Genomic DNA, 72,089 nt, shown 5'->3' with positions numbered 1-72,089 from the left:
GAACCCGGGGTAAAAGTTGTAGGAGCTAGTGCAAAGGCTTGGGAGACGTCCTAAAGTCGCAAGGGGTCGCCCTACAACTTTGAACCGGTCACGGGGGAAAGTGTTTGTCGAATATATGTGTGCTTGGTTAACTTGTTAACAATGTGATGAAGTGTGTGATTGTTGAATGTTGAAGGAGAAGTCGAGAATGTGAAAGAAAAGTAATGTATGATTGGAATAACATGTTGAGTGTTTACAATGTGGCTTTCATAGCATGATGAATTGATTTTGTTGATAAGTAGAATAGATGCGTAGCATATAATTTATGATATCATGCGGTTTTTATAAAGTTTAGCATGTTAGTATATGACGTAACATGCGGGTAGCCTTTACGTATTAGTGATACTTGATCGAGTGAGACTAACTCGATCGGGTGGGTTTCTGGCGATTCTGAGTCCAGAATCGAATTTTGGGGCACTCGATCGAGTAACTAGGGGTACTCGATCGAGTAGAAATCACTCGATCGAGTAGCCTAGATACTCGATCGAGTGGGTTAGAGATCAGAAGGTCTGTTTGGTTATGGAGTTTGGGTACTCGATCGAGTACATGGGGGCACTCGATCGAGTAGCCCGTTACTCGATCGAGTGGGTTTGGATACTCGATCGAGTAGGTCCTATGCAGCGCGTTATCGTGTTTTGAGGTTTAGTACGCGTGTTTATGTTTATCCCTTTCTTATATAGCTTCAAGATGCCGCCCAAGAGAAATGCTTTGTACACGAGAGCTGAGGTTATGACTACGGATGACATCGTTAAGATGTTGGAACACCAGGACGCTCTTACAGAGACCCTGAAGAGAGTGAATGAGGACAAGGATAAGAGTAAGGAGAAGGAGGTTGACCATGCTAAAGTCAGCCTCTATATTGCGAGGTTTAACCCGAAGGAGTACAAGGGGATTGAGGAGCCTAACCATCTTGACAGTTGGCTGAGGGAGATGGAGAACATACTAGACTTAGTTCGCTGTCCTGATGAGATGAGAGTGGATCAGGCTGCATTCTATCTGAGGGAGGCAGCTGGCAAATGGTGGGATTCGGTGAAGGTGAGTGCTAAGGAATCGTATACCAACCAAGGGTTACCTGCTATACCTTGGGAGGAGTTTCGTAGGGCTGTGAGGAAGGAGTTTGTGCCGAAGCATGTGAGGAGTAAGTTGAGGGAGGAGTTTGATAAGTTTAAGATGACCGCTGAGATGTCGGTAGCCGAGTACTACAGACAGTTCAATGAGAAGTCCAGGTATGCTGAGGACATGGGCTTGAGTGATGAGAATCTGGCTTTGAGGTTTGAGAGCGGGCTAACCACGAAAATTATGGATAAGTTACCCGTGGGAGTCCTTACTGATGTAAAGGAAGCGTATGAGAGGGCTGGGAGAGCTGAGAGACTAGTGGAGATGGCTCAGGAGAGGTCTGGTGGTGAGAAGAGGAAGTCGGAGAGCGAGGGTGGTGGCCAATCTAATTACAAGAAAGGCAACCACAATCGCCCTAAGGGGTTTTCTTCGGATCGGGGTTTAGTCTTTGGGGCTTCCTTTGGGCGAGGCCGAGGGAGTGTGAGTAATAGTTGGGGAGTGACCTGCTTTGGGTGTGGTGGCGTAGGCCACAAGAGACATGAGTGCACGAGTGCACCAGATCTTTCGAGACTCCGCACAGAGCTTCGCGAGCAAATGATCACCGGGTCATGGCCAAACCGGGAGGTCGAGCTACCAGAGTGGAGGCAACCGCAACGGCGGTAATTTTATCGAAGACACCGATGAACAACAACAACAATCAAGGGTCGGGTGCTAAGCCGACCGCATCAGCTAGTCTTGTCCAGGGAGGTGGGCGTAAGACCGATGGGCAAGTTGTTCATGATGGACAAGAAGGCGGTGAGGAGGATGCACATGTTATCACCCAGACATTCCTTGTTAATGGTATTCCTACGTTTGTTTTGTTTGATTCGGGGGCTTCTCAGTCGTTTGTGTCTTCGAGTCATGTGAAACAGTTGGGTTTGAGAGTATATGAGTCTGTTAATGAGCAAGTTTTCATACCTTCGGGTGAGTCTGTACCATGTGGGAGGTTGTTTAGAGATGTATCTTTGATAGTTGGGCAAGTTGATTTCCCTGTAGACTTGCTAGAGTTTCCTTTTAATGGTTTTGAGATGATAGTTGGGATGGATTGGTTAGGAAAGTATAAGGCTAAGATAGACTGTCATCAAAAGAAAGTGTCCCTAAGAGGTCCTAAGGGTGTAAGTGTGTCTTATCGTGGGTTTCTAGTCAAACCCAAAGTTAAGTTGATTGCAGCTGTCACTTTGAAGTCGTATCTGAGGAAGGGATGTCCTCTGATTTTGTGCCATGTGAGAGATGACCGGATAGAGAGCCCTAGCGATTGACGAGATACCAGTGGTGGGAGAGTATGCGATGTTTTTCCGAGAGAGATTCCGGTTGCCACCGAAGAGGGAGATAGATTTCACCGTTGAGTTGAAGCCAGGGACGGGGCCGATCTCTAAGGCACCGCATCGTATGGGTCCTAAGGAGATGGAGGAGCTTAGGAAGCGCTTGGATGATCGATAGAGAAGGGATACATTAGACCAAGTGTATCGCCGTGGGGAGCACCAGATTATTTGTGAAGAAGAAAGATGGAACCTTGAGGTTATGCATAGATTACGAGAGCCGAACCGAGTGACGATAAAGAATAAGTATCCTTTGCCAAGATAGATGACCTGTTTGATCAATTGAGTGGTGCAAACATCTTTTCTAAGATTGATTTGAGGTCAGGGTACCATCAGGTGAAGATTAGAGATGTGGACATACCTAAGACAGCTTTCACGTCGAGGTATGGCCATTATGAGTATGTGGTGATGCCTTTTGGGTTGTCTAATGCGCCGGCGGTGTTTATGGATTTGATGAATAGGATCTTCGACGCTTCTTGGATCAGTTTGTAGTGGTGTTTATCGATGACATCCTAGTCTACTCTAAGACTAAGGAGGAGCATGAGGAGCATCTGAGGATCGTGTTGCAGACGTTGAGAGATCATGAGTTGTATGCTAAGCTGTCCAAGTGTGAGTTCTGGTTAGAGAAAGTTGCTTTTCTGGGGCATGTAATCTCTAAAGATGGGGTAGCTGTGGATCCGGCGAAGATTGAGGCAGTGACAAAGTGGGAAGCACCAAAGAATGTTGCTGAGGTGAGGAGTTTCTTGGGTTTAGCCGGATACTACAAAGTGGTTCGTGAAGGATTTCTCCAAGATAGCTAGACCTATGACGGCGTTGATGAGGAAAGAGAAACAGTTTTCGTTGGGATGAGAGTTGTGAGAGACGTTCCCAAACCTTAAAGGAGCGTTTGACCACACGGCTCCCGTCTTGGCATTGCTGAAGGGAGCGAGAATTTCGAGGTCTATACGGATGCCTCGAAGAATGGGTTGGGATGTGTGTTGATGCAGAATGGTAAAGTAATTGCCTATGCTTCTAGGCAGTTGAAACCTTATGAGGAGAACTACCCTACTCATGACCTGGAGTTGGGTGCAGTGGTGTTTGCTCTCAAGATTTGGAGGCATTACCTTTATGGAGCAATCTTTAAGGTATTTTCTGATCACAAGAGTCTCAAGTACATCTTCACTCAAAAGGAGTTGAACATGAGACAGAGGAGGTGGATGGAGTTGATTGGCGACTACGACATGGAAATCATCTACCATGAAGGGAAGGCCAACGTTGTAGCTGATGCTTTGAGTAGGAAGAGTGTACATTCCTCGTGTACAAATACTATCTTTGATGAGGCTGAGGGATGAGGTAGCGAGCTTTGGGATACATATGATGCGAAAGGAGATGCCATGGGTGATATGACAAGATGCACTTGAGTTTTATGATGATATTCGGGATAAGCGTGCTTTGGATCCTAAGATAGTGGAGTGGAGAGTCGAGTAGAGAAAGGGACAGTGTCCTGGTTTTCCATTCATACAGATGGTAGTTTGAGGTTTGATGGTAGGTGGTGTGTTCCTAATGATGAGGAATTGAAAAAGACAATCATGACATGACGCATTGCACACCATATTCGGTTCATCCGGTGGAGACAAGCTTTACAAAGATTTGAAGAAAACGTTTTGGTGGCCTGGGATGAAGAAAGAGATAGCCGAGTTTGTGTCCCGTTGTTTGACATGCCGTAGAGTGAAAGGGGAACAGAGAAGACCACAAGGTAAGATTCGGTCTTTAGAGGTGCCTGAGTGGAAGTGGGAATCCATTTCCATGGATTTTATTGTGGGTTTGCCAAAGAGTCAGCAAGGTAACAACATGATTTGGGTGATAGTGGATCGCTTGACCAAGTCAGCTCACTTTGTTCCAATGAAAGATACATGGACTAAGGCACAATTGGCTATGGCCTATCGAAAGAACGTGCTTAAGTTACATGGAGTCCCTAAGGACATAGTGTCCGACAGAGATGCGAGGTTTATATCGAGGTTTTGGAAGGAGTTGCGGAATCGTTGGGAAATGACTTTGAAGATGAGTACCGCATTTCATCCTGCGACAGATGGGCAGACTGAGAGAACAATCAAGACTCTTGAGGATATGTTGCGAGCTTGTGTGATGGATTTTGGTGGTAGCCGGGAGCAGAGGTTGGACTTAATAGAGTTTTCTTACAACAACAAACTATCACACCGGTATTGGTATGGCACCGTTTGAGGCTTTGTATGGGAGGAGATGTAGGAGTCCAATCTGTTGGGACGATAGTGCCGAGGCGGGTTTTAGGACCGAGAGATGGTGCATGAGATGGTTGAACAGATTAAGATGATCGGAAAGGATGAGAGCAAATTCGGGATCGACAAAAGAGTTATGCAGATCTACATCGCCGGGATATAGAGTTTTAGGTTGGGGATAAAGTTCTTCTGAAAGTATCTCCTATGCGCGGGGTTATGAGATTTGGGAAGAAAGGCAAGCTAAGTCAGAAGTTTATAGGGCCTTATGAGATCTTAGAGCGAGTTGGAGAGGTTGCTTATCGTCCGGCTTTACCCTCGCTTTGCGTTAGAGAGAGTGCATAATGTGTTTCATGTATCGCAGCTGCGGAAGTATGTGAGTGACCCGTCACATGTGTTAGAGGCAGAGAGCTTAGAGCTAGATGAGTCTTTATCATATCTTGAGGTACCTAAACAGATTCTTGACCGAAAGGTTAGAAAGACTAGGAGTGGTGAGACAGTTTTGCTTAAGATCCTGTGGTCTAACCACGAGACCGAGGAAGCTACATGGGAGGCCGAGGATATCATGAAAGAGCGTTACCCTTTCCTTTTTGATCAGGTATGTATGGTTACGGGGACGTAACCTTGTTTCTTTTAGGGGGGTAGGAGATGATCGCGAGAGTTTTTAAGAGTTTTATACACCTTTTGTATGTTGTGTCGGGATGTTTGTCTTGGGTTTGTATCATGTTTTGTTTGGCTTTTGAGTCGGGAAGGTTGAGGGAGTACCTTTGTTTTTATAGTGGTTTGAACTTCGGGGACGAAGTTCTTTTTAAGGAGGGAAGACTGTAATACTCCGTATTTATAGTCTTGGGGGTACTCTATCGAGTAGCCCTTACTCTGTCGAGTAAGGGCAAGTTGCGCAGATAAATAGTTTCTGACCTGTTGGGCACTCGATCGAGTAGCAGGGGCACTCGATCGAGTAGAAAATACTCGATCGAGTACCTTGGGTACTGATCGAGTGTCCTATTTATCGGGGAGTTTTCTCGGGTTTTGTTAATTACGCGATTAAGGTATTTAAACCAATTCGTCTTTGTTCTAAATCACTTTTTACAAAACCTAAAACCTGTTTAAGAGAGAAAGCAACTTGTCTTCTTCCTAATCGCGTTCTTGACAATTCCGAGTTCGAGTTCGGACGGTCGGTTTGCATCGTAGTTCGTGTCGTTGGATTCCTTGCGTCGAGGGTAAGCTTTTAATGTAATTTATATAATGTTTTGTTAAGATTAGTGAAACCCTAATTTAGGAATTTGGGGTTTTTATGAATAGTAATTGAATAGTAGTATCTATGTGTTGTATGGTAGGAGGAGAGTTCATAGAAGAGGCGTTTTGAGACAATTTGTAGATACCGTCTGTGTTGTGCTTTCCGGGTAGGATTTCTACTCGATTAGTCCCATAATGGGATATTGGTGATGTCTTTGTAGTTAGTTGATTGATATGATGATTGTAATTGTGATTGTGATTGTGGTTGTGTTTGTTGATGGTTCTCGAGATGCGTTCTCTACCGAGTGGGGTCACTTGCGGGAGTGATCTCACGCCCTAGTTTCGCCTTCTGTGGAACCCGCCACGAAAGGGATGTGCACATTAATGGACAGGTTGTCGCTCGTACGATGAGCGGGGCTTAGGTGGAACGGCCGCGTCCCCCACCGCGCTGGCTGGTCCCAAAGGACGATCGATGATTGAGACGGTTGGTTGGATGTGTGTGTGTGTGGCGACAGTTTGTCTTTGTCTTATTGTTGTTATCTATATTGATTGTGTGATTAGTACGACCCGGTGTTGTTTTGTAAACTGCGGTGGTCCATTCGGGATGGTGAGCGAGATATTGAGCAGGTATAGAGATGATACTGGGATAGCTGGGATGGCCACGACATGACGATAGAGTCTTCCGCTGTAGTTTAGTTTTATTTACATTTCAGTTGAGAACAGACCGTTTGGAATAATGTATTGTACTTTCAGTTTGGTTTCAAGGATTGTATTCATTCATTAAACTATTATAATAAATGTTGTTTCCGTTTTGTCTATTTGATTATCATACCTCGGGCGACCGAGATGGTGATGTCTTCATACCTGAGTGGTCCTGGTAAGGCGCTCGGAGTATGGGGGTGTTACAACGACAAGAGTTTTTTGACACCAAACCCTCCTTCTTCTCTAGGAGAACAAATGCTAGACCAGCTCTTCATGACCAACTTTCTACTGGTTCCTTCTATTCCTCAAAAGAAATCCTTGCACATCTTGTTTATCAATTTCAGAACACTCTTGGGTAACAATCCACTAGCACACCAAAAATTTTCTAGACAAAAAATGACAGAGTTCAGCAATTGAATTTTACCAGCATAAGAGAGAAATTTTGTAGTCCAATGCTGAGTAGAAACCTGAATCTTACTAATCAGAACAAAATACTTGTCAATTGTATTCCTAGTAGAATTTAAAAGTAACCCCAGATACCTAAAGGGGAAAGTTCCCTCAGAAAACTCAATCACATTCAAAATTTGAGCTTTTATAGTAGGATGCAGTCCTCCAAAGTAAATATCAGTCTTTTCAGTATTAGCATGGAGGCCTGACCAATTAGCAAAGTTCTACAGAGTACTCAAGACAGCTTGAACAGATGGGACATCACCACTTGTGAAGATCATCAGATCACCAGCAAATATAAGGTGGGTAAGGCCAACTCTGGAACATTTTGGATGAAAAGAAACTAGAGGTTGAGCGCATATTCTTCTAAAATATCTAGATAAAACTTCCATGCTCAGGACAAATAAGTAGGGGGAGAGGGGGCCCTCCTGCCTAATGCCACTTTTGCCTTGAAAAAACACATGAACTGAGTCATTGAGCTTAATGGAAAACCATGTGCTTGAGATGCAGCTTATTATCCATTTGACAAACAAAGGGGGAAATTTGGAAGCATAGAGCATATTCTCAATAAAAACCCATTGTAAGGAATCACAAGCCTTCCTGATTTCTACTTTCACCAGACATCTTGGAGTTATTTGCCTCATATCATACCCTTTAACTAAAGATTGGTAGAGCATAATGTTTTCATGAATGTCCCTGCCTTAAACAAAAGCTGCTTGCTCAAGACCAACAAGATGAGGGAGGAACTTTTGCAGCCTCTTAGAGAGAATCTTACTAATGGTTTTGTTAGGCCTGGAAATCCGCAGACGTCCCTGATCAGTATTTCATCTTGACCTGACTATCAGGCTGTCAGGATGTCAGGGTATCAGGACACATGAAGATAGGCGCCAGGCTATGGAGAGGACAACGGTCAAAAATATCGGACGATATCGGACAGAGCTCATATTATAAACGGAATATATGCGCAAAGATTGAATGAAAAGATCTCGCAGTAAATGCAGCAATTAAGGGAGATATATTGACAATTATTATGGACAATTATGGAGAATAATCCGCATTAGTTCTAGCATCAGGCAGCCGTTCAAGTGAAGCTTATATAAGGAATACTTTGAAGACATTTGCAAGACACATCGTCTACACAAGAAGAAACATATATCCACATACACAACACTTAGAGAAATATAAACATTGTCGTTACCATATAATTATTCTCCCAATTACATAGTAAAATCCTCTCCTGGCTTGGTGCCCGTGGTTTTTTCCCATTCAAGGGTTTTCCACGTACAAAAATCTTTGTTTTATTGTCGTTATTTTTATATTTACAGCTTTATATTTAACCCTGACGACCTGACTAATTGACCATTTAGAGCTAGTTAACCCTACCCAAATCTACCCTGACCTGATTTCGTCTTGCGCAAAATCCATACAAAACAATTGGCGCCCACCGTGGGGCATCTAGCTCTTTAAATCCTTTTTTTCTTATCTTACAAAATTCAAAAATCCTACAAAAATGGCCCAGCCCACCGTTGAAGAACAATTGAACACAACTCTCCAGCAAATCGCTGAGTTGGAAAGCTTGAAAGAAAAAGTAGCCCAAACTGAAGCAGAAATCCTGCAATTAAGAGAATCTGAGTCAGCTCTGAAATAAAAATTAGAAAAAACCCAAGGAGCAGGCTCTAGATTCCAGCCAGGAACCCCGTTTGCATCAATCATCAAAAATATCGATTTCTCCAGTTTTGGGAGTCCAAGTGATCCTAAATTCATTAACGTTGATGGTGATGATGAGCCAAAAAACAACAATGAGAAACCTGATGAATCTGCAACAGCCATCATGATGGCAGTAATCCAGGAGATCAAGAAGCTCAATGAAAAATTTGACAAGATACCCGGAGTACCGCCAAAGATGGAAGAAGTCACCACAAATTTATGCTGATTCACCTTTCATAGACGAAATAGCAAAAGTAGACTTACCAAACAAGTTTGTGATCCCATCCATGAAAATCTATGATGGAACCACAGATCCACAAAATCATGTGGCCCTCTACAAGCAAAAAATGCTGGCTGCATCTATCCCCAGCAAATTTAGACAAGTCTGCATGTGTAAGGGATTTGGAACAACCCTGACCGGCCCTGCTCTGCAACGGTACATCAACCTGCCAACTGGAAGCATCCATTCCTTCGCCAACCTGATCAACAGTTTCAACCAGCAGTTTGCGAGTAACAGGGAGTTGGAAAAACGATCCAGTGACCTTTACCGAGTTACACAGAAGCCTGATGAAACTCTCAGGACATTCCTTGCAAGATTTATCAAAGAGAAGGTATCCATTCCCAGGTGTGACATTGGAACAGCAGTAGAGGCATTCAGGCAGGGGTTACTACCATATAGTAACTTGTACAGCGAGCTCACTAAGTATCCCTGCCACACCTTCGAGGACGTTCAGGCCAAGACTCTTGCCTTCATCAGGCTAGAGGAAGATAAAAGCTATAAACTTGGATCACCCAGTAGACCAAAGGATCATGAAAGGAGCAGTAGGAAGAGCAACAAAGGAAACAACTAGAGGCCTACTTCATATTCCGGGCCGATCAATCGGTTAACCTGGCTCATGAGTATCAAGGTAAGGTTAAAGTTTATCCACCTATTTCCGAACATAACTTCAGTGTTGATATTGCAGGATTAATCCAGAGACTTGACAACATGGGATCAGCTGTCAGATGGCCCAGGAAGTCAGAAAATCCCAATCCCAGAAAAGACAATTCTAAATGGTGCGAATTTCACATGGATATTGGACACACCACGGATGATTGTTTCACCCTGAGGAAAGAAGTGGCTTACCTGCTAAAATCTGGATACTTGAAAGACTTGATCAAGGCGAAAGGCAGGAACGCAAACCAGGATAAAAAGAATCAGGAGCATAAGCAGGATCGTAGTCTCCCTCCACCACCACCAATCTATGAAGTAAAATTCATAATCGGTGGATCGTAAATCTGCCCACCGGTTCAAAGAAAAAAAGATAGCCAGGACGCCAAGGACTGCATCACCCTGCAAACCAGACCACATTCCAACAATCACTTTTAATGATTGTGACCTGGTAGGTATCCCTGATGTTCATCATGATGGCCTGGTAATTTCTATGCAGATTGGAACCGCCACAGTAAGAAGGATCCTGGTAGACGGAGGCAGCTCAGTAAACTTGATCATGCTTGACGTACTGAAAGCCATGAAGATTAACGAGGACCAAATCACCAAAAAATCCAGTGTCCTAGTAGGATTCAGTGGCGAAACCAGGAGCACTCTAGGAGAAATCCACCTCCCAACTTACGTTGAAGGAGTCTCATCTTATGAGAAATTTGGAGTCCTTGATTGCCTGTCATCTTACAATGCGATCTTGGGTAGGCCCTGGATTCATAACGTCAAGGCTGTACCATCAACCTATCACCAGTATATCAAGATACCAATAGAATGGGGCATAGCCACAGTCAAAGGAGATCACAAGGCAGCCCAGGAATGCTACACAACGGCTTTGAAACCTTCCAAGGCAGGTAAGTCCCTTGCATAGCAATTACAGTACCCTGTCAGGAGCACTTATGTAGCACCTCCCAGAATGGAGACAGATCAGGTAACCCTAGACCCTAAGTACCCTGACAGGTATGTTTTAGTAGGATTTGACGCCCCAGATAGTGTCAGGCCTGAACTGGTAAAATTCCTTAAAAATAAATCATCTTGGTTTGCTTGGTCACATTTTGATATGACTGGAATTAGCGCTGACATAATTACGCATAAACTTAATGTTGACCCATCCTTTAAGCCTGTACAACAGAAAAGGTGGAAATTTGCAGCTGAAAGAAATACCATAATTAACGAGGAAGTAGAAAAACTCTTGGATATGGGAATGATCAGGGAAGTAATGTACCCTGAGTGGCTGGCTAACGTAGTTGTTGTGCAGAAAAAGAATGGAAAATGGAGAGTCTGTGTAGATTACACTAACCTGAACAAAGCCTGTCCCAAAGATCCATTCCTCTTACCACATATTGATGCCATGGTAGACGCCACAGCAGGCCATGAGATGCTGACATTCATGGATGCCTCAAGTGGATTCAAACAAATAAAGATGCACCCTGCTGACCAGGAGAGTACTGCATTCATTACAGACCGAGGCATATACTGTTACACTGTCATGCCCTTCGGCCTGAAGAATGCAGGGGCAACGTAACAGCGCCTGGTCAACATGATGTTTAAAGACCAAATTGGTGACATCATGGAGGTGTACATAGACGACATGGTGGTGAAATCCAAAAATGCAGAAGATCATGTAAAACATCTCGAAATAGCATTCGAGATATTGAAAAAATACAATATGAAGCTCAACCCCGCAAAATGCCACTTTGGAGTTTCTGCAGGCAAATTTCTTGGATATATGGTCACAAAGAGGGGCATAGAAGCCCGCCCTGAACAAATAAAAGCTATCCTGGAACTGCAGTCACCCAAATCTGTTAAAGATATCCAGAAATTGACAGGTTGAGTAGCTGCCTTGAACCGTATCATATCAAGATCCTCCGAGAGGTGCAAAACATTTTACAACCTCCTCACAAAGAATAAACAATTTCAGTGGACGGATGAACACGAGACAGCCTTTCAGGATCTAAAATCCTACTTATCATCTCCACCCTTACTGGCTAAGCCGGAGAAGGGAGAACCCTTGTCAGTATACTTGTTTGTCACTAACACAGCGGTCAGTGCAGTCCTAGTGAAAGAACAGGATGGTCAGCAACATCCAGTCTACTATGTAAGTAAAAGCCTGCTAGATGCTGAGTTGAGGTATGGATTGCATGAAAAATATGTTTTAGCTTTAATTATGTCATGTACTAAACTGCGACCTTATTTTGAAAGTCACCCTATTATAGTCAGGACCAATTTACCCATAAAATTTGTCCTACGTAAGCCTGAACTATCAGGCAGGATGGCCAAGTGGTCGGTACAGATTAGCACATACGATATCTCCTTTGAACCCAGGGCAGCGATTAAATCGCAGGCCCTAGCACACTTTGTGGCTGACTTTAGCCCTAACCTGGAACCGGACCTGATAAAAGAGGTCAACCAACTAGAAAATAAAACCCCAGACCAAGAATGGACCCTATTCATAGATGGGGCATCCAACGCCAGGGGGAAAGGGTTGGGATTAGTGCTCAAATCACCACAGGGAGATATGATAGCACAGGCTGTAAGCTGTGAGTTCAAAGCTACGAACAACGAAGCAGAATATGAAGCCCTGATAGCAGGATTAAAGGTATGTCTAGACCTCGGTGTTCAAAACATAAAGGTAAAAACTGATTCACTCCTAACTGCTAATCAAATAAAGGGAATTTATACGGCTAAGGATGCAAAAATGATTTCGTATTTAGAATATGAAAAAAACCTTACCGCTAAATTTACTTTATTTGACATAGATCAAATATCAAGAGACCTGAACACCCAGGCTGATGCTTTGGCCAGCCTAGGTTCAAATTTTACCCCTACAATCTTCGACAAAATACCAATTGTTCATTTATTGGAGCCAGCCATCAGCAAACCTGAACAAGTCAATCCTGTCAATCAGGATAATAACTCTTGGACTAAACCCTATTATGATTGGTTTCTTCGAGGAATACTGCCTCAGGGTAGACATGAGGCAAGGGCCTTTAAAATTAGAGCTTCAACTTATGCTATCATCAATAACACTTTGTTCAAGAGATCGCAGGTTGGACCCTACCTGAGATGCTTGGAGCCTGACGAAGCCAAACTAGTACTTCAAGAAATACACGATGGACACTGTGGCAACCACAAAGGAGGAAAGAGCCTGGCAAGTAAAGTTCTCAGGGCAGGCTACTAATGGCCTACACTGAGGGCTGATTGCCTGGAATACTCTTTAAAATGTGAAGCCTGCCAAATTCATGCACCAATCATACATCAGCCATCTGAACTCCTCCATTCAATTTCCGCACCCTGACCGTTCATAAAGTGGGGCATGGATATTGTGGGAAAACTGCCCGTAGCTCCAGGACAAAAAGTATTCATGTTGGCTATGACTGATTACTTCTCCAAATGGATTGAGGCTGACTCTTTCGGGCAAGTAACTGAAAAAGAAGTAATATCCTTCATCAGGACAAACATCATTTGCAGATATGGAGTCCCGTCAAAAATAGTATGTGATAATGGAACTCAATTTGTGGGGAAAAGGACCCAAGCATTTTGCCAAGAATGGAATATCAACCTGGTAACGTCAACCCCTGGATATCCAAAAGCCAATGGCCAGGCTGAATCAAGCAATAAGATAGTCATAAGCTGCCTAAAAAAAGAAGCTAAAAAGAAGACGAGGAAGATGGGCGGAAGAACTTCCATTAGTACTATGGGTAGACAGGACAACTCCAAAGACATCAACAGGCCAAACACCTTACTCTCTGGTGTACGGCTGTGTGAAGCTGTCATTTCCGCAGAAGTACGAGTACCAACATCTAGATACAGCCTGAATAACGTTGAGGCAAATAGAGACCTAATACAAGATAACCTGGTTCTAACAGAAGAGTTAAGAGATGCTGCCAAGATCAGGATGGCATCATACCAACAAGCAGTTGCCAGGACTTACAACAAAAACGTCAAAATCAGAGTATTTAAAGAAGGAGACCTCGTTTTACGAAAAGTTTTTCCAAATAAAAAGAAAATCAAGAGTAAGTCGCCCCCACATGGGAAGGCCCTTACCTAATTGACTCAATTGTTGGACAAGGAGCGTACAGGCTCCAAACACTAGAAGGAGAGATGATCCCCAGATCCTGGAATGTAACCCATTTAAAATTATTCCATAGGTAAAGATCAGATCAGGCCACAATCAGGTATAAATTCAATCACTACTCAACCTGACATCCTGACATGCTACCTGAGAAACTACGTGTTTTACATGCTTTATATACAACTCATATTTATATATTCAACTAACCCATTTATTTTACTTCTTGAATCCTGAACAATTATACATGATAAATGATTATATGCATAAATATTCAGGATTGAGGGCTACTCTACTATATATTCCTGAAACAAAATTTTGCACTTGACTGTGCCTGACGAGTTGGTAACCACCACCAGATACAATAAATGTCGACCAATCAGCATGAAATAATTGCCTGACCGACTAGGTTTATCGCCACGGATTACAACCGGCTGGACGCAGCAAGACAGGTGCAAGGGTGTTCTCTCCCAACCACTTAGTCTAAATGCCCTCCTGACAGGCCGAATACCAAGCCCTCCAACTAGGCAGGGGACATAAGCCCTCCTGACAGGCCGGTTTTCCCACCCCTTCAACCATTATAGCAAAAAACTATACTTGGTTGAATTACTCATGAAATAACAAGATAAAACAAAAATGATGTGCAGGATGTCTAAAACAGGCCCAACAGGATGAAACTCACAAAAGCAAAATCAAGCAAAATCAGCCAAAAAAGGCCACCACGCCTACATTAAAAAAGCCCTTACCCCCTGGGGCAAAGGCACCAAAATATTCATAAAAGCCAGGGATAGTCTCCCTGACCTGGATAAAGACAGAAAAAAGAAAAATTGTTCGTTCAGGGACATCCCCCCTGGATGGGCCAAATACCAACTAAAAAATCAAATTACTGCTTCTCCTTAGAAACAGTACCACTACTTCCACCCTTGTCCAGATAAACATCAACATCCTGCTCCCCTGAAGAGTCCACCGCTTCTTCATTTCCCATATTATGCAGGTCAGGATACTTTGAAGCAGCAAAAGCCATCTCAGCTTCAGGATTCCATTTCGCCCTGGCCTCGACAGTGCTCGACATAGCAGACCCTCCCCTTAATATAAAAATAGAGGGAAGCATCATCCAACTTGAACTCCAGGTCATCCCTCTCCAGGCTGAGCTCCTCATTTCTGTCCAAAGCTTCTTGCAAAAGCCGCTTGCTTGAATCTGCCTCAGCCTTGGCAACATCTCTTTCAGCCTGCGCCCTCACCAAGTCAAGCACTTTAGCACCAGTCACTCGTGAAAAATCCAAATCGGACTTGACCTATCATAATCTGATCTCATCGATCAATCCTGCCACCAAAGAAGTAGCCTGATAGGCGTTATGGAGACAGGTCGCAGCACCCTGATCAAAAACAAGAAGAAGAGTATGAATAATATACCCCAATAATAAAAACTACCCAAACAAAACACACATAAAAAATTGTTCCAGTCTACCTCCCTTACAGCAGCCAAGGTACCTGCCAAGAGGCTGACTGAATGATCCACTGAAACAACCACCTGAGTAGCAGTCTCAACAGGGTCAAGGGTGAGCATGACATCTGATCTAGAAGCAGCATAATCCCTGATTTTCACCCTGGCCGTCTCCATATTTTCCACCCTGGCCTTCACTTCCCTGACTGGGGCAGAAATGTCAACATCTTCGATTTTCCTTTTTTGGGCTGCTGAACTTGTTTCAGCAGGGGCAGCAGGCACATCGGTGACCTTGGGAGCATCAGGCTGCTCGGTCAAATCTATAACAGGTTCAGCATCTCCGCTTCCCTGGGAACCTTCCTCCTTGATCTTAGCCAGCCTGGCTGAAAGGTCAGTCATACCAAACCTGGCAAGGCGAATAGATGACCTGGTGGCTACAACACGAAACACTATATTAGCAATATAAACCAAACATTATCAGGAAGCCAAAGTATAAAGAAAAGATAAATTGAGATAGACTTACTGCCTGACGTAGTGGCACTAACAGCCCCAGAAGGTTTAGCCACCCTAGCAGCACCATCAGCCTTCAAGCAACGAGGAAGGTGGCCAACCCCACAACAGAGAGGCCAAGACCTCTCCAAAGGAGAATAGCAAGGAAAGCAGAAATATTAGCAGTGGGATACTCAGTCTCAGTAACCCAATCATCAACTGCACGCATAAAAGGTATAACTCAGGCATGAATTTCATTTTATTTTTCACTAACAAGTAAAACATGCGGATGTAAGAAAAGCTAAGAAACTCACCAAAGAACGCAGACTTCATGATTTAAATATGCCGGTCGGGACCCACGCGTAATTGGTCCCGACAAACATGTACCCAAAGAAGCTCAACCTTTATCATGGCCGCTATCCGGATTGCTCAAAAGAGGAGTAGTAGAAGCCCTGACCTTAAAACTTATACGGCCAGGACTATTGGTTTTAACAGCATAACAAGCCTTCAGATCATCAAGGGAGAACGAGATATTGTGCTTTTTACAGAGATACTCAATGGAATACACAACCTTCCACACCATAGGCATCAGCTGATAAGATGGAACGCCAATCTTCTTAATAACCTCAACCATAAGAGGATAAAAATGAAGCTTACAACCTGCCCTGAAAGCCCAGTTGATAGATTTATCGCGTACCTATGCAAAGATAATTTCCCTAGACACAAATTAATGTAGTAATAGGGGTCGAACACAAGGAAATGGGAATTACGTCGTGAATTGCTATGGGTAGATTTTTATCAAGGTCGATTACGATTTGGGTTTGGTTTGTTTGGTTGATGATTAATAAAAATGCAATGTAAATAATATGATAAAAGATAGAGAGAGCATGCAGGAAGTGAATGGTGTCCCTGGGCTTAATTTTGACGATGACTTAGAGGTGACAGATGTTACTGACACGCTTGAAGTGGTTGAAGTCGACGCCACTCAAGATGATTTGGAAAAGGAGAACTCCCTGTGGATTACTCAACGTGGAAAGAAAAAAGTTATACATGATGATGAAGAGGATACTGATGAAGGTCTCCTTCAATTCTCCAAAGAGGATACACAGGATGAGGTAGAGTATTGGAATAATGCCATTTATTGCTTTGTGTTAGGTGCAAACCCTCCATGGGAGATCTTGAATGGTTTCCTTAGACGTATTTGGTCTAAACATAATATTGATAAAGTGTCTTTCATGCCAAATGGGATAGTTTTGGTTCGTTTTAAGGAAGCTGCAGATAAGGAGGCAGTCTTGAATGCAGGGCACTTCATGTTTGATAACAAACCTCTTATTGTAAGAGCTTGGACTGCTGACGTTGAATTAACAAAAGGGAACATTAAGGATGTACCTGCATGGATTCACATCCATGAGTTACCACTAAGGTTTTGGGGTAAATGCTTGCCTGCCATTGCAGGATTGGTGGGTACATATCAGAAGTCTGATCAGGCTACAATGGATAAAACTCGTCTGGGATATGCCAGAGTAATGGTTGAATTAACAAAGGGGCAACAAGTTTCCATCCAAGGTCAGATTTAAAGATGAGACTGGTAACATTGTGTCCCTCTGTGTGGAGTATGAGTGGAAGCCTTCAGTTTGTACTAAATGCAAGGGGATAGGACATGAGGTCTCTAACTGTCGAAAAGACATGAAATCACAGAAAACGCCAGTGCAGACAGTACAGGTTTGGAGACCTGTGAAAGTAGCAGGAAGTGTAAGCACTTCAGATAAGAGCACTAAGCTCAATTCTCTGGTTAGAACTCAGCAACCAGTTAATGGAGAGAGTGCTAGTACTTCTCTAATTACCCCTGAGAAATCTTATAGAGAAGCTGCAGAGGGTCCAGTCACACCAAAGGTGGGTATTGGACAAAATGGTGACCTTGATTCTCCCAAAATAAATGCATAATATCGGTTTTTGGAATGTGTGAGGTCTCAATAGTGTAAATAAACAGAATAATGTGAAATGGTTTTTGCATAATAAAGGTGTTGGCCTGTTTGGCCTGCTAGAAACTAAAATTAGTTCTAATAAAACTCAAAGTGTGTCTGCTACTATGCTTGATGGATGGAGTGTGACTACTAATGCTTCTTATCACAAAGGAGGTAGGGTATGGCTTTTGTGGAAGGCTGAGTTATTTGATGTTTTTGTTCTACAGTATGATGCTCAGTTTGTGCATGCTCTTGTTACTGAGAGATGCTCTCAGGAACAATTTTATATTACAATGGTCTATGCCTTTAATGATGGTTTGGAGAGGAGAGACTTATGGAAGAAACTGATTCTTATTCATGGTGCTGTTACTGGACCTTGGGTGGTTGCAGGTGATTTTAACACAGTCATTACCTCTCTAGAGAGGCTTGAGGGTAATACAAAACAGAGTGATATGGATGATTTTATTGATTGCCTTGCTACTTGTGAACTGACTGATATTCACACTACTGGTGCGTTCTATACATGGACCAATAAACAGGAGGCATAGACGAGGGTATACAGTATACTTGACAGGTTCTTGACTAATCAGGACTGGCTACAACGTTTTCCTAATTTGACTGCTCATTTCCATCCTGCTGGCTACTTTGATCACTGCCCTTGTGTAGTGAGTGATAGCCAGTTGACTGTCACTAGGAAAACTAATTTCAAATATTTTAACATGTGGAGTAAGGCCTCTTCTTTCCTAACTACAGTCCAAGAGGAGTGGCAAAAGATATATGAAGGGTGTAGATACCCGTATCCGTCGATATTGGAATTTATAGAGAACCCGACAAACACCCGATGATGATAGGACACATGTATTCTTTAGTTGTCATTGTCATTATTTGTGTTCGTTTTACGATGTAGAATGAGCGTTGTCGACGGAGTATTTTATTAATTTAAATGATATTTAAATTAAAGCTTTTCTAAGGTGAATTCATTTTACCTTATTTTGAATTTATTTTCTTAAGTTTATTTTATTGAAAATAAAATAAATAATTGATTTGAAAAATCATTTTATGAGTGTATTTGATTTGAAAATCATTGATTTTAATGTGTTAATCGATTTGAAAAATCGAATTTGAAAATCGAAAACTCGTTTTAACCACACGTTTTGGAGCTCGATTATAGCTCGGTTTTTGAGCCCGTTTTCTTTACGAGTTGGCACGAATCTCGAGTACACTAACTAACCTAGGCTTCTACCCATCCAACCCAGTTCGAACCCTCTTATCCACATCCCAAATCTCGTCCCAAACCTACACAAAACAGCCCAACTCTTTCCCCTTACCCGTGTTAGCTCGACCCTTCCTCCAACCCGTTTTGTGTGCTTCAAAGCCTGACCCAAACCCGCCACAACCAACCCAATTCCTACCCCTCATTACCCACAAACAACCCATCACTAAACCCACCACGAAACCCATCCAATTCCCGTCCCAAATACTCCCCAAACAGCCCGCAACACAAGCAGCCCCCCCTGTTTCGCGTGCTCAATCCCGAGCCCAAAACCCGCTCCAAACACCACCTAAACCCGTGCCCATTAACCCTACACCATACCCTAGTATCCTACCCATATTACCCTAGCTTAACCACCAAGCAAACCCCCCATACAAACCCTAAAAACCCCACGAATAGCTGATGGACAGCGACTATGCGAAACAGCCCGATCGCTTGTTGCCCTACTTCTACCCTTCGAAACTCCTTATAAATACCCACCCTTCACCATACATTCATTCCTCTAAGTTCTCCATACATACTACCTTCACTTACAAGCTTTAAACTCCAGAAACAAACCCTAATTGCCTCCCAAAAACCCTCGACAAAACCGACTTACAAACCGAGAATCGGTTGTGTGTCCTCTTTGAAACCCTTCGTTCTCCCTTCAAACCTCCATCAAAATTCGAGTTTCTTGTTCCAAATTAACCATACAACATCCATCTACACATTAGACAAAGATTTACGAGACAAATTGCCCTTGAGAGTACACGAATTCCTCGAAAAACAGTGTTATACACTGCTTTTTCGCGCTTTTCCCTGTCTGTCCAGTTCTGTTTGTGCTCGTTTTTCGTGCCCAATAACTCAAAACGAGCAGGTATTGTTTTAAGATCTCTGTTCTCCTCTCTTTCTAGTTTCCAAAACATCTTTTAAATCGAATTTTCACCATGAAACGAGAGAGAAATCGCAGTTTGAAAGTTGCTGTCCAGATTTGCAAAAAACGTGTTGTTTGCTTTGTTTCTTCGTCGACGACGGCCTCTCGAGATAAAATCTACCATCTATTACGACCCAAGACGGTGTCAACGATACATGTAGGTTGAGGGTGCATCAAATCCTCCTCTTTCTCCCTTTTATTTCGTTTTTTTGTATTTGTTTTTTGTTGTTTCGTTTTATTTTGTTTATCGATTGTTATCATTAACTATGAAACTAGTTTAGTCCGAGTATGAGTTAAAGTACCACCATGAACACCCGCGTTGACTTGAGATGGGAAAGAAATCCGCTACATCAGTCGGTCGTAACCCCCGTCTCATTTACATATCCTCGTGTTCAAGGTAGGGCATTAATAAAACGAATTCTAACATTCGCTCTTCGCTTTTGACCCCTCTCTTGTTTCGTGTAATTCGACCCACCCTAGGACCCGTCACATGTTAGTATGACCTCTGATTGTTAACATATAACTTGTTTAGATGACATTAGATCAATTTAATAACCTAATTAGACACGTTAGGGTACATCGACATAGCTTTAAAAATCAACTAATAATTCTATAACCTAATTGAACGCATCTCTCTTTTCACTCGATTTCTCGCTAGCATAGGAGTGCGTGATTAGCACCTTCCTATTAACACTCGATGAGTAGCGTTAATATCGTAACTTCTTGACCTAACTTGACCCCTTTAGGCCGTGTAGAATACACATTTGCAAGACACCTTTTCAATCGATCAACGTCGTTTCTAACTTGTTTTCTAGCCCGCTTTCGAACTTGTTTCGCAATCAATTGATCTAACTAATGAACCTGACCTAGGACCTAGGGTAGTCGTGTTTAGAGTGGCCATGGCTTGGCCGTGTCTTTTGGTCTTTCTTGTTTCGTTTGTTTTACATCGTTTGTTCTTTATTGTTTTGTCGCTTGTAATTTGTCGTTTGTTCATCGAGTTGTAATTTTCAAGTTAGCTTTCTTTTATCGAGTCAAAACCTCTTCCAAAAACCTTAGTCTTGTTTGGTTAGATGGTTGTGCCCCAATGCATGTAAGAGCATAGTAAATCGCATGTTGTTTAAAGCAACATGGCCCGATTTATGCTAATTCATGCTTTGGTGCGTAGCCCTATGTCTAATTCGATAAGATTAAGTGAAAGCACGCATTACGAGGAGTGACCCAAGGCCGTGAGTCATGTAAGCCGTGGGCCATCCCTTTGTGCACATTTTCCTAGGCCGAATGGCCATGTGTCGTGTATGGTGTCGTATATAGCAATTGTATTTAGATCGAGTTGTATCTCTAAATTCTTGTTGTGTCGGCATGAAATGCCTGGGTTGTAATAGGGTAGATCCCAACGGCTCCCCCATTCCCCCTAAGCCTTGTTTGCTTTGTTTCGTATGTTGTTAGATCAATCAACCCACATGCTAAATTACAACTTTGACAAAGTTAGTTTAGTTGCATCTAAAACGACATAGAAATTGTTGTCACATGTTAGGGTTTTAAAACGATGTTTGCATATCATATATCGTAGTAGCTATGACCTTGTTTGAAATCCGACACTTGACTTAGTAGAGGCCGTTATTGACGGGCGGGGTTAGGTGTCCTTATGGGCTTCCTAACACGTACCCTCACCCCTTACTCAAGATCTATGGTTTGTGGATCCGTCTAAATACCATTGGATTACGAGAGTCATTCAAATCGAGTGATATAGGGTACAAGTCTTTATCTTTAATCACTCGTAGTCGATTGGCTTTATGCTTTTCGACGAAAGGTGTAAAGTTGACTTGAACGGTTCCAAGTTCCCAAAAAACTTGGTGGCGACTCTAATTTGTCTTAATTCGATTCGAAAGAACCTCGAGTCGATTATGCCTAGTGTGGATCCCGCGGACGCAGTTTCCGAGGGCCTTGTCCACAAAGGGTATCCCATGTACTGTATCACTAGGAAGTTGAAAGCTTTGAAGGGGAGACTTAAAGAATTGAATAAGGAGTGCTTTTCAGATGTAGAGAATGCTGCAATTCTTGCTGAACAGTCAGTGTTGAAAATTCAGGGTGCTTTGATAGATGATCCCCTTAATGCTGAACTTATCCAGGAGGAGATCACAGCTCTGAAATCTTTTAAGGTACTCAATGATGCAAGGCAAAGTTACCTTAGAAAGAAGGCTAAAACACAATGGTTGGAGGATGGTGATGCTAATTCTGCCTATTTCCATGGGGCCATTAAGAAGAGATGCTCTATTAACAAAGTGACTACTCAGATAGAAGATCATCAAGGTAAACTCTGTACCACCAGTCAGAGCATTCAGGATGCATTCCTAAGTTACTATCAGGAACTGCTAGGTACTTCAAAGGCTACTGATAAAGTGAGACAACAAGTGATTAATACTGGCAACTGTTGCACTGAGGTACATAACGAGATACTGAATAAGCCAGTCACTACAGAGGAGATTAAAGAAGCTTTCTTCCAGGTACCTATTGACAAATCTCCAGGTCCTGATGGATACACCAGTGGCTTCTTCAAGGATAGCTGGGAAATTATGGGGAATGATGTTTGCTTTGCTATTCAAGACTTCTTTTCTAATGGTAAGCTTCTTAAGCAGATTAATGCCACCACTATCACACTCATTCCTAAATGTGAGAGACCTACAACTGTTAAACAGTTTAGACCCATAGCTTGTTGTAACCTGCTATACAAAGTCATTTCCAAATTGCTATGCAATAGGCTATCTATGGTGCTACCAGATCTTGTTAGTGAGAACCAAGGAGCCTTCATCAAAGGCAGATCCATTATTGAGAATATACTGATATGCCAGGACTTAGTCAAGATGTATAATAGATAAGCAGTGTCACCAAGATGCTTGTTCAAAATTGACCTCCAGAAGGCCTATGATACTGTTGAGTGGAGTTTTTTAACTCAGTTGCTTGAAGGCATGGGATTCCCGGATAATTTTTCACAAAAAGTCATGACCTGCATTCAATCCACATCCTATTCTCTGAATTTAAATGGAAGTTGCTTTGGTTTTTTTCAAGGAAAGCGAGGACTTAGACAGGGTGATCCCATTTCCCCCCTTATATTTGCCTTATGTATGGAGTACTTAACCAGAATGTTACAATATGCTACTGATATATGGCCATTCCAGTACCATCCTCTATGCAAGAGTATCAAGTTGAATCACCTTATGTTTGCAGATGACTTGTTGATGTTTTGCAAGGGTAATGTCCAATCCATAATGTTGTTGATGAGAGCTTTTTCTTCTTTCTCAAAAGCCTCTGGTCTGTCCATGAATAGTTCCAAATCTGAGGTATACTACAGTGGAGTCTCTCAAACTGTTAAGGATGACATAAGACAAATCACAGGATTTACTTAAGGTGCTATGCCTTTTAGATATCTGGGAGTGCCTGTTCAAGCTACCAGATTGACCAAGATTGAGTGCAATGTCCTGGTGGAGAAGATGGTTAACAGGATTCGTAGCTTGGGTGCTAAGAAATTGTCATATGCAGGCAGGCTTGTCTTGGTAAATTCATCCAACACACCGCATAACTATTGGTCAGGTATCTTCCTTATCCCAAAATGTGTTGTAAAACGCATTGAGGCAGTTTGCAGGAACTATCTTTGGGATGGGACAGCTGATTTCCATAGAGTACCATCAGTGGGTTGGGATAGGGTAACTCTACCTAAAGAAGAAGGTGGATTGGGAATTAAAAGAACGGTCACCTGGAACATTGCTTCTGTTGCAAAATTAGCAGACTGGTTATACTGTAAAGCTGATAGGCTTTGGATTAGGTGGGTTAATCAGGTCCATATCAAGGGAAAGAATTGGCATGACTATGTCCCTCCTGCTGATGTGGCTTGGTCTTGGAAAAATATTTTCAAAGTAAAAGATTTGGTCAAGAATGCTTATGTAGAGGATCAATGGATGCCTGATGCTCAAGGGTTCACTATCAAAAATTGCTATGAATGGTTAAGCCATAGAGTTGTTCCTCAGAACTGGGCACCTGCTGTATGGAACACCTGGAATGTCCCTAAACACTCTTTCATTACTTGGGTGTCCATGAACAATGGTCTTAATACCCGTGCTAAACTTGCATCTTTTGGGTACTATCAAGAGCATCACTGTTGCATTTGTGAAATCTCAGATGAAACTCAAGCGCATCTGTTCTTTCAATGTGCATACAGTCAAAGAGTCATGCAAGAAGTTGAGAAATGGTGTGGTTTCAGTGTTGATGTAACTATGGTTGTACTGGCATCACCTGGTAATAGAATGAAAGGCTTGAAGCAGCTGGTTCATTGTCAGCTCTGGGTATCCTGTCACTATCATATCTGGTTGGAAAGGAACAGTGCAAGATTGAATGCAGTGGTCATTTCCCCTACCAAACTGGCTGAAAGGATAGTTGCAGAAGCTAAGACGAGAATTATGAGTAAGGTTGGCAAGTCCAAATATGCTCAGGATAGTATTTGGTTGAGGAAATGGGGTTGTTTAGTAACATGATTGTATCTTAGCTCTCCGTTTTTTGTTCCTTGGAACAATTCCCTTGTATATCTTTTTTGATTATTAATATACTCTTACATTTCACCAAAAAAAAAATATGATAAAAGATAGTCTAAAGGGTTTGGGTCACTCATGCAAAGGTAAACATATGAACATGATAAACTTGATACTAATAATCTTGTCAATTACTTAGGCTTAAAGATACCCACCTTACGGCATTAGTATCAACCATAGACCGGGTCCTAGAAAAACTCTCGTCCATGACTAGGTCGTCCTACCACACATGCTTAGTCTAATTCAATTCCGTGCCTCTCGACTTTAGAACGAATAAACAAGTTTTTAATCTACGACTACGGCCGATAATCAAAGATTAAGCGTAACAAAGCAAACATGTGATAGAAGCAATTGATCAATATTATTATGAACTTTATTTAATCATATTATATGTTTGATTTTGCATGGCTCCCCTAGCCTTTAGACTAGGAAATTTAGTTACTCATACTAAAATGTAAAATGCAAACTAAATTATAAGAAAAATTAAACATGGTTATATGAATTATATTAATTAGGTGATATAACATGCGAAAAGAACAAAGCTAAAGTAAATATGAGATACTTGATTATAATAACTATGTGGTGACTAAAGCAATAATGTAAATTGTAAACTTGGAACTAGAATTACCTTATAGAGGAGAACTTATATGGAAGAACAAATATAAAAAAAACCAAAAGCTTGAATATCAAATACTTGAGAAAATCTTGAAGTGCAAAATGTTGAAAGATTAACTAAGGAATGCTTAACAACTTATAAATTGAAATGAAAACTAATGAGAGAAAACTTATAATGCTTGAGGCTTATTGTAGTAAACTTAGACGTAAAATGAGATGCCTAAAACCTAGGAATACCTCTCCTATTTATAGGAGAGGAGAAGGAAACGTAAGAAACCAAAGGGCATGCAACCCCGATCGGGGCCGTGTGTTCCTCGGTATTTTGCCTTAATTCCTCTCTTAATTCCTTGGAGAATCCTATGTGGGTGATTAATGTGCAATTAATCACCCTTTAATCTTGCATTTGGCATCTTAAGATCTTTTGGAATCCCATGCTTTCCCCTTGACTTTTGACTTGCAATTTGGGCTTGACTTGGATGTTTGATCTCATTTGTATTTTGCTGATTGATCCAACAAACTCTCATGCAAAAATCCATGCAACTTGAGGCACAAAGTCCATGCAACATCCAATCCTTAGTCTATTTGGTCTTCTTTCCTCTTAGCTTGCAATTTCTAGTACTTTGTAGTTATTTTAGCTCCAAAAAGCCTATTCCCTACAAAATATGTCAAAGTATCCAAAACAACTAGAAATGCAAATATTAGCTATAAAACACTCAAGATAAGTGCTAAAGACATGCAAAATCAAGCTAATATAGGGGGTTAAAATGTATAAAATATGCACTTATCAAACTCCCCCAAGCTAAATCCTTGCTTGTCCTCAAGCAAGAGACCAAATCCCATCTATTGCAATATCCAAACAAGCTAAGCATAATGATTTAAAAACCCGAAACAACATGGGCAAGGAATAAAGCAAGACATGGATGAGATTTACACGACGGCGTAGCATAGAAAACTTTGAATGAACCTTTAAGCTCTTGCATGATCTTTTGACTTATGGACTCTCACGGGACACTCAAACTCTTTTATATGTGAAAGGGCAATTTTTGTGAATGAACACTCAACTATCCTCAACTTATAACAATGTGCCCGCAATCTAATATGGTAAACATGTCAAAACTAGCAAGCAAAGACAATCAAGTGTAAGCATGATAAAGAAGCCAAATGGGTAGGAAGAAGGCAAATAAACATGGGTAAGAAGGGGAAACAAAAGAGTTATGGTAATGTGGAGCTAAGTCAAGCTAGCAACTACCAAAATGCAAGGATGCTCAATCCCAATTCTAACCCAATTTTGCAATTCAAACCATAAGAAATTTCTCCAAAATATAATGAATAATGCTTGAGAATTTCTCATATCTTTTCTTCTTCTTCTCTTTCTTTTCTTTTCTTTTTCAATGCATACTTCTTTTTTTTTCATGCTTTTTCTCACTCATTCATTTTTTTTCTTTCTTCTTTTTTTCATTTTCTTCCATTTTCCAATTTTTCAATTTTTTTCATTTCTTTTTTTTTCTTCCTTTTCCCTTTGTTTTTTGAGCATTAAGACCAAGCTCACATGACTTCAAACAACCAAACATATCCCAATGAGCACCCAAACACTATCCAACTAAGCTACTAGCTCAACAAGGGTAGGCAATTTCAATGATGTAGCTAAGGATAAATTTTGTGAAGGGGTAAAAAAGGCTAAAATATCATGTGAATGGCTCCAAAATGCTAAAACAAATGAATGCGTGCTTACCAAGAAATGACATGAAGACCATACTTGTGCGTTTTGATGTAACACACATTATAAGGAGATACCTACACTCACCTAAGTGAGACCAAATAAAGATGAAATGGCCTTAAAGGAGGTTCTACCTTACCAATTTTGTAGTTTGCCAAAAGTCAAGATCAAGCCTATTCGGTTCATTCTCCATCTCCCACCTACTATGTCAAGACATCCCCATGTAGCTAATATCCCATCATTAAAGAATAAATCATTAGCAACAAGCTATTATTAGGATAAGCAAAGAGGAAAGTAGGCTACAAGCAAACACAAAGCAAAAATTTCTCTCAAAAATTTTCAAATTTCCTACACTACATGCAAACTACACTATATGCAAATGCAATCCCCCCCCCCCCCCCCAAGCTAAACATCACATTGTCCTCAATGTGCCAACTATACAAATCACCCACTCAAACCATAAAAACGGCTCAAAGCACAAAACAGGAAGGACTAGAGGTTATGTTTAATGGGTTGCAAGATCTAAACTAATATGCAAAGCAATTAAAAACTTACTCAACTTGCTAGACCCCCCCCCCCCCCCCCCCAAGCTAGCATGAATTCGGGGGATTTCTTCATCAATCAACTAAGAAAAGGGCCAAAAATTGAACCCCTTCCTCCCTTTCTTTTTCTTCTTTCCACTACCACTTGATTCTCCTTGTTGGCCACTTCCACTTGAGTCATCCCCTTGAAGAGGAGTGACATACTCACCAATATCTTGGCCACTACCAAGACCATCACCATAACTACTAATCCCACCATAGCCACCATAGCCACCATATCCTCCATAGCCGCCATAGCCTCCTTGCAATGCCTCAACCCCATAATCCGAACCACAGAAGTCCGGGCCGGGTTCATATTGAGCAAATGTACCTGCATCATTGTGAGGAGGGGAAGGGGGAATAGGAGATGGAAGAGGAAATCCACCCGGAGGATAAGTATAGAATGAAGGGTGTGGCCCCTCGGGTTGGATAACTCCTTGCCTAGCAAAATGATCATAAATAGGATGTAATGCAAGTCGTTGGTCATCACGAATTTGATTAACACCCAAGTTCATTTCCCGCATCATGTTCATCATTTCTATGCTAGATGGTGACTCAATGCTAGAGGTGGAATGACGTGCTTGGGAGGATTGACCTCCCACACGTCTCTCAACGGTGGTAGTTGATTCACCTCTAAGGGCTAAATGGTAGGTCGGTCTAACAAAGGGGTCACTTCCACGACGAGGCTTAGTATGAATCAAAGCCTTTATTTCTTTCTTTTCCTCGGGTAGACGAATGGAGTCTTGCCTACCTATCTTCCAAATCATGTTGGGATGGGCATCTTTAAACCAATTACAAGAAAGAAAATATTCATAATCAAGACCAACTCCCTTATCCCTAGACTCAAGCAATGGTCTCAAACCGGTAGTCTCTTGGTTAAACCTACACAAATGGTGAGCAATTTTGGTGACCAAACCACCTAAGACAATGCAACTATTCTTGGTGTTAGTTTGTTTGGTCAAGTGGACCGCAAAGTGGTAGGGGATATTGATTCCCCACTTCTCATCACCATTAACATTCAAGAAAGCACCCAAGATTTCTAACTCAATCTTCCTCACCGAGTGAGGTTCATTTCTACCAAAAAAGGTCCATCCCATAAACCTTTGCCAAATCCTTATGTCGGGATAATGAATAAATTGATGTGGTGTATGATCAAAACCCGGAAAAGTCAAGTGAGAAATGGCATCCCAAGTTAAGACGGGGTTATAATCATCGGGTGATTCGGTCGGTAAGTCTTTATGAGGAAAATCAAAGATAGCGGCGAAATCCGCTAAGTCCAACTTATGATCTTCATTAAATAAGCGAAAGGTAACAAAAAGAATGAAACTGGGTTTCCTAGACCTATGAAACTCGAAAGAGCTTAAGAACTCAAGGGTGAGTTCGGGGAAGGTCTTATAATTCATGGTATAACAAGATTTCATGCCAAGATTTTTAAACAAAGCTTTAACATTTTTCTCTATTCCAATATTGTTTAAAGATGCTTGGTTAATGAATTTCGTTGGTTCCATACCTTTGCTTCTCAACATAACCCAATTGTTGTATTGAGCTAGTGAATTGAAGATCACATTTGGATATTCCGGGTCATGCCATTGTGGGACTTCCTCCATTTGGACATCCGCCGCTGCATTTGAAGGCTCCGCCTCACCTCTCCTTCTCTTAGAAGCACCTTGTGAAGGGGCTTTTCTTGGTGCCATATTTCTGAAATTTTAAGACAAAATTCATCATAAGGCAAACCAAAATTCATCCTAATAGGCATAATAGTATGAATTAGTGAACTAATTCACACTACAAACATGTAATAAACATTCTACAACCAATTTCTAGTACCAAAAAGTACAAAATCGAATTCCCCCAAATTGATTTAGGGTTTGCATAATCCAATTAATTGATTGTAATAGATGAATTTAAAGAGAAAAGAGAAGAGATCTTACCAATTTAATGTTAATGGATGAATAAAGCTTGCAAATCAATGAAGAACTTGAAGTTTCCTTGTGATTTTAGGTAGAAAAATGAAGAAAATGATGGAGAAAGGGATGAGGGAGTACCGTCGGGTGTGCTGAGATATGATAGAATCTTTCTTTTTTTCTTTTTACATACCCGTCAATTAGCAAAAAGGAGCTATAGGACCACGACCTCGATCGGGGCCACCAACCCCGATCGGGGTTGACTGCAATTTCGCGTTTTGACTTCCTCGCCTATGGGGGTGATTTGTTTTTTTCTTTTTTCGAAAACCACGTCCCCGAACGGGGTTTTTGCATGGGGTTGCGTGTCAAGTGCACTCCAATTTCTCCTTTCTTCATTTTCACCTAGAAATCACAAAAGAAAAATCGTGAAGTTGAAAATTTTATTACTAATCTACGAAAAACAATTAAATTGCAGAAAATTAAAAATAGAAATAAATAAAAGCAATAAAAAGCTTGGGTTGCCTCCCAAGAAGCGCTGGTTTAACGTCCCGCACGACGAAAAAGCTTGAGTCGGTTTAAGCTTTCTTTGGTAGAGGTTGAACGGTCATTTCCTCTATCACACCAACGATCACATTCTCATGGTAGAGCTTCAAACGATGACCGTTTGCTTTGAATTTTTCGCCCTTGGTGGTCATCACTTCAACGGAACCGAACTTGTTGACATTCGTGACGGTATACGGACCGGTCCACCGTGATCGTAACTTTCCCGGAAATAGCTTGTATCGGGAATTGAATAGCAAGACCTTATCACCAATTTGAAATTCCTTGTTCAAGATCTTCTTATCATGCCATATCTTTGTTCTCTCCTTGTAGAGACGGGAGCTCTCATAAGCTTGCAAGCGGAATTCATCGAGTTCATTGAGTTGCAACAACCGCTTCTCTCCACTCAACTTCGGGTCCATGTTAAGCTCCTTAATTGCCCAAAAAGCCTTTTGTTCCATCTCAACTGGAAGATGGCACGCCTTTCCATAGACCAACCTATACGGTGAGGTACCAATAGGTGTTTTAAACGCGGTACGGTATGCCCATAAGGTATCATCGAGCTTCATACTCCAATCCTTTCGTGATTTGGCAACAACTTTCTCAAGTATGGACTTGATATCACGGTTGGAAACCTCTACTTGGCCACTAGTTTGTGGATGATAAGCCAAGCCTCTTCTATGATAGACTCCATATTTTTCCAACAAAGCATCAAGTTGTTTCTCACCGAAGTGAGTACCACGATCACTAATGATTGCTCTTGGAACACCGAACCTCGGGAATATGATCTTCTTGAACAATTTAATCACGTTGCGAGCATCATTGGTAGGAGTAGCAATTGCCTCTACCCATTTAGAGACATAATCAACGGCAACCAAAATATACCAATTCCCTTTTGAGGAAGGAAACGGTCCTTGATAATCTATGCCCCAAACATCGAACACCTCTACTTCCAAGATTCCATTTAGAGGCATCACGTGTCTCCTTGATATGGAACTCGTCCTTTGGCAAGCATCACAAGCCATCATGAAATTTTTGGCATCTTGGAATATAGTTGGCCAATAGAAGCCGGATTGCAACACCTTTGCAACGGTCTTGGATGGTCCATGATGACCACCATAAGGAGAAGAATGGCATCCTTCTAGCACCCCTTTCACATCCCATTGTGGGATACATCTCCGGAATAGCCCATCGGAGCAATGTTTGAACAAATGTGGATCATCCCATAGGAAGAACTTGGCATCATGTAAGAACTTCTTCCTTTGTTGATATGAAAGGTTGGGTGGCAACTCTCTTCCAACTAGGTAGTTGGCTATGTCGGCATACCAAGGAGTATTGTCTTCCAACATCATTAGAACATCGTCGGCGAAGGAATCATCAATAGGTAACTCAATACCTCCATCTTTGAACTTCAAACGGGATAAGTGATCGGCAACAACATTTTCGGCCCCCTTCTTGTCTTTAATCTCAAGATCAAATTCTTGCAAGAGCAAGATCCAGCTTATCAACCTTGGCTTAGCTTCTTGTTTGTCTAGGAGATGCTTCAATGCGGCATGATCGGTATGAACAATGACTTTGGAACCAATCAAGTAAGAGCGGAATTTGTCTAAGGCATAGACAATGGCAAGTAGCTCTTTCTCCGTCGTGGCATAGTTGATTTGAGCCGCATCCAAGGTTTTGATACCATAGTAGATAGCATGGAGAACCTTGTCCTTTCTTTGTCCTAGCACGGCACCTACCGCATAGTCACTTGAATCACACATGAGCTCGAATGGCAAGTTCCAATCCAGTGATTGGATGATAGGTGCGGAAATCAAAGCCTTCTTAATCCTATTAAAAGACTCAAGACAATCGTTAGTAAACACAAAGGGAGCATCTTTTAAAAGAAGCTCCGTAAGGGGTTTGGCAATTTTAGAAAAATCTTTAATAAACGGCGGTAGAAACCCGCATGGCCTAAGAAACTCCTTACACTCTTCACATTTACCGGTGGGGGTAGTTGCTCAATAACTTGGACCTTAGCACGGTCCACTTCAATCCCTCTCTCCGAAACAATATGACCAAGCACCACTCCTTCATTCACCATGAAGTGGCACTTTTCCCAATTCAACACCAAATCAACTTCTTCACAACGCTTCAAAACTTTGGACAAGTTAGTCAAACAAGCATCAAAAGAAGAACCATATACACTAAAATCATCCATAAACACCTCCATGATAGACTCAATGTAGTAGGAAAAGATGCTTATCATGCAACATTGGAAAGTGGCGGGGGCATTACAAAGACCAAAAGGCATTCTACGGTAGGCAAATGTACCATAGGGACATGTAAACGTGGTCTTCTCTTGGTCATCCGGGTGAATGGGTATTTGAAAGAACCCGGATTAACCATCTAGGTAGCAAAAGTATTTGTGACATGCCAACCTTTCCAACATTTGGTCAATAATAGGTAATGGGTAGTGGTCTTTCTTAGTGGCTAGATTTAGCCTCCTATAGTCAATGCACATTCTCCAACCCGTCACAATTCTAGTTGGAATTAACTCATTTTTATCATTTTTTACTACGGTGGTTCCTCCTTTCTTAGGAACCACTTGGACCGGACTCACCCATTTAGAATCGGAAATCGCATAGATAATCCCCGCATCTAACAATTTAAGCACTTCCTTTTTGACCACTTCTTGCATGTTAGGATTTAGTCGTCTTTGACCTTGGACACATGGTTTATGATCTTCCTCAAGATTGATTCGGTGCATGCAAAATTCGGGACTTATGCCTTTTAAATTGTCAAGTTTATAACCAATGGCTTTCTTGTGAGACCTTAAGACATGAAGCAATTTAGCCAATTGACTCTCATCTAATTTAGCACTAACGATTACCGGACACATCCCCTCATCATCTAGAAAAGCATACCTCAAATTGGAAGGAAGGGGCTTAAGCTCGGGTTTTTGTACCTCAACATCTTGAGGTGTAGCAACCAAGCCTATAAAGTGTGAGCTCTCCTCCAATGATAGCTCCTATCCATCCAATTCTTGCTCCAAAGCATCAATCTCCTCATTTCCAATCTCATCGTCACCTGCAAATGATTCTAAAAGCAAGAGTGCCTCCAAGGGATCTTTAGATAAAGATCGAGGTGTAGAGTCTTCTATAACAATGTCAACAACATCCAAAATGTCAATAGAATAACAAGACTCTTCTATCATAGGACTCTTCATGGCACTATTCAAATTATACGTGACCTTATCGTCGCCCACTTCTAATGTAATTTTACCGTTCTTGACATCAATCAACGCACCCGCGGTGTGTAAAAATGGTCTTCCCAAGATGATTGGGATTTGGGCATCTTCGGCCATGTCAAGAACAATAAAATCAACTGGAATGAAAAACTTACCAACCTTAACGGGAACATCCTCCGCCATTTGCAATGTGACACTAGTGCATTTTAAGACTCCCATATTAAGCTTAGCACAAATAGAGTAAGGTATTACACTCACACTAGCACCTAAATCGCATAAAGCTTTATCAATTTGGTAGGTGCCAAATGTGCATGGAATAGAAAAGCTATCGGGATCTTTTAACTTAGGAGGGGACTTGTTTTGCAAAAGAGCACTCACCTCGGCGGTGAGAGCTATTGTTTCAACCTCATCAAAAGTCCTCTTCTTAGTTAAAATGTCTTTCATGAACTTAGTGTAAGATGGAATTTGAGTGATTAATTCGGTAAAAGGAACGGTTACCTGTAAATTCTTCACAACTTCCATGAATTTACCGAATTGGGAATTCTTTTGATGCTTTGCCAATCTATGAGGAAATGGCACCTTGACTTTTTCCGGAATCTTTGCTTCAACATCTTTCTTTGGAGGAGCATCCTCCACTTCCTTGACTTTCTCAACAATAACAAGTGGGTCATCCACTTTCTTGGGAATTTCTTCAATTTCCTTATCATTTGGAGAGACCTCCAACTCAACAAGTACCTCCTCATCATCTTTGGGCATGGATGGCCCATCATATTTTGTACCACTTCTTAAGGAGATAGCATTAAGGGTAGCATGTGGTTGCTCACCTTGAGGGGGTAGTTGACCCGATTTCCTTGAAGAGCTAGATGAGGCCAATTGATCCATTTGTTGTTCCAACATTTTGATTGCGGCATTTTGAGCTTGCTCATTCTTTTGGATTTGAGCCAACAATTTCTTTTGCATACGGATTATCAAGCCCTCAAGCTTACCTCCCTCTTGGTTATTTTGTTGGGCATTTTGTGGTGGAGGTTGAGTTTGTTGGAAATTGTTTTGTGGGGGCCTTTGTTGATTTTGATACCCCGGTGGAGGGATATATTTTTGTTGTTGAGGGACATAGGCATTTTGTTGTGGTGGGGGTTGTGGTTGAGGATTTAGCACATTGTTGCTTCTATAAGACATATTCGGGTGAAATCTTGAATTTGGGTTATATGTGTTTGAGAATGTACCCGGTGGATAAGCATTTTGTGCATTTTGTCTTAAAGCTAGAAAGGCATTTACCTCTTCAATGGGGGATTGGCAATGAGCGGCATAGTGACCCGCACCTCCACAACCTTCACACACAATGATTTGGCTCGTTGAGGACATGACATTGACTTGTTGAAGGGAATCTCTAGCATCCCTTTCCGCCAATTGTTGTTGGAGCAAGGCAATTTGAGCTAGCAAAACAGAGTTGTTAGAGGATTCTTCTTTACCTTTAGATGGCACAACTCGGGAATTGACATATTGGGCATCATGGATCGCCATAGATTCGATCGTGGAATGAGCAAGGTCGGTGTCAATTTGATCAAACCGCCCATTGTTGGCGGAATCAAGAATCCTTCGGGACTCGGCACAACATCCATCGTAGAATGTTATTGCTAGAAACCATTCATCTAGCCCATGATGTGGGCATTGTCTTTGAAGCTCTTTGTACCTCTCCCAAGCCTCATATAAGTTCTCAAGAGCTTGTTGACGGAATCCGGTGATTTGGCTCCTCAAAGTTGGAGTTTTCTCCGGTGGAAAAAACTTTTTATAGAAAGCAAGAGCCAAAGTCTCCCAATTGGTGATTCCCATGGCGGTGTGGTCAAGGCTATTGATCCAAAGCTTGGCCTTATCCTTCAATGAGAAAGGGAAAAGTATCTCCCTTATTTGAGCTTGGGTGACGCCCGTTTGACGGATCATGGAGCAATAGTCACAAAAGTTTTGCACATGCAAATTGGGATCCTCCAAAGGACTTCCTCCAAATTGCTTCCTCTCCACAAGGCTAATGAAAGCCGGTTTGATCTCGAAGTCCGGCGCGGTGATTTGAGTGGTTATGATTCCGGCCGGAAGCATGGCCGCGGTGGGCTTTGAGTGATCGGAAAGTTTCACCATCTTTTTGGTAGTAGATGGTGATGGTGGTGGAGATGATGAACTTGAAACCTCCTCCTCTTCAAGGGCTTCTAGATTGTCTAAGTAAGACTTTCTAGCACTTTCAACTTGTACGGGAGAAGTGGCTTCTTTCACTTCCCTCCAAAAACGTCGTCTTCTCCTAAATGTTTTCTCGGGATCGGAATCCGGTGAAAGCAATTCTCCACTACGAGAGGACCTGGGCATAAGACAACAATTTCTAGAGAAGTGATAAGTAACGGTCTTAAGGAACAAGTGTTCCCCAAGACAAAGGAAAACAAGATAAAAATCGACAATTCAAAAAGCAATAAAATCGTTTCCCCGGCAACGGCGCCAAAATTTGATAGATTTATCGCGTACCTATGCAAAGATAATTTCCCTAGACACAAATTAATGTAGTAATAGGGGTCGAACACAAGGAAACGGGAATTACGTCGTGAATTGCTATGGGTAGATTTTTATCAAGGCCGATTACGATTTGGGTTTGGTTTGTTTGGTTGATGATTAATAAAAATGCAATGTAAATAATATGATAAAAGATAGTCTAAAGGGTTCGGGTCACTCATGCAAAGGTAAACATATGAACATGATAAACTTGATACTAATAATCTTGTCAATTACTTAGGCTTAAAGATACCCACCTTACGGCATTAGTATCAACCATAGACCGGGTCCTAGAAAAACTCTCGTCCATGACTAGGTCGTCCTACCACACATGCTTAGTCTAATTCAATTCCGTGCCTCTCGACTTTAGAGCGAATAAACAAGTTTTTAATCTACGACTACGGCCGATAATCAAAGATTAAGCGTAACAAAGCAAACATGTGATGGAAGCAATTGATCAATATTATTATGAACTTTATTTAATCATATTATATGTTTGATTTTGCATGGCTCCCCTAGCCTTTAGACTAGGAAATTTAGTTACTCATACTAAAATGTAAAATGCAAACTAAATTATAAGAAATATTAAACATGGTTATATGAATTATATTAATTAGGTGATATAACATGCGAAAAGAACAAAGCTAAAGTAAATATGAGATACTTGATTATAATAACTATGTGGTGACTAAAGCAATAATGTAAATTGTAAACTTGGAACTAGAATTACCTTATAGAGGAGAACTTATATGGAAGAACAAATATCAAAAAAACCAAAAGCTTGAATATCAAATACTTGAGAAAATCTTGAAGTGCAAAATGTTGAAAGATTAACTAAGGAATGCTTAACAACTTATAAATTGAAATGAAAACTAATGAGAGAAAACTTATAATGCTTGAGGCTTATTGTAGTAAACTTAGACGTAAAATGAGATGCCTAAAACCTAGGAATACCTCTCCTATTTATAGGAGAGGAGAAGGAAACGTAAGAAACCAAAGGGCATGCAACCCCGATCGGGGCCGTGTGTTCCTCGGTATTTTGCCTTAATTCCTCTCTTAATTCCTTGGAGAATCCTATGTGGGTGATTAATGTGCGATTAATCACCCGGTTAATGCTTGCATTTGGCATCTTAAGATCTTTTGGAATCCCATGCTTTCCCCTTGACTTTTGACTTGCAATTTGGGCTTGACTTGGATGTTTGATCTCATTTGTATTTTGCTGATTGATCCAACAAACTCTCATGCAAAAATCCATGCAACTTGAGGCACAAAGTCCATGCAACATCCAATCCTTAGTCCATTTGGTCTTCTTTCCTCTTAGCTTGCAATTTCTAGTACTTTGTAGTTATTTTAGCTCCAAAAAGCCTATTCCCTACAAAATATGTCAAAGTATCCAAAACAACTAGAAATGCAAATATTAGCTATAAAACACTCAAGATAAGTGCTAAAGACATGCAAAATCAAGCTAATATAGGGGGGTTAAAATGTATAAAATATGCACTTATCAAACTCCCCCAAGCTAAATCCTTGCTTGTCCTCAAGCAAGAGACCAAATCCCATCTATTGCAATATCCAAACAAGCTAAGCATAATGATTTAAAAACCCGAAACAACATGGGCAAGGAATAAAGCAAGACATGGATGAGATTTACACGACGGCGTAGCATAGAAAACTTTGAATGAACCTTTAAGCTCTTGCATGATCTTTTGACTTATGGACTCTCACGGGACACTCAAACTCTTTTATATGTGAAAGGGCAATTTTTGTGAATGAACACTCAACTATCCTCAACTTATAACAATGTGCCCGCAATCTAATATGGTAAACATGTCAAAACTAGCAAGCAAAGACAATCAAGTGTAAGCATGATAAAGAAGCCAAATGGGTAGGAAGAAGGCAAATAAACATGGGTAAGAAGGGGAAACAAAAGAGTTATGGTAATGTGGAGCTAAGTCAAGCTAGCAACTACCAAAATGCAAGGATGCTCAATCCCAATTCTAACCCAATTTTGCAATTCAAACCATAAGAAATTTCTCCAAAATATAATGAATAATGCTTGAGAATTTCTCATATCTTTTCTTCTTCTTCTTCTCTTTCTTTTCTTTTCTTTTTCAATGCATACTTCTTTTTTTTTCATGCTTTTTCTCACTCATTCATTTTTTTTCTTTCTTCTTTTTTTCATTTTCTTCCATTTTCCAATTTTTCAATTTTTTTCATTTCTTTTTTTTTCTTCCTTTTCCCTTTGTTTTTTGAGCATTAAGACCAAGCTCACATGACTTCAAACAACCAAACATATCCCAATGAGCACCCAAACACTATCCAACTAAGCTACTAGCTCAACAAGGGTAGGCAATTTCAATGATGTAGCTAAGGATAAATTTTGTGAAGGGGTCAAAAAGGCTAAAATATCATGTGAATGGCTCCAAAATGCTAAAACAAATGAATGCGTGCTTACCAAGAAATGACATGAAGACCATACTTGTGCGTTTTGATGTAACACACATTATAAGGAGATACCTACACTCACCTAAGTGAGACCAAATAAAGATGAAATGGCCTTAAAGGAGGTTCTACCTTACCAATTTTGTAGCTTGCCAAAAGTCAAGATCAAGCCTATTCGGTTCATTCTCCATCTCCCACCTACTATGTCAAGACATCCCCATGTAGCTAATATCCCATCATTAAAGAATAAATCATTAGCAACAAGCTATTATTAGGATAAGCAAAGAGCAAAGTAGGCTACAAGCAAACACAAAGCAAAAATTTCTCTCAAAAATTTTCAAATTTCCTACACTACATGCAAACTACACTATATGCAAATGCAATCCCCCCCCCAAGCTAAACATCACATTGTCCTCAATGTGCCAACTATACAAATCACCCACTCAAACCATAAAAATGGCTCAAAGCACAAAACAGGAAGGACTAGAGGTTATGTTTAATGGGTTGCAAGATCTAAACTAATATGCAAAGCAATTAAAAACTTACTCAACTTGCTAGCCCCCCCCAAGCTAGCATGAATTCGGGGGATTTCTTCATCAATCAACTAAGAAAAGGGCCAAAAATTGAACCCCTTCCTCCCTTTCTTCTTCTTCTTTCCACTACCACTTGATTCTCCTTGTTGGCCACTTCCACTTGAGTCATCCCCTTGAAGAGGAGTGACATACTCACCAATATCTTGGCCACTACCAAGACCATCACCATAACTACTAATCCCACCATAGCCACCATAGCCACCATAGCCACCATATCCTCCATAGCCGCCATAACCTCCTTGCAATGCCTCAACTCCATAATCCGAACCACAGAAGTCCGGGCCGGGTTCATATTGAGCAAATGTACCTGCATCATTGTGAGGAGGGGAAGGGGGAATAGGAGATGGAAGAGGAAATCCACCCGGAGGATAAGTATAGAATGAAGGGTGTGGCCCCTCGGGTTGGATAACTCCTTGCCTAGCAAAATGATCATAAATAGGATGTAATGCAAGTTGTTGGTCATCACGAATTTGATTAACACCCAAGTTCATTTCCCGCATCATGTTCATCATTTCTATGCTAGATGGTGACTCAATGCTAGAGGTGGAATGACGTGCTTGGGAGGATTGACCTCCCACACGTCTCTCAACGGTGGTAGTTGACTCACCTCTAAGGGCTAAATGGTAGGTCGGTCTAACAAAGGGGTCACTTCCACGACGAGACTTAGTATGAATCAAAGCCTTTATTTCTTTCTTTTCCTCGGGTAGACGAATGAAGTCTTGCCTACCTATCTTCCAAATTATGTTGGGATGGGCATCTTTAAACCAATTACAAGAAAGAAAATATTCATAATCAAGACCAACTCCCTTAGCCCTAGACTCAAGCAATGGTCTCAAACCGGTAGTCTCTTGGTTAAACCTACACAAATGGTGAGCAATTTTGGTGACCAAACCACCTAAGACAATGCAACTATTCTTGGTGTTAGTTTGTTTGGTCAAGTGGACCGCAAAGTGGTAGGGGATATTGATTCCCCACTTCTCATCACCATTAACATTCAAGAAAGCACCCAAGATTTCTAACTCAATCTTCCTCACCGAGTGAGGTTCATTTCTACCAAAAATGGTCCATCCCATAAACCTTTGCCAAATCCTTATGTCGGGATAATGAATAAATTGATGTGGTGTATGATCAAAACCCGGAAAAGTCAAGTGAGAAATGGCATCTCAAGTTAAGACGGGGTTATAATCATCGGGTGATTCGGTCGGTAAGTCTTTATGAGGCAAATCAAAGATAGCGGCGAAATCCGCTAAGTCCAACTTATGATCTTCATTAAATAAGCGAAAGGTAACAAAAAGAATGAAACTGTGTTTCCTAGACCTATGAAACTCGAAAGAGCTCAAGAACTCAAGGGTGAGTTCGGGGAAGGTCTTATAATTCATGGTATAACAAGATTTCATGCCAAGATTTTTAAACAAAGCTTTAACATTTTTCTCTATTCCAATATTGTTTAAAGATGCTTGGTTAATGAATTTCGTTGGTTCCATACCTTTGCTTCTCAACATAGCCCAATTGTTGTATTGAGCTAGTGAATTGAAGATCACATTTGGATATTCCGGGTCATGCCATTGTGGGACTTCCTCCATTTGGACATCCGCCGCTGCATTTGAAGGCTTCGCCTCACCTCTCCTTCTCTTAGAAGCACCTTGTGAAGGGGCTTTTCTTGGTGCCATATTTCTGAAATTTTAAGACAAAATTCATCTTAAGGCAAACCAAAATTCATCCTAATAGGCATAATAGTATGAATTAGTGAACTAATTCACACTACAAACATGTAATAAACATTCTACAACCAATTTCTAGTACCAAAAAGTACAAAATCGAATTCCCCCAAATTGATTTAGGGTTTGCATAATCCAATTAATTGATTGTAATAGATGAATTTAAAGAGAAAAGAGAAGAGATCTTACCAATTTAATGTTAATGGATGAATAAAGCTTGCAAATCAATGAAGAACTTGAAGTTTCCTTGTGATTTTAGGTAGAAAAATGAAGAAAATGATGGAGAAAGGGATGAGAGAGTACCGTCGGGTGTGTTGAGATATGATAGAATCTTTTTTTTTTTTTTTACATACCCGTCAATTAGCAAAAAGGAGCTACAGGACCACGACCCCGATCGGGGCCACCAACCCCGATCGGGGTTGACTGCAATTTCGCGTTTTGACTTCCTCGCCTATGGGGGTGATTTGTTTTTTTCTTTTTTCGAAAACCACGTCCCCGAACGGGGTTTTTGCATGGGGTTGCGTGTCAAGTGCACTCCAATTTCTCCTTTCTTCATTTTCACCTAGAAATCACAAAAGAAAAATCGTGAAGTTGAGAATTTTATTACTAATCTACGAAAAACAATTAAATTGCAGAAAATTAAAAATAGAAATAAATAAAAGCAATAAAAAGCTTGGGTTGCCTCCCAAGAAGCGCTTTCTTTAACGTCCCCGCACGACGAAAAAGCTTGAGTCGGTTTAAGCTTTCTTTGGTAGAGGTTGAACGGTCATTTCCTCTATCACACCAACGATCACATTCTCATGGTAGGGCTTCAAACGATGACCGTTTGCTTTGAATTTTTCGCCCTTGGTGGTCATCACTTCAACGGAACCGAACTTGTTGACATTCGCCCTTTGAAGTCGTATTGCTTGAAAAAACGACGTGTCAAGGCAAGCTACAAGACCTAGTATCTTGCCATTGGAGTTGCTCTTAGTTTGATCGTGGATCTCCTTTCTAATAATCTTTGTTCCGCGTATAAAGTGATACATACAACTGAGTACTCACGTATTCAAAGTTTGTCTAACATTACAAGAAAAGAATTGGCAACTCTTTGGCTTGCAATGGAAGTTGGGCAATCATCTTCCTCAATTTTTTCTGATGAAGTCTGGGCCAAACTCGGTATCATTTCTTCGTTTTCATATCAATTTGTCCTTCCAATTTACATGCATTATTTATGTACTCTTTTCTTTTTTTTTTCATTTAGGAAATGGTTAATATTTCAAATTAAGGTCAATCAAATAGGAGTTGTAAATTAGGTTTACTGGGGTTTTATGGGTTTGTACTGGTTTTCTGCGATTTCCGAATCGAAATTGATAACGATGATGATACTGAGATTTCTGTTGACGTTTGAATCGCATAATAATACTTCGTATGATCATTACTCATTAGAGTACAATTGTAGGAATGCTTTCCTACATTTTTATAGAAGGTCAATTTTGAAATATTAACAAGCATGTTTTGCTTTGTTTCTGGAAAGTAGTCCCATTTTGTCTACGCTTTTGTATCCGATTCCTCAATAATACTTTGCTTGCTATGTATTTGTAGTGCCATCGGATTCAAAATTTGCTACCATTGAGATTAGCTCAAGTGATGTGAGTATATGTTCTCATGTCTCATCTTCTTCTGACAAGCTTGAATGGTGCCAAATATTACGGAATTCTGATCGTTGCTCTGCCACTATCAGAAACAAGAGGTAACACTAACAACACCTTGCCTTGATGGAATTACAATTTGTCTTCTCACCTTTTTATTCACCGGGATGAAGGGATTACGTTTTAGAAGGAAAAGTTTATAGTCTGAGAAGTTGGAAAACAAGTACACCTAATGAGCCCCTAGATTTTGTTTTATTAATTAGTCATCTGAATTTTCCTTTTCATGTTCCTAGTATATCCTTGTTTCCTTACGTTCTCGTAAATTCTATACTCATGTAGGTCAGAAGTGATAATTGTAGATGGGACCTCACTTCCGAGCGAAGAAGTAGTTGGTATTAAGTGTGGCAGTGAGATAGTGCCAGCTTCAGTTAGGGAAGGTCTGTACATTATGTCAATTTGTTTTTTTTTTCCTTTTCTCGTTCTGCCGAATTGCATAATTTGAAAAAGCTTATCATATAAATGACTTGGGAGAGGGTGAAGAAGAATAATTATGAGAGGGGCTGGAATTACCCGGGGTAGTAGCAGAATATGAGTTGGGGGTGTGGGAAGGAGCATGAGTTATGGACAATAGTGTGGAGGAAAGAGGTTGGAGAATTAGATGGGAAGGTGATGTCATCTCTAGGTTGTGACAAAACTTTTTTTACTTTGTCTCCTGCAATAATATTGAAAAGGTAATGCCATTTGGTAGTCTTCCTTACTTCACTTAGGCATTTTGTATCTTGATCCTTGGCTGGGTTCGTTGTTTAAATAGCACACATAGGCTGCTCTAAGGTACAAGGCGCGTGCACTGACAAATTATGTGGATCTTGTACTTAAGGCACAACTAGGAGTCGCAAGCCTATGCATTTTATTTGATTTTTCTTGTAAATTTTTTTGTATTTTTTTTATTATGCTCTTCCCCATTACCCATTACCCTTAGTTCTTACTTGCTTACATTTTCACCCTCTATAAAAGTCAAAAATAGAGAATTGTTGCAAAAAAATTGTTTTGAAAATTACCTATTTGTTCGCAAGATTGTGTATCTTGTGAGTGAATGAGGCGCTTGCGTTTGCCTCATACATTGTCTCCTTGATGCACCTCTAAAATCTCTGTTTTTTTTTTTGAGTGATCGCCAACACCAAAACATTAAGTGGTGTTTTTCTTATAAAGTCAGTTAGTGATGAGGGTATGCTGTCTTCACGTTGATGTGGTGTGTAGTTAAAAGGATCAGCTAATAAGGCTAGTTTTATTGATTTTTTTTTTTTTTCGTATACAGGGCATCATACTTACAAGTTTGAGGTAATGGCTGTGCAAGAAGAACGGTGTGAGAATAAGTTGAAGGTATGTCATGCATGTACATGATTTCAATCATTTGGTAGAGTAGTTCTATTTGAAGTATATTTTGAGCTTGGATAAAGGTGACATGCTTCTTAACCTTCTCAGTTCCCTCAGTGGGGCTTTGATTTGAATCTTGTTGTTCCTTTCATCTTGAATTTTTGTGTACCTAAACTATGTTTTAAACATTAAATTTCAGATTGTTGTTGATTCTGAGCATACAAAGTGCAGTATTTGTTTGAATGTTTGGCATGATGTTGTAACGGTTGCTCCCTGCCTTCATAATTTCTGGTTTGTTCATTGTTTATTTCCATTGAAGAATACGCTTTTTTTTTCTGCCTTGATTGTTTTGGCAACTAGAGATTGCTTACTTTTAAGGACTAAGTTGGTATTTAGTTTACACATTTTTTTCTATTGTCAGCAATGGATGCTTTTCAGAATGGTTAAGGAGGTGCCAGGAAAAACATTCAACTGTTTTATGTCCCCATTGTAGGGGCGTCGTCCATTTTGTGGGACGAAACCACTTCCTGCATTGTATCGAGGAGGTAGTATTTCCTTTATTTTCTTTGTTTGTCTGTTTTCCCTCTAGTTAACTATCGTCTCAATCAAGTATGTAGACTTTATACTAGTGGTTTTAATTTAGTTATTTGTTCTTAATTATCCACTCTTCCATCTTGTTTCAATGTTTTTTGAACTGACACATGTTTCAGCTTCTAAAATTGTACAATTTGTGAGGCTGAAGTTGGTAGTTAAGGAGCGAACCAATGGATCTCCAAAAAAGATTCCATTACCTTCACTTTCGATTCTTTAATCTCTAACTGGTAGCTGTCATCATTTTTAAGTAGTGCTAGAACTTTGCAGCTACTTCAATTTGTAGAGTTTCTCACTTTGTCACACTGAAGTTTATAGCTTCGGGGTGAAGCCAATAAATTTCACAGAAATCCTAGCAGTACCTTTACATCAAATCTCTCTATCTCTACAACTCATGCTATCATCACTTTTTAAATCGTGGGGAAGTGGTAAACTAGCCCCTTAAGTTTGCATCAATGTGAGAATAACCCCCTTAACTTTATTTTGGTGTAAATAACCCCCATAACTTTGCTCTAAAGTGAAATCAAGCCCCTTTCTATTTTTCCGGTCAAAATCTCGCCGGATTGCCAATTTCTCACCAATATCTCATATGTTGTACATATTACGTATAATTTTCACCCTTTCTACTCTATATACTTATACAAATGCATGTATCCGCAAGATTTATACTCCTTATTTTAGCACTTTATCCAACAATTCATATGTCCTATCACTCCTACCTCTGACTTTCTCTCTTCTTGGCGTCTTGTCTATCACCCAGAACACTCAACACCAACATTATCACTTCTTTTTTTCTTTTCTCAACTTTGCAAAAAAATAAATAAATTTATTCTTAAAGAAGCGAGCGAGGAGAGTTCCATTGTTGAAGATGATTCAGAGATTTAGACTAAATGATGTCATGGTATTCTATTCTCAAAGAGAGGATAACAATCTAAGGCTTCCTTGTTTTCCCGAGCGCTTATTTACTGGACGTAGCAATTTAATTTTGTAAAAGTTGCACCCAAATCTAAGTGTTAAATTATGAGCAATTACACGTAATATTGGTGAGAAATTAACAATCCGGCGAGATTTTGACCGGAAAAGTGAAAGGGGCTTGATTTCACTTTATTACAAAGTTATGGGGGTTGTTTACACCAAAATAAAGTTAAGGGGGTTATTCTCACATTGATGCAAACTTAAGGGGCTAGTTTACCACTTCTCCGTAAATTTAAATGGTGTAAGAAATTTGTACACTCCACACTACCCCGTGTCGGACAAATGTTGATTAAGAATACACATGGGTGCATATGTTTGAAATATATTCTTCATGATTTGTCTATTAGTTAGGCCTAGTTCTTTTGGACTTAATTTTTTTGAACTGCACTTATAGGATCTTAGCTTATAGGAAAGTGGGTATGAATTAAACTGAACTTTTCTAAAGCGAACTTAAGATCTGAACTTTTCCGAACAGGATCTGAACTAAACTTATAGGATTTGAACTTTTTAGAACTGAACTTGTTGGATAAAAACTGAACTTAAAGGGATCGACTTCAAGTCCAAAAGAACATGGCCTTAGTGTTTTCTTTCCGATGAAGCCAAATACTCATTACTCTCTTGTTTTTGATTATGATGCAATAAAGCATGACTCACTAACTAGACTTTTCTCTTTTTTGTTTTGTCATAGTAGTAGTATCTGTAGCCGTCATTTGTGCAATTCTCAATATGATTATCATTATGGGTCTTTTAAACAATGTATCTATGTGTTGTTCAGGGGTAAGGTTGCGTGCATCTAGTGCCCCCCTTACCTCGCATACACGGGTTCCCATGCACTAGGGTATTGTTGTTATTGTCCATGAGTTGGTATTGACAAACTCAAATCATCTTGGCACAATTAAATGGGATGGCAACGGAGGCTGGAATTGGAGGTACCATACACGGTCGGAGTTGGGTCAGTTGTAGAGTATTTCGTTGGACACTCATTTTGACATTGCGTTTTCCTTGAAAACCATGTGGCTTCGCATTTTTCTGTGATGATTATAATCTAGTGACTTATTTACATTGTGCAAGCTTCTTCAGATTACGCTCTTTGGTTTGAAGTTAATAAATCCATCTCTTGAGTGTATTTTTTATTTGCGTTCTATTAAACTTTGAACTAATATAGTTATATCTTTATATTTGTTTACGCAGTTTAAGTGATTCCTGCTTATCTTTTTGGCATGTTATTCCGTAGGATATTTTACAGGCTGATGTATCACTACGTCGATCCACTGAAGAACTTGCCTTGTTGAACTCTTATGCAACTATAAAATCCAATCTTGTAAGTAGTTTATTTTCAATATTTATAATGATCAAGGATTACAAGTTTAGCATTACAAATTTTGTAGTGATTCCATCTTGTTGAACTCTTAATATGTCTATTCTTTTCTCCATCATGCTCACAAAAGTTTCACTCAACAGTTAGGCCTTTTTGTTACTCCCTACCCGTTTATATTCTCCCTTTGACTTTAGTAGTCAATTTTGACTGTTGTTTTCTCCGAATACAGAATAGTTACATCGTTCTTTAAAAGATAATATGAAAATAGTTGTTTTGATCAATGAAACATTACTAACTTGACATTGTATCTTATAGATAAATCATCAAAGTCATAAGGGAACGCCATAATTTGATGTTAGTATTTCAGATGATCTATTATAAAGCTTTTGTAGAAAATTATGGAAAAAGGCAGATTAAATCAGCCGTAGAATAGTGAGTTATGATAAGGTCTATTTGTCAGTTTATAATATGGTAATGATGTGAAAGTTACTAACAAGTTATGCTCTCCTTTCCTTTTCATTCCGTGGTCAATCGAAAGCTTCATTTTTAGGTCTTGATCATAATTCACTAGTGTTATTTGGTAGGTAATAACTAGTGGAAAAAGGGATCGTCGAAAGAGGGCACGTTCTCCAACTTATGAAATGAATGATGAGATGGAACACCCATCATGCGCTCAATGTGGTAATACTATTGAGCTATCTTTTAAGTGTATTACTATAACATTAGATTTAAATAAATAGTTTTCAGCTCCTTGATTGACTGTTAAATGTATTTAGCTTCACAGACATGCTCGGAAGTCCTGATCTACTATCTTTGTTACTGATTTCAACATTGTTGTCTCTCCTTGTTAGGTGTACTTCAATCCATTTACTTTTGTTTCTTACCACTAATGATATGGCAGCTTCTATTACAGGGACTCAAATAGCTGGTTTTCGCTGCAATGGGAGTACAGTCCACTTGCAATGCCATTCATGTGGAGGAATGATGCCTTCAAGGACCGACATTAATATTCCACAGCACTGTAACTTTTCTGTTCACGTGATCATTTGTCTTTTTGTGGTTTATTTTTTTTTATACCGTGTCCAAATTTAACATCCAAGTCTTTGTGAGAATTGGCGCTTAAAGTTAAGTCATTCAAGTGTTTTCTTTTTCAATTAATTTATTATTTGCCAATAGTTAAAACCATTCACAATAATTGCAACTTTTACCCTATGTTTGGATGGAGGGATTTGAAGGGAATGGAAAGGGTGGGTGACAATTTCCTTTGTTTGGTTAGTAAAGTAAGTTACAAGGAAATGGAGGGATTATTCCTTCATACAAGGCACATTAAATTCTCTCATCATGTCTCAGATTTGGGAGGAAAACACTGTTGCCTCCATTGCCCTTCCTTTTCCCTCCAACTCAATCTGCTACCCAGACAAAGGAACTTGTCCCCCTTCAATTCCCTCCTTTCCACTTTCCTTCAAATCCATTATCCAAACAAAGTTAAATATTCTTGATGAAATTGCATCTTATACCTGAATCTTTGAACTCAACTAAACTTGAGGACCTATAACGTTAATTTGGAGTCTAGGTGGATTGATGAATTTCATATACAGAAGATGAAGTAGTTTTATTGTAACGTTTGCTTCTAAAGACATCAGGGTTACCTGCTTCATAGTAAGCTTCAATGCAATTGCTTTATACAGAAACAAACTCCTTTGATGCACTTATTTTAGTCAAGCATCATAATATAAATACGTAATAAGGGTACATGATAACTGTGAATCAATTTGCCATTCACTAATGTTGCGAGCAAATTTGTTAACCAATTATACAACTGTGTATTTTAGTCAAACACCGTAATACATATATGTGATAAGGGTACATGATAAATGTGATTCAATTTGCCTTCACTAAGGTTGCGAGCAAATCTGGTACCCAGTCACACACTTTTGTCTTTTATTATTGTTTAGTCCTCGTCTTTTTTGGTTATCTGCAGGTGTAGGCTGTGATCGAGCGTTTTGTGCCGCGTATTGGCATGCCCAGGGGGTTTCCAGGACAGATCTTCATGCAGTATGCAACCTTGATTCGTTTAAACCTGTATGTTGATTGGCATTTGTATTTGTTTCTTGACCAGATACACTGATGACCACTTGTGTTCCTTTTGGGGTGATGGAGTTGTTAGTCAAGCATTAGAATGGAAGTAGCCTAAATGCCTAATAGATGTATAACCAAATTCATGTTTGTCATGTGCGACTGGTTGATGGGCGTCAATAATCAGAATCCTGTCTAACTGCTTATCTTTCTATGCTGATAAATGGGTTATTTTGTAGCCTTCACTTTCCTTGCTTCCATATACACACCCTGTTTAGTGCAGGATCGTTTGTGGCATAAGTAGCTGCTCTCTGTATCATGGGAACATAAATAAAAGCTTTCCAAGCAACAATATCAAATAAGAAAATGAAACCATCATATCCTAGACCTCCTAATTTTCGCCTAAAGTGGTTTCCATCTGGACTCTGGAGTATAGCGCAGAGCTGCAGTGTTGCATGGTTCAATGTTTGATTTTGCTCGAGAACAATCTAGGCTGTGAAACACTTAATGGGTTTATGTATAAAGCACTTTGTCGACCTAGTTTGCTAATAAACCCTGTTCTGGTATGGACAATTCGGTTCTAGGATTGGCCGATCAAGCCCAAACCATGCAACAATGGTATGCTGTTAGCCGATACAGGCCTAGATTTGTAGCAGTCTGTATTTTAGATTTCATAGCAGTCTGTATTTTGGCAATAATTTCATATTTAAAATTAAATCATGCTCTTTGATTGCTTTCTGTCAGATCTCCGAACGTCAAGCGTCTAGTATTCCTTCTACAGTTCATGAAGGGAATCAATTTGAACGGGATGTGTGTACCTTAGCCAACTCAATCTTGAAGGTGCTTTCTTTTTCTTTTGCGTATGAATTTTATCTGACACGTATGTGTTGCACAGATCACAGAAAGGTGCATAAGACAGACAGGCAAATCACTAGTAGATGTTATCTCAGAATGGGTTGCTAAATTTAACAACAGAGAAATTGGTAATACTTCATGTTCTGTATTTAATTCTTTTTGCAAAGAATCAGAGATGAAATACTGATTTATACAGAGTATCCACTTCAACCGTGACGCACTTTCAGTAGTTCAAATAAGCACCAAATTCTTTTCTTAGATGTTCATGGGATTAATTGACATGTTTTCTAGGTCCTCTTGTTATTTTTTTGCTTCTTTAGTTGCATATATCTATCCTCATTCAGCAGCGCATCACATCTCTTTTTTGCCTCGTAATGTGTTCTAAAGTATTTTAATCATCAGCAAGACTTGGGTAGGACACCAGAACGTGTTGAAATCAGTGGTGTTTCCAATGGGGGTTCATGGGGTTCAATTGAACCCCCATTGGAAAATATATAGAGAATATATGTCAAATAGTTATCACTAGATACAGCTTGGTCAGTTGGTAAAGATCATGTATTTCCTTCTAAAGGTCCAGGGGTTCAATTCCCATAATAAGCAATTCTTTCAAATTTCTCTCTTTTAGTGTTTTTTTCCATATTTTTGTTAGTTTTCCGTCAATTCGTCAACATGTTATCGTTTTAGTTTTCTCGCTTATTTGTCTTTTCCAACTCCTCTATTAATAAGCAATTCTTTCAAATTTCTCTCTTTTAGTGTTTTTTTTTCCATATTTTTGTTAGTTTTCCGTCAATCCGTCTACTTGTTATCGTTTTAGTTTTCTCGCTTATTTGTCCTTTCCAACTCCTCTATGAAATTTTGGTATAGTTTTAATATTTGACCGTATAACTTAATCTATTCATTTCATTTTATTATCTCCTCCCTATAAATTTATAAAACTACCATCATTACAAAAAAATTGTGTTGTAAGATTTGTTACTCGGACTCGTTTAGGAGTAACCGACACGGGTGCGAGTCCAAGTGTCGGACTCGACTATATTTTTGAAAAATATGCATATTTTGGTGTACAATAAGGTGTCCGAGTGTCGAGTGTCGGACACGGGTACGCGAGGAAATTAGAAGAGTCGGAGTAACATAGACTTGTAAGTGCGATATAAATTTTTCATAGAAAAAATACAAGTCAAACTCGAACCCCCATTATTGTAGTCCTAGAAACGCCACTGGTTGAAATTAGTGTGTGAGTTTAAAAGTGCAAGGCAATAAGGTAGCGTTTAAGATTTTAAAACTACAAAAAATTTAGTGCTCACTTAAAAAGGAAGAGAACAGATCTGTTAATGAGTTATCGTTTATCAAGTAACTATCTTATTAAGTTTTTGTTTGGGGATTTCTATGGTGTACTATACCCCTCCCTTTTTACTTTCTAATACTATATGTCTGTACTATACCCCTCCCTTTTTAAAACTTTCTCGTGCACCCCTAAATTTTGTTGCTTAACTGGGACAGTAATGTTAGTTACATAACCTTAATTTTTTCATTAATGGCTGACAGAGAGAGTGATTTTTTTTTTTTTTTTTTTTTTACCAGATCAATTCGACCAAATTTGATTTTCTGTGTCCTCACACCTCCCCCCCCCCCCCCGGCGTATGCATCACTCACTATGTATATTCTCTTTATTATTCCATTAAGTTGCTTAGATCTGTTTTCCAAGTTTCTCTTTGTCTTATTTTTTCCTCTATGTACCCCATTTATTTATTTTCTTTATCCCTCTGATTTTGCCTATTTTTCTTCAAGTTTGTTTGTTTGTTTGTTTGTTTTTTTTTTTTTTTTTTTTTCTCTTTTGTGAATGTGTGAAAGTTTTTGGTCTGATCATTTGAGACTTTGTAATTGCAAAACATTAGAAAAAAGAAAATCAAGTTGAAGGTGAATAAAAGGTTCATAATATGACCTTTGACTAGTAACATACAAGAGTACCAAAATATGAACTTGCAGTAGGAGTCAAAAACAAGAGAAATTAATAATATAAACTTTTAAGTAAGAATAAAAATAGAAGAAAGTAATAACATGAACTTTTAATTTTGTATGATAATCAATTTGGAAGGAAAAGCAAATTTGAAGAAAATAATGGAATAGATGATTTACAATTTTATCAAGTAGATGATTAAATTGCTAGGAATTGTGTGTCAAAGTTGAGTTTAAGTGGAAAGGAAGGTATATGGCACCAAAGTAAAAAAAAAAAAAAGTGAGAACATAAAAGGTTTTTTTACGTCCATGTCAACAACTAACGGCTAAACAACTTGGGACTCGGTTTAGATTAAGTGATAAAATTTAAGATGCACTATGTACACCTTATGTTTTAAAAAAAGGGAGGGGTACAACCGTACAACATAAAAAGTGAAAAACTGGAGGGTACACCAAGAAAATCCCTTTTGTTTATGTCAGCATATTTTTTTCTTGTTTTTAACTCTCCCTGAAACAAAAACACCGCTTGCTAATTTGATGTAAATAGAGAAAGATGTTGACTTTGATCAATTTGTTATTTTATCTTTTCAAAATATACAATAGTTACAACTTCAAACATTCGTGATAGAAAATACGCTTTTATTGTTTTTGTTTCTCCCACTTGTCACGGTTCATAAGAAAATGGGTAAAGTATCGTATCATAGAATAAACCCATTTTATATTAAAGTGCTAGTCCTGATAGACCTGGCAAACAGATCGGGTCGGGTCGTGTCGGGTTCGTGTTCGTGTCACATGTAAACGGGTCACAAACCCTCCAACCCAAACCCGACCCAATTAAATATCGTGTCGTGTTCGTGTCGACCCACTTACATAAATGGGTCATCAAGCCTCAACCCTAACCCATTAATTTCGTGTCGGGTTCGTGTCGTGTTTTCGAGTCATGTTCATATTTTGAAATTTTAAGTCTATTTATGTAATGGAGAATCAATAAAAATCATGATTAATTTAATAAACAGGTCATTCGTGTCGGGTTCGTGTTTAGAGAACTCAACCCAAACCCAACCCAATTAAATATCGTGTCGTGTTCGTGTCGACCCACTTACTTAAATGGGTCATTAAGCCTCAACCCAAACCCGTTAATTTCGTGTCGGGTTCGTGTCGTGTCATTTTTTGCCGAGTAAGTAGATTATACATGTGGTGTATTACATCAGATGGTATAGTTTTTGAGCATTAAGATATAGTTTTTGAGTTTTAATTTAAAAATTTCGAGTTTTATTATAAAGTTTTTGAGTTTATTTACTTAAACATTAATCTCAAAAAGTTACATTATAACTCAAAAAATTTACATAGAAGCTTAGAAAAATTTGATTTTTGACGTCATAAAACTAAAATGTAATTTATACTCTATAGAACTCAAAAAAATACACAAACTCAAAAACTCATTAATGTGAGGTAGTACATCTGATGTACAATATCCTTTTTCTCGACTACCACCACATCCCAACCAAGCCACTACCAGTCTCCCATCAGCCACCACTACCCTCCTCCATGGCAATTTCCATAGACTTGCATTACCATCTACCTTGAACCGCCATCGTTAAACCACCATCATACCACCATCAAGCTACCACCACACCGCTACCGCCATGAGACCACGGGCAACCACAGAGAAAGGGCCACTACCATTGGGAGCATATGGGGTCGGCAAGCACACCACGCGGGCCCTTTTTTGAATTACTCGTGTATCCTTGTCGATGTAGGATTATATGTCCAGTTTAAAGGAGGATGAAGGTCGAACAACAGGAAGGTGAGTCGTGGTGGTAGTCGGTTGTCTCGTGGTGAAGGGAGGAGAGAGGGGATGGTGGGCAAGAAGCAAGGATGAGAAAGGGAAAGTGGGAGGTTTATTAATATGGTTGGTTATTTTTAGCAGGGTTATTGGAATATGATTCGTAATTAGAAACAAAAACTGACCACTAATCCATGGTAATTTTATTATTGGGTGAAGGTATTGGGATTATGTACTCATTTTTAGGGTTTTTTTGTCAAAAACTACCTTATATTTAGGGGTATTTGTAAAAAAACTACCTTATATTATTTTTGTTGCTTTTAACTACCTTTGTTTTCTTTTTTTGGTCATTAACTACCTGTGCTGAAAATCTGACGAGATTTGATCAGTTTAGTGACATTAACGTATCTCACATGACTTTGTTAACATCAGACAACAATTACCAACTACGACCAAACTGTAATTTAACTTCAGACAAGCAAAAGTTATGTTTACATATGTCAATAACAACTACAAATATTCACTAAAGTTGAGTGTAAGTACATCTTGACTTCCTGAAATCGGACCTACGCAAGATTAGAGTAAGAAAAGACTCTTGTGAAATAAGTTAATGCAGTAAAATTCACCAAATATGTCTAGAATCTTGGCGCAGGTAGTTATTAACCAAAGATAAAGAAAATAAAGGTAGTTAAAAACAAAAAAATTAATGTAAGGTAGTATTTTTACAAATACCCCTAAATATAAGGTAGTTTTTGACAAAAAACCCTCATTTTTAAGCCAAAAAGTTTTGCCATTTTAGGCCAGAGCACAAATGGGAGGAACAAAAACATATTCCATTCCCCATAAAGGAATGTGGGAGGAACAAAAAAATGGAGGGTGTAGTTGTTTTGATGAATCAAACATGACAAATCTTACATTATTTTTGTACTTGTGTGTGGAGAAATTAATGGTCCAAGTTAACAGCACTTACCGCCAAAGTCACATGGGAATTACAAGTTTGTGATGGAGGCTGAAATACATAATAGTGTTTGAAGTTCTCCGTGGTGACTTAGCTGTTTCTCCCTTATATAGTAAATGGAATTTATCCAAGGGTTGTCTTGGTATGTTTTCTTTTCCTTTTTTTTTGGCAACCAAACTGCTGCCTGGTATTCTAGTATTCTATATCCCTCGAAGTCGAATGTTCCATTTACTACAATGTCAACCATACAACCAAATAAAATACTCCCTCCCATCCAAACCAAAGGTAACACTTACCTTATTCGGACCATCCAAACCAAACTACCCATTCCTTATTTGGTAAAAAACATGACTAAAGACCCCTCATACACCCTTATTATTTACAGAAAATGCCATCATATTTGTGGCCCTCCTTTAATTAAGCTACAAGTGGTCCTACTTTAATTCCAATATTACCCTTACTTTTTCTCTATTTTCTTAAAACTTGTGCTCCCTCCCATGTTACCTTTGGTTTGGATGGGAGGGAGTACATGATTATCAACAAGTGCTTGAGAACACCTTGACTTTAACAGGGTTTTTTTCAATCTTGTTTACACTAGTTTTCCATACCCAGTTCAGCTAAATATTCATATTCATTATCTGTGACTGTAGTATGTAATATGATGTAACATACCAAAACTTAGACCGGTCAATCGGGTCGGGCCAATTCGGTTTGGGTCAATTTGGGTACATCATATTATCAGGTTAGTTCGGGTCGGGTAGTTTGGGTTTCGGGTATGTTGGTCGGGGGTTGGGTTATTTTGGGTCTGGCTCATTTTTGGGTCAATGATTAAGAGAGAAAAAAAGTACGTTTAGTGTTATTACCTATTTTTAGTTTAGTTTTGATAATTGTTTCTTTATTGTTAACGTAAATGATATCAAGTGTGCTTTTAAATTAGTCACTCAAGTCTTTTTTGGTCAATTAGAGTTATATTTTGTCGGGGTAATTTTCGGGTTGGGTGGTTTTGGACTAGGTCATTTCGGGTCGGGTTAGTTACGGGTCAACAAAGCTCGGGTCAATTCAGGTTTCGGGTTGGATTCTGTGGTTGTAGTTTGGGTCAGCCTTTTCGGGTCGAGGGTCAGGTTGGTTTTGCCATTTCTAACAAAATGGGTCACCAACCTTTGCCTGGAGCTTAATTTTTGTCTCCGTTTTTCGAACGACCATCGTCTGTTTTCGGTCAGCATGACCTGATTTTGTCCACCCGGAAACTCTATTCTCTGTCAGACGGCATGATTTCCCTTCATGGTAATAATAATCCTTCTCAAACTATGATATCCTTTGTAGTTCATTTATGATTTCTTGCTCAGTGTTGCGCAGATTTCTGTTTGTTCTTTTCATGTTTCTTTTTCCCAATCACTTCTTTCAACGATTCTCATTTAATGTATTCTCATAGCTTGTGAATGACTTTCTTTGGTTCGTTCACTGTATTGTTCCACAGATCGTTCCACGTTGACCTTACTTCATCCTGATGTGATCACTGCTGCTACAAATGTGTGCAAGTAAGTACCAATTTTCATTGTGCCTAAATAAGATGTTAGGGGCTACTGTTTGAATCAGTTAAAGTTAAATAGTTTAGTAAATAGACAATTGTTGTGTATCTTTTTCTTGAGAAGTACTCCCTCAGTCTCAACAGATTGTTTATGTATTTCATTTTATGCCAATATAATTATTTGTGTGCCCTTGTTAACTTGATGGTCAGTGGCCGAGTCATTGGATGAGAGGGGAGAGTAGATGAAATAGGGGTATCATTGACCATTTGTCTTGAAGTCCCCACGTGCATACATAACACGTTGATCCAAAAGTAAACATAAACACGGTGTTGGGACAAAGAGAGTAATATTGTGATGAGGTTCAATTCATATTTCATAGGTACAACAAAACTAAATCTTTTCACTTATAGGCAAGAAATAACACTATTGCCTTGAGCATTTCGCTGCAAAATATGGCTATTGTTTATTTAGCTACTATTGCCTTAAACATTTCACAGTTTCATGTTACAATAATGCGAGACCAGCTCAAATAATAAACATGCTCATATGCACATTAACCCATTAATTCAAAAAATGAATACCCGATTGTTTTGAAATCAGGTTAGCTTTATGATATTATTATCATGAGTACGCCCCATATGAGAATTTGTGTTTTTCTTTTCAGTGATTGCTATGAGAAGGTGGTTTCATTTCTTCTCTACTGGTTCCGGGTTTCATTGCCAAATCATGTAAGCACATGTGTTCTCATCTTTGTCGACAGTTTGATGATTATCTTATGACAATTTTTGTTTGTTTTTCTAATTTCTGGGCATATTAGCATTTATCATTTGCCGTCCATTCCTATATTTAGGGGTTTAAAGTTACGAAAAATTGCCCCCAATAATTCGATATTTGCCCAGTCCGCTATTTTTAATTCCAATCTTTCCAAATAATCCCAAGTTAGCAACATTGTTTCAGTTTTGTACCTATTTCTGGTTGTTAATTTTCGATCAAATAAATTTAAAAAAAAAAATGAAACGATGAAGAATAAATTGGTTTTATACAAACATACGAGGGTTTTACAAATTATTCCTAAATTAAATAAAGGATTATTTCATAGGAAAAATCCAAACTATGGGTGCCCTTCTTATATTACTCCAAACTCCAAACTTCAACTTAACCCACAATTTAATCCAAGCCCTTCCTGTCCCCCTCCCTTCCCAAATCAGAATTAGCTTTTTTTTTTTAATAGCTCTGCCAGGTAACTTATATACCTTTTTTATTTAACTCTTAATTAATTCATTGTCTTTTTTTTTTTTTTTGGTTTACTCATCTTCTTCCTAAATTGCCTGATATAGCCGGTAAAAAAATTAAGCCTGATATATCGTTTTGTCATTTCTCACTATTAAAGTTACACTTCTCACTATTAAAGTTACACTTTTTTCTATTAAAGTTATACTTATTAAAATTACAGTTTTCTCTATTAAAATTACATTTTCTCTATTAAAGTTACACTTATTAAAGTTATACTTTTCTCCATTAAAATTACAGTTTTTTCTATTAAAATTACACTTTTCTCTGTTAAAGTTACATTTTTCTCTATTATTAAAATTACACTTTTCTTCATTAAAATTACACTTTTTTCTATTAAAATTACACTTTTTTCTATTAAAATTACATTTTTCTCTATTATTAAAGTTACACTTTTTTCCATTAAAATTACACTTTTTTCTATTAAAGTTATATTATTTCTGTTAAAGTTACATTTGTTTCTATTATTAAAGTTACACTTTTCTCCATTAAAATCACACTTTTTTCCATTAAAATTACACTTATCTTCATTAAAGTTACACTTATCTCTATTAAAGTTACCCTCTCAATGATTAAAGTTATACTCTTAATGGACTAAAGTCACTCTCTCAATAGACTAAAATTACACTTTCAAAGGACTAAAGTTACACTCTCAATGGACAAAAGTTACACTTTTAATATGGACTAAAGATGGACTCTTAGTGGACAAAAGTTACACTTTTAATATGGACTAAAGATACACTCTCAATGGACTAAAATTACACTTTAATGGACCACTTTAATGGACTAAAATTACACTTTTAAAAGACTAAAGTTACAGTATAAGTGACTCAATTTACTAGTGAGTAGCAAGGGGTAGCCGCTGCTACCCCAAACCCAGAAAAATTAGCGAGGAAGATGAAGATTAGCTACCCCAGCTGTAATGAAGATACAAGATAATATAACACCATAAAATTTACAACATTATATGGATCTTTGTCTTTGATAAAAGGTTTGTGGACTTGTCTTATGGGCTTTTTCCAATACTACTCGTGTTCGATCCGCACTAGGTGCATTTTCACTTGTTTTTCTTTTTTCTTTACATTACGAAAAAATAACTATCAAGTATTTAGCACTATTTATTATATACGACTACATTAGTTTACAAATTATTACTCCCTCCATCTTAACATATTCTTTACATTTCATTTGTTTTTTTTTTTTTTTTTGGGTACTAATTTACATTTCATATGTGAGGATCATAATTAATACTAAAACGTAAAGAATTTGTTGAGCCAGATGTAGTACTTGTTAATTACTTCCTTTTTAATCACTCATAAACGATGGAGAATAAGGACGTATAAATTTTTTTGGTTATAAATTACAAATTGTGTCACTTTTGTCCGTAACACTTAATCGTATCGAATCGTTCACTAATAAGTCCTAAACTACTAGAGCCCTAGGGCTCAGGCGCAAGAAACACCTCAAAGCAATAAGCGCGAAAATAACTAGTCTTCTCAAATTGGAAAATACGATTATTATAAAAAAAAATTATACTCCGTATTTATTTGCGTTTCTTTCAATAAATTAAAAAAATGTAACAAAAACTTCGCTACCCCACATATTAGATCCTGGCTTCGCCCCTGATGAGTTGTGTTAAAATTTGAAAAATTCAAAATAATATTTGTCGTAAAAACTAAAGTTACACTCGTAAAACGCAAAATTTATCGTAAACTTGCTTCAAATTTTCAAATTTCAAAATAATATCCGTCAAACCACTTTTTTTTTGTTAAAGTTACACTTTTTTCCGTTGAAATTACACTTTTAAAATGGTGAAAGTGTTGTAAAATTTGTATAAAGTTTTTGTAAAAAAAAAAAATTGTGCTCAAAAAAAAAAATTTGTGTATAATAATCAATTAGTGAATGTATAGTTAAAGCTAGAGAGAGAAAGTGGGATTAATTAGTGTATAGAAAACTCATTAGTGTTAAGTATGCTTTTTTGCTTTCAATCTCAACCATCCTTAGTGGGATATCTAAGGGATGTAGTGATGACTTATGGACTCAAATATATAGGTGGACTTATAAGAACTTCACTCTCTCTCTCTCTCTCTCTATATATATATATATATATATATATATATATATATATATATATATATATATAGAGGAAGGATCAAGTGAGTCCAACCAAAAGCATTGAGTCCCTAAGTCCTCTTTAGGGCCATTGAAAAGATGAGATGAGAGGTTGAGATTGAAGGGGGAAAAGGGGGGATTAAGGCTAAAATAAGGGGATGGATGCTAATTAATCCCTTTCCCTCTCTACCATCACTAATCAAACCCTAATTGCACTATAAAAGCCTTCTTTTTCCACTCACTTATCTCTCCTCTCACACAAATATCAATCCTCTACCTCTCTAAAAACCAAATAAATAAAAAAAAACTCAAAAACCACCAGCCACCTTCCACCATTCAAAAAAATAAATCACAAAAAAAATACCCTCACCTTCCACCACCCGACACCACCACCGACCACCCTCCACTGCCCACTGCCGCCACCATTAATCCGCCACTTCCTCCTTTCCATCACCATATCTAACCGCCACCATTCAACCACCACAACACCACGCCACCACCTACCAGCCGACAACAACACCCACGCCTCACCACCACCACCACAACCCGCTCTCCATCATCAACACCACGTCACCAACACCTCCATCCTTTCTCTTTTTTTTTTGTTTTTCAGATCTGCTACCAAACACCCACATAAGCCGCCATTCACCACCGCACATCACCACTCCTCTCTTTCGCCGCACCGCCCACAACCACCATCAACGCCGCCACAACAACACATCTCCTTCCTCTCCAACGCCGCCACAACTCACAACCCGCACGCCAACCCGACCAGATCTGAAATAATGGGGTGGTGCGGTGGTGTTTCTGTTGAAAGGAATGAGAGGAGAGGAAGGAGGTGTGTCAATGGGTGACAATGGTGTTTGTAAAAAAAAAAATGACAATGGTGTTTCCTTTGAAAGTGTCCCGCCAGTTGCCTATATTCGTCCTCCTTGAATTTTTTTTTTTTTTTTTTTTTTTTTTTTTTTTTTTTTTTATTTTCAGATTTGTTTGAAGTTCTATTTAGATTTGTTTTTTTTTTTTTTTTAAGCGAGTGATGTTAGTCCCACCCAAAAAAATATCGTCTTTTAAATATCGTCTTGTTATTATATTGTTTGTTTCAGATCTGGTTTTAAAATTTAAATTTTCAGATTTCTTTGTCGTTTTTTAGACCTAGTATTGAGGTCGTTTTGGTGGTGGTTGTTGCGGTGGAGGTTGAAAGGCGACGTGGTTGCGGGGGTATTTTATTAAAATTACATTCATTTTGTTACATAATTTTTTTTATTATTATTTTCATTTGTTATTGTGGGTGGTTAATTTTTACTTGCATATCTCGTCTTTTTTTGTTTTTCTTTTTTAGATCTATAAAGTTACACTCTGGTAATTTCAGATCTATTTATTTTTTTGTTTTATTTTAAAGTTACAGTCGTTTTTCTTTAAATTTACACTTGTATTTCCTCACATTTAGACTCGCATTTCTTTACATTTACACTCTTATGAAGTGTAATAAATTGTTGATCTTATTCGTAGATCTAATAAAAATATAGTAGATTTTTGAAAAAAAAAACGTATTAACATGATTTTTATTCTTAGATCTAATAAATATATTAATTTTACTCATATTTTTTTACATTTTCAATCGTATTTTGTTACATTTACACTCGTATTTCTTTACATTTACACTTATATTTCTTTACATTTACACTCATATTTTTTACATTTACACTCATATTTCCTTACATTTACACTTGTATATCTGTACATTTACACTCCTTAAAATTATATAGATTTGCACTCACGTTTACACTGGTTTTTCTTCACATTTACACTTTTATTTCTTTACATTTACATTACACTGGTTTTTCTTCACATTTACACTTTTATTTCTTTACATTTACACTCATATTTCTTTACATTTACACGCATTTTTCAGATTTACACCCTTATTTCTTTACATTTACACTCGTATTTCTTTACATTTACACTCATATTTTTTACATTTACACTCGTATATCTTTACATTTACACTCGTTAAAATTATATAGATTTGCACTCATATTTTTTGTGGATATGAGTTGGTGGTGGAGGACGACGGTGATGGTGTTTTTTGGTAGTCGGACTAAAGTTTTGCTCGTAAAGGACAAAAGTGACACTTATAAAGGACCAAAGTTACACTCAAAGGACCAATTTACTCTTAAAATACTACATTTACACTCTTAAAATATTACATTTACACTCGTAAAACATCACATTTACACTTGTAAAATGTTCAAATTATGTAAATTCAAAATTTCCGTCACAAAAAATCAAATTTACAGTCTTAAAATGTTACATTTACACTCGTAAAACATCACATTTACACTTGTAAAATGTTAAAATTATGTAAATTCAAAATTTCTGTCACAAAAAATTAAATTTACACTCTTAAAATGTTACATTTACACTCGTAAAACCTCACATTTACACTTGTAAAATGTTAAAATTATGTAAATTCAAAATTTCCGTCACAAAAAATCAAATTTACACTCTTAAAATGTTACATTTACACTCGTAAAACCTCACATTTACACTTGTAAAATGTTAAAATTATATAAATTCAAATTTCCGTCACAAAAAATAAATTTTACACTCTTAAAATGTTACATTTACACTCGTAAAACATCACATTTACACTTGTAAAATGTTAAAATTATATAAATTCAAAATTTCCGTCACAAAAAAACAATTTTACACTCTTAAAATGTTACATTTACACTCGTAAAACATCACATTTACACTTGTAAAACGTTAAAATTATATAAATTCAAAATTTCCGTCACAAAAAATCAAATTACACTCTTAAAATGTTACATTTACACTCGTAAAACCTCACATTTACACTTGTAAAATGTTAAAATTATATAAATTCAAAATTTCCGTCACAAAAAATCAAATTTACACTCTAAAAATGTTACATTTACACTCGTAAAACTTCACATTTACACTTGTAAAGTGTTAAAAATTATATAAATTCAAAATTTCCGTCACAAAAAATAAATTTTACACTCTTAAAATGTTACATTTACACTCGTAAAACTTCACATTTACACTTGTAAAATGTTAAAATTATATAAATTCAAAATTTCCGTCACATTTACACTTGTAAAACTCATACAACATTACATTTACACTTCTGAAATCTAAAACTCAAAACTGATTAATTAGGGGCTAGAGAGAGAAAGAAAAATTAATTAGTGTATAGAAATTTGATTAGTGGTAATTTTTTTTGGTAATTTTCAATCTCAACCACCCATCTCAATCCAACCATCCACATTTTTTTCCTTTTCTTTTTAATGGCCTTTAATCAAATTCATCTCAACCATCCATTGAGGCCATCCAATGGTCCTTAAAGGGACTTATGGACTCAATTTGAGAGGAGGACTCATTAGATCTTACCTCTATATATATATATATATATATATATATATATATATATATATAGGTGAGATCCGGTGAGAACGAACACTCGGTGAGAACGCATATCTACCATTAGATTAAACTAATATATGAAAGGTTGTGATTAAATTTTAACAATCCCAGGTACAATGATACACGATTTACACGCACACCACCCTTCCTCCATCATTTAATATTTTTCCATTCCACCTAGAGCCCCGTCGCCGGAGCTCCGACAAAACTCTCGTCGGAGAATCTTGCCATTCCTGCCATATGATCGCCGGATCTCCGACCAAGCCCATCCCCTCTTACAACCCAGAACTCTCCTCCCCCTTTTGTAAACTTCTCCTCTTATCATCTGACGCCGACGCCGGAGCTCTGGCAGCTGCCACGAACATACACTCTGACAGCTCCTAGGCGCTCTTCTCACACTATGAAAATTTTCCTGTACATTTACACTACATCACCACACTGTCTAAGGCAAATAATCACCGTCGCCGATGCCGACAATATGTATTATGTCTGTTGGATTCCTAGTCTCATGTAATAGATACCTTCGTAGAAGCTGCCGGCAATGTATTGAACACTACTGCTCTTCAACGCACCTGCTGCTTCACACCGCCGCATTTTCATCTTTATCCGGCATTATCTCCACCCAACATCCACCGATGAAATCATTGCAGCATATCAATTTTGATGTATCTAATAACTAATCATCTAATAACGAAATTAGCGTATCTGGTTTATATATTGATGTATCCCATATAAATTTTAATGTACCTGCTAACTAAATTTGTGTATCTATAATTTATATCCAGATACATTAAAATAGTGGTTAGATTCGTCAAAATTTATTGTAGATACATTGAAATAGATGGAAACAAACAAGCACCCCTACCAACATCGACCACCGCTGCCCTACTAACAGCCAGCCACTCCACCACCACCTCTTCCTTTTTCCGATGACGGCGCATCAGGGAGCCGAACCATTGAGCTGCTGTAACCTTAAAGTTTGCCGACAAGCTCGAGGCCTGCCTTACCGGAGCAGCAACATCCTTCAATAACTCCACAGATACATACGACTACCAAGAAATCCGACTTAAACAAGGTGGTATGACCAGCATCATCACAAAGCGCGACGGCGGCGGCAGAAACTGAGTCGAACCATTACAGCGTCGTTTCGTTCCCCAAAGCGCAACATTCGTCGGCAATTGCAGCCAAAATTATACACAAATTGATTACTAAAAAGTTGAAAAATAATAAAACAACATGCATTAAGCGCATGAATCAATAAAACAAACTAAAAATAGTCAAATTTTAACAAAACAATTACATATTTAGAAATTGAACTAAGAAAAAGGGAACAACTGGAAATTGATGTACCTTTTAGATTGAAAATTTAGCTTTAACGCATTAGAGTAGAGTGTTTTAATGTGTAACAGAGGTGATAAAGTAGGTAAATTACAGAGGAGAGAGAAAGGATAAGAGATGTATGAGGTCAGTATTCAGATTTAGTGCATAAGTTGGGTTTGTTTTCGTTCTCAGTGACTTTGTAAGTTGGGTGGGTTTGTCCGGATATTTAATCGTTTCCGTCTAAAACTTATTTAATTTCCTTATTAGAGTTCGTTCTCACCGTTCTCACCGAATGTTCGTTCTCACCGGATCCTAAATCTATATATATATATATATATATATATATATATACATATATATATATATACATATATATATATATAGAAGGGTTCTCATAAGTCCCTTACATCTTATGAGGCCCTAAGTCCTTATAAGGACCATAGGATGGAGTGGATGGAAGGTTGAGATTAGATCTCAATGGATGGTCAGAAATTAATCTCCTCTAATTAGCTCCTCATTGCAATTAAGTTCCTCCCTAATCCATTTTTCACTCATTATCAACAACTCCTCCTCACTAAACATTCATCCCTCATTATCACAAACCCCTCATATCTCTCTACATTCTCTCTCATTTTTCTCTCAATAAACAAAATCAAAACAAAAAAAAAATCAAAACAAAAAAAAAAAAAAATCTGAAAACAAATTTCAAATCCTCCGTCCTTCCTACTACCGCCCACCACCCCACCTCCGTGCTGCCGCCTGCCCGCACGCCACCACCAACCTTCACTCTCCCTCCCTGCTGCCGCCTGCTCTCCCTCCTTGTTGCCGCCTGCTCGCACGCCACCACCGCCGCACCACACACCACCGCAACAACCTTTACTCTCCCTCCCTGCTGCCGCCTGCTGCGCCCGCCACCACCACCACTGCACACAACCACACCCCACCGCAACCACCGCCTGCCAACCTCTCCACGACAAACCACCCGCCTCCCTCCTCAATTTCCTTGTTTTTTGTCCTTTTTTTCAGATTTACTTTTTTGCCTTTTTGTTTTGGTTATTTGGTTATTTGGTTATTTGGTTGTTATTTGTTTTTGTTATTGTTATTGTTATTTGTTTTTTTTTTTTCAGATTTACTTTTTTTTTGTTATTTGTTTTTTTTGTTTTTGTTTTTGTTGTTATTGTTAAATTAAGGCTGATGGTTGTTTTTTTGTTTTTGTTAGTTGGTGTTATTGTTTTTGTCATTTTTCAGATTTCGATCTAATTTTTCTGTTTTATTTTCGTTTTTTTGTTTTTCAGTTAAGGTTTGTTTTTTATTTTGGTTTATTTTTGACTTGTTTTTGTTTTTGTTTTTTGTTTTTTTTTTTATAAAAGTTCACTATTTACGACTAAAGTTATACCCTTAAAACATTAAAGTTATACTATTTACGACTAAAGTTAGACCCTTAAAACATTAAAGTTATACTATTTACGACTAAAGTGATACCCTTTTTACATTAAAGTTACCCTATTAACATCTAAAGTTATACTCCCTCCAATTTCTTATTATCTTCCCTCTTTCCTTTTTCACACAAGTTTGATTATCTTCCCTCTTTCCATTTTTGGTAAGTTTCATTCATTTTTTATTAATTTCTCTCTCCTAACAAATCAACAACTCCCATTACTTTATCTATTATTTATTCATTATTCATTCTTTTTTATTTTCTCTCCCCTATAAATTTCACAACTTACAATACTTTATTCTACTTTATTCCTTCTTTCTTCCCATTTCTTAATTTTTGTGCCCAAAAGAAAGGGGAAGATATAAGAAAATTGGAGGGAGTACATTGTATAAATTGAAGTTACACAACCATTCAAGTTTGTTTTGGTTTGATTTTCGTTTTTTTTTTTTTTTTTTTTTTTTTTTTTTTTTTTACTTATTGGTTAATTTTTTATTATTGTTATTGAAGTTTTTTTTATTGTACTTTTTTGACTTATTGGTTTATTTTTGTTCACAATTTATAATGTGTAACTTCACTGACAATATGTGTAACTTTACTATCATCTTCTTATGTGTTGGTTCAAATCTGAATTTATATTCCTAAAGTTATACAATTTTGAACTAAAGTTATACTCCCTCCCATCCACTCTTTTCTTCCATATTTCCTAAAATGGATTATTCAGGTTTTCTTCCCCTTTCCTTTTTGAGAAAGTTTTTATTAATATAATACTCCTACCTCTCTCCACTCATCAAATCCCACTATATTATTTATTAATATTTAATTCTAATTATTCCTACCTCTCTCCACTCATCAAATCCCACTATATTATTTATTAATATTTAATTCTAATTATTCCTACCTCTCTCCAATAACCAAACCCCACTCATCTCCTTTATTAATATTTAATCCTAATTATTCATACCTCTCTTCAATTACCAAACCACACTCATATCTTTATCAATATTATACTCCCCACCCTTAATCTCCGTGCCCACTTCAAATGGGAAGAAAAGAGTGGATGGGAGGGAGTATAAATTTGGACTAAAGTTATACAAAAAATGACTGAAGTTATACTATGCAACTTCACTGACAAATTTGTGTAAGTTATACAATTTTGGACTAAAATTATACAAATTTGGACTAAAATTATACAAAAAATGACTGAAGTTATACTATTATGGAATAAAGTTATACAATTTTGGACTAAAATTACACAAATTTGGACTAAAGTTATACAAAAAATGACTGAAGTTATAGAAATAAGGACTAAAGTTATAGAAATAAGGACTAAAGTTATACAAAAACTGACTAAAGTTATACAAATATGGACTAAAGTTATACAAATAAGGACTAAAGTTATACAAATAAGAACTATAGTTATACAAAAATGGGCTAAAGTTATACAAAAATTGACTAAAGTTATACAAAAAATGACTAAAGTCATTGAAATTACACACATTTCTACTGGAGTTATACATTCGTTGAGTAGAAGTTATTCATATCGTTATTAGAGTTATACATTCATTGAGTAGAAGTTCAACACATTCCTAATGTAGATATTTGTATAACTTTAGTCCATTTTTGTATAACGTTAGTCCATTTTTGTATAACTTTAGTCCTTATTTGTATAACTTTAGTCCATATTTGTATAACTTTAGTTAGTTTTTTGTATAATTTTAGTCCTTATTTGTATAACTTTAGGCAATTTTTGTATAACTTTAGTCCATTTTTGTATAACTTTAGTCCATAACAGTATAACTTTAGGCAATTTTTGTATAACTTTAGTCCATTTTTGTAAAACTTTAGTCCATAACAGTATAACTTTTGCCCATAACTGTGTAACTTTAGTCATTTTATATCATTTTTATATAAAAATGTGAAATATAAGATTAAAATCAACAAATTATAAGAATTTTTATATAGCTAAGATTAAAACAACAAATTTTATGAAAAATATTTTAGTAGATCTTAGATGAAAAAAAGTATCTCACAAAAAAAACGAGATTTAAAACCCGAAATCTTAAAAAAAAACGTATAACAAGAAGAGATTTGAGAAAATAAATAAAAAAGCGAGAACTAACAAAATAAAAGACAATTAAAAGAAAATAAAAGACAACAAAAAAAATGAATGGAAAAAACAACTCAAAACATAAAAATTAACACCAAAAAAAAAAAAAAAAAACGAAAAAAAATACCGAGGTGGCGGTGGTGAGTTGGTGTCGGGTGGTGGGTGGTGGTGGGTGAAGATGAGAGGAGTGGGTGATTTATTTGGGTTTTGGTTTTTTGGGGTTTTGGGAGAGAGGAGAGAAAAGAGTGAGATGTAGAGAGAGGAGAGGAATTGTGATAATGAATTAATGAATGATGGATGAATGATTAGTGAAGGAGATGATTAAGTTAAGGAGACCATTAGAGGAGATTCATTTCTAGCCATTCAATGAGATGAAATCTCATCCCTCCATTCCCTCCATCCAATGGCCTATATGAAGACTTATGGACTTATATGTATATATGGGACTTAGTTGATCTCTTCTCTATATATATATCTTCTCTATATATATATATATGTATATATATATAAGATTTCCTTACATTTACATTGATGCGACCACGGTATCTGTTAATATGAGCACGAGCTGGTTGCACAACTGCAGATGCGTGGGTTGGCTAATCCATGCTACAGTGTTAATGGTCCTGGAACACCTTAAAACTTCATTTAGGCATTTCTTCCAATGTTTGTGGTAAAATAAAAAATTAAATTATGTATGGTATAATTTTGTACAATCATTGCTTTAAATTTTTAAATTTAATATCATTAAAAATTTGCGGGAGCTATTGCGGCACTGGGTAAATGTCGTAACACCATTAAAATTTCTGGATCCACCAGTAGATACAGTCGCATGCTATAGTGTATGTAACGACAATTTATGTTTTTCTTCAAGTTTTTGTTATAACAGGGACATTGGAATTTTGATCTTACCACTTTCTACTATGTCCCGTTCTCATTATGGTTTGGCCAGTAAAATAGACGACTATATGGCCGATTTGGGACATTCATCCTTCTCTTTCTGAAACACAGGATTAGTTTACTTTTTAGGTAGTTTGATAAGTGAGTCCCCTGTATATGCTCAGCCTAATTTACTTTTTATTCATTGGTACCCAGTAACTTATGCATCATTTTGGGATTAAGGCTTTGATGTTGTTGTTGTACCCAGTAACTTATGTATTCTCATGGTATAATTATCTGTAAATTATAGCTCCTACCAGCAGAAGCATCAAACAGGGAAGATTGCTGGTATGGGTATGCTTGTCGGACTCAGCGTCACAGCACTGACCATGCTCGTAAACGTAATCACGTCTGCAGACCAACGAGAGGCACCCGCACGTGAAGATATTGTTTCTTTTTTTTTTTCCGTCGTGTTCGACTGCTTCATCTCCAGATTCTAAAATGCTATCTAGGCTCCAAACCTTGTGTTCTTTACTTTCTGGGTTCTTTCCTTGAGCATTGTATACTTCTTCTCAGACAAACAGAGAAGTTAAATCAAATGGGCATTTTTGTATTAACCACCTGCACCGTCTTTCATGTCATATAACTTGTGTTAAATTATAATGTAATTACTAGTGTTCTTGTTTAAGGTGTGATCTCAAATTGGCACTTCAGAGGCACTATTGGGAGTGATTCTACTTAGGCCTTATAGCTGTTCGCCTATTCTCTTTTTTTGGGAATTCGTTATGAATACGCTTAGAATAAGCGATACTCTTACATTGTCTGGTGATTTTCTTCAATTAATTTAAGTGAATCAGCTGTGTCAAGTACAAATAGAATCATAGACCCTGTTGTATAGTAGTTAAGTACACAAATATTACTATACAACTAGTTGTATAATAAGGATTGTACAAACCTATACATTAATCCGAGCTTATATGCAATTTTATTGAGTTTTGTAAGAGTTCATTTTTTTTATGTTCAAGTGTGTGAGTTCAAAAACATTAAAGGATAGCTCAGATTCTTTTTAACAAAACTCGAAAACTTTAGTAAAGAGCTCGGATTCTACACCATACAACCGTATACAACTGGTTGTATAATCTACTAATTGAGTTTAGTATTGTATATCAAACCATCTAAAGCCCAATAAAAAAAATACGTAATTTATTTTCGCAGTACGTATTTTATTCATCTCAGTACATTTTACACGTTATTTTCCATTTGAATGCCCCTCACCTAAAAAACCTCTAGACCTTAATTCTCTCACTTAGTAATCCTCAACATGTTTGAATATACAAATTTGCTCAATTACGGATGATAATTTGTATTGAAACAAATGTTTAATTGTTAATTGCATGATTATAAATCAAATTAATGTTATCTTTTTGGATTTCTTTTCCAATTTAGGGTTTGTGTATCAAAAACAATTATTGTATAACCAATGAGCATTGGTTTGTGGAAAGGGATCGGGGAAGGAGTTGGGCGGGTTGCTCGAGGAGGGAGAATGATTGTCACCGGCGGCGAGAGGGGGAAGATAAGGTGTTGCCGCTAACGAGGAGGAGGGGTACAGGCCGGGGGAGTGGTGGGTGAGTGAGAGGGTTGTGTGCAATTGGGGAGGGGGGCAGTTTTGTAGGATGGGGGAGGTGGTGGCCTGGCGTGGTGACCGACCGGCCGAGGGATCCGACGGTGGGGTCAGGGAGTGTATGGTGGTTGACTGGTGGTTGGACATGATGGTGGGTGGGCGGTGTTTTGTACATATCAATTTTTTTTTTCTTTTTTTTTTGGATGTACTACTGGAGGGGAAATGAGAAGGGTAGAATTGTCACAAGTGTACTAAGATGAGTAAAATACGTACTACGAAAATCAACACCCAAAAAATATACCCATCTCCTTTTCCCTAATTCTAGTTTCTCTTCAGGCGACAAACCTTCCTCTTTCATTTCTCTAAATTTTTCTTAAACGACAGTCGACAAACCTCCCTTTTTTCTAATTTTGATTCTAAAATGGTGAAAGAGAAGTGGGAAAAGTAGCAAATTACCCCAAACGTTTGGAGTGACGTGCAACTTAGCCCCAAATGTTTTCAAATGTGCAATTTACCCTCAAACGTTTGGGACTGTGCAAATCAACCAAGTTTTAACATTCCGACAATTTTATATCTACTACCACCCTCCCCACCACCATCAAACACTCCCTCCATCCCATGTCCCATCCTAATTCTCCTCTTCCATACAAATTGAATAATATTACCTCCTTAAACCTAACAATAGCCTTAATCTCTACCCTCTGGATAATTGTTCTGTATTATTGACAAAAAAAAAAACACAAGCATTCTGAGTTGCCAAACTCAAAAAACGACAATTGAAAGTTGTGAACAAAATAAATCAAGAATTGTTGATAAATTACACAAACTAAAAAAGGTTGAAACCAAAGAATGGATTCACAAATGAATGGGTTAGCATAGAAATTCGTGTTAGCATCAGACCATGTCAATGATTCTTGGCTATTATCCTTACTTGCAGCATTTTATCTTGGTCTTCTGATATACAAATTTCAGCAAATGTTACCTGAATGAAACCTCAATTTGCAAGAATATACTATAAAATAGTAGTGGGACATGGGGTGGAGAAGTCTTTGATGGTGGTCAGGAGGGCGGTAGTAGAAGTAAAATTGACGAAATGTTAAAATGAGATTGATTTGTACATAGTCTCAAACATTTGGGAGTAAATTGTACAATTGAAAACATTTGGGGCCAAATTGCACATAATCGAAAACGTTTGGGGCAATCTGTTACTTTCCCAGAGAAGCGGTTGACATAATCTTCAAGGAGGAAAAACGCATCTAACAATATTTTGGTGAACGAGAAGCAATTTAGATCATCATCAAGAAGGAAAAATGCATTTAACAATACTTTGAGATAAATTTCTACATCAAACATACGAGCTATTATTAAAAGAATACAAGCTAAAAAATACGAGCACATAAGAATATGACCTATTAAGATAAGAACAAGAGCTAATGTAAAAAGAATGAGAGCTTAAAAAGATCACGAACATAAAAATATGATCACATAAAAATATGAGCTATTAAGATAAGAATACGAGCTAATCTAAAAAGAATAAGAGCTTAAAAGGATCACAAACTTAAAAATACGAGCACATAAGAATACGAGCTAATGTAAAAAGAATAAGACCTTTAAAGGATCACAAACTTAAAACTACGAGCACATAAGAATACGAGCTATTAAGATAAGAATACGAGCTAATGTAAAAAAATACGAGATTAAAAGGATTACGAGCTTTAAAATATGAGCACATAAGAATACGAGATAATGTAAAAATAATACGAGCTTCAACTTTTTTCATGTATGATAACTCCATTTTACCCCTCATAAATCAATGCTTAGGACCCCTTTTTGTTGCCCCTTTGGCTAGTTTAGCATGTCGCTTTGACCGATTTTAGCTTGATCCGTGTCACTCCCACCTTACCTTGCTTATATGAGTTTTCGAGCCACTTTACTTGCTTTTGTTGACCTTCTTGTAGGTGTCTTTCTCGGGAGCTCATGCGGGACAAAGTTGGAACGAGATTTGCTTGAAGAATTGAAGCAACTAGGAGGAATTACAGCCGAGGGAGTTAACTACACCCGGCCGGACACAACTTTACCCGACCGGGCACAACTTTACCCGGTCGGGTACCTCTCACCCGTTTGGCGTTTTTAGCGTTTTTTAGCCCATTTTGACATTTTACCCGGGAGGGTACAATTATACCCGCCCGGGCATAATTGTACCCTCCCGGGTACAATTGTACCCTCCCGGGTACAATTTACTCCCTCGGCTGCAGTTGTTTTCGTCTTCTCTTGTTTTTCCACCTACCTTTTTGTACTTGATATAAATACTTAATTTTCCAGAAAATTAGGGATCTAATCCTAGTTTGAGAAGAAATTTGTAAGGTTAAGAGAGGAAAAACTCAAATCCTTTGTAACTTGTCAATCATTCTTCATCAATCAAAGATTATTATTATTGTTCTTACCTTGTTCTTCATTATTATTCATCCTTT

General features: G+C 38.3%; 2 protein-coding genes and 1 non-coding gene across 4 annotated transcripts; all 3 read left to right on the top strand.

The window, feature by feature from the left end:
- The first annotated feature begins 23,320 nt into the window (after positions 1–23,320).
- Positions 23,321–24,436, top strand: LOC141655302 (uncharacterized). Its single transcript, XM_074462388.1, has one exon. The coding sequence runs from the start codon at positions 23,321–23,323 to the stop codon at positions 24,434–24,436; it is 1,116 nt and encodes a 371-aa protein (XP_074318489.1).
- A 10,291-nt stretch (positions 24,437–34,727) lies between these two features.
- LOC141658137 (small nucleolar RNA R71) lies at positions 34,728–34,834 on the top strand. The gene has a single exon (XR_012549041.1). It is a non-coding gene; the product is annotated as a small nucleolar RNA R71 (small nucleolar RNA).
- A 6,500-nt stretch (positions 34,835–41,334) lies between these two features.
- Positions 41,335–68,615, top strand: LOC141657359 (uncharacterized). Of its 2 annotated transcripts, none has more exons than XM_074464555.1 (15): positions 41,335–41,516; positions 41,943–42,090; positions 42,329–42,426; positions 43,305–43,369; positions 43,563–43,654; positions 43,785–43,908; positions 46,164–46,250; positions 46,832–46,928; positions 47,161–47,268; positions 48,229–48,329; positions 49,068–49,133; positions 49,219–49,306; positions 55,356–55,416; positions 56,072–56,135; positions 68,308–68,615. In XM_074464555.1, exons 1-15 carry the CDS (start codon positions 41,459–41,461, stop codon positions 68,437–68,439), a joined length of 1,389 nt encoding a protein of 462 aa, XP_074320656.1. In that variant the 5' UTR covers positions 41,335–41,458; the 3' UTR covers positions 68,440–68,615. The 2 variants fall into 2 exon arrangements, with proteins under 2 accessions (XP_074320656.1, XP_074320654.1); XM_074464553.1 differs by having other exon boundaries at positions 41,347–41,516; positions 48,229–48,302.
- Positions 68,616–72,089: the final 3,474 nt, after the last annotated feature.

Source organism: Silene latifolia, chromosome 5 (genome assembly GCF_048544455.1).
Source record: "Silene latifolia isolate original U9 population chromosome 5, ASM4854445v1, whole genome shotgun sequence".
NCBI classification, from domain to species: Eukaryota; Viridiplantae; Streptophyta; class Magnoliopsida; order Caryophyllales; family Caryophyllaceae; genus Silene; species Silene latifolia.
This window is presented reverse-complemented; position numbering and strand designations above follow the sequence as displayed.

Bases quoted from the DNA above. Each gene is read 5' to 3' on its own strand.
- LOC141657359 (XM_074464555.1), top strand. From the start codon at position 41,459: ATGGAAGTTGGGCAATCATCTTCCTCAATTTTTTCTGATGAAGTCTGG. The intron at 43,655-43,784 runs GTTTGTTCATTG...TTCTATTGTCAG, and splicing joins CCCTGCCTTCATAATTTCTG to CAATGGATGCTTTTCAGAAT. The intron at 46,929-47,160 runs GTAATACTATTG...CTTCTATTACAG, and splicing joins CCCATCATGCGCTCAATGTG to GGACTCAAATAGCTGGTTTT.
- LOC141655302 (XM_074462388.1), top strand. From the start codon at position 23,321: ATGCCTTTTAGATATCTGGGAGTGCCTGTTCAAGCTACCAGATTGACC.